Raw genomic sequence first — 72,089 nt, forward strand, 5'->3', positions numbered from 1 at the left:
TTTCCACACTACTGGTGCTCCCTCTAGTGGCTGGTGACCCTCACTGCTCGTACAAACACACATGCATGCACACACACACACACACACACACACACACACACACACACACACACACACACACAGAAAAACCCTGAAAGATGATAAAAATGAGAACAATGACGGATAATTGGTGCAGATTTTTAAATTTTTTTTTTATATTTAGAGCAGTGGTCGTACTTTTAGAAGCCGCAGATTCACCAGGGGACAAGAAAACGGGGCTTCCTACGGTGGAGATCGAGCTGCTGACTGGCAGTTTGGAGAAGACCTCAACATGGGCTTATTCGGGAGTCCAGACAGATCCTGTTGGGAATCAGGTACTCATCCTGAGGCGTTGTACCTGCAATAATTACCCTGCTCTGGAAATAAGTTCATAAGGGACTCACAGCCCAGCTACAAAAAGCACCCATAGAATGGGCAGGCTCGGAGGACAGAACCAACACCATTAGTAAGTTTCAACTTGCTTCTGAGGAGACAAAGTTTATCTCCACTGACTGCAAACTCACTCGCTGCAAGTGTGTAACAAGACAAATATGAGCAATAAAAAGCCAGTTAAAGAATAGTGAGATGTTTTAAAAGTATAATTGGGGTCTCTTGAGTTGTAAATGTCTGAGATGTGTTTGTGGCGCAGGAAATTAGCAACCTGAGTCGACCTCTGCTGATGGGATCAGACAAAAAACAGATTCCTGCACAACAGAAGCTGTTTAAAAAGGGTAATTGCTGCCTGAAATTTGCAAAAGATCAGATCTCTTATGCATGCGAGCTACATTTAGGTGATGCATTCCTTGTTTGCAGCCTCCCCGAATCAACAAAACTATTTTCTTTTGTGTGCTGTTATTGCTTTGCCAACATTAGGTTGCTCCTTTCATGGCAATGAACCTTGTTTAAATTTGAATGTGAATTTGAATTTTAGAGGATAAATGAGGGAGGGGATGAGGGGTGAGAGGAAAAAGAAAGTGGGGAGAGAGAGAGAGAGGTTGTCAGTTGCCTGTCTGTGTTTAATGGAGGTCCCTGGTGTCGCCCTCAGGCTCCTTCACTTCACAATTAATGGAGGATCTCTCTGGGGAAAGCCATGCTTCTCAATAACACCTACACACACACACTCCGCACACAAGCACACACCTAGCAATAAACCTTCTGGTTTAGCTGAACTCTGCACCGGAGCGCTGCCTTGACGTGAGCCCCATCTCAGAGTTTGTGCTGTGGGTTCTGAGCAACGCCGGCTGCCGGTTTGTCTATTCAGACCCTGCACTGGGTCTGTTTGTGCCAGCACCACCAGCCACTGCACTGAGCTCCAACACAGAGGGGCGATGGAGGAGGGAGCGGCGGTGGTGGTGGTGTAAGATAGTATTGAGATGAGAGGAGGTAAAGGAGGACTGGAGGGAAGGAGCGAAATGCTTTTTCCTCAGAACTCAGGGTTGATTATATCTCCGCTCTGATCTGTCCGCTTTGGTTTTTCTCCCAGATCTGCAGCAGTGCAGCTCCTGGTGTGGCTTCATGTGTGCTTGCGTGTGTTTGTGTATGTGCGATTATATGTTTGAACACCAATAACACTTTCATACGATAGTGTAATAACAAGACAGATGCTGTTGCAGGGTTAGTAGACTGCATTTACTCGTAAATATTCTTGAAACCAACCTCCAACAATTAAGGGCGGTTTGTTTAACTAGATGCTGAAACCGACTTTGTGTAAACTAGAAAATACATTACGCCCACAGATGTCATTCTTGTCACCTCAGTTCATTACAGTGAGTTTGATTTTTTTTTTTTTTTTTTTTTTGACTCTGCAAACAACCCCTTAGGACTTAAAAGCTCTGTTAGTTTTGGAGTTCGGCACAAAAACAAACAGCCTAACTGTTCAGATTCGAGATCAAGTTCATCACCCAAATTGACTCCATTGTGCCTTGGGTGTCAAAACTGATCAAAATCCTTTTTTTCAGATATCCTGTTTACACACAGTCAATCTATCCTAACTTTCTTGTCAAAGGTCACAGTTGCAGGTGCTTCAGAGAGGAGATCAAATAGGTGAGGGTCCTTTTGGCTTCACATGTTCGACAGGGCCAGACCAAACCTGATTTTGATATTTGAAACTTTAAAGAATATCACAAATTAAAGAAAATATTTCCTTTTTCGATGTCTGAGTGTTGTTATTCTTATTACGAATTCCTTTGACATTTCTAAACTGCAGTGTATCGTTACAGAATATATATGGCAACACTAATATATCGGTGATAAGATAATATTGGCTGATAAATGTGTCCCACAAATTTATCAGTCAGGCTTTAATCTCTAAATCTTCCTATACAGTTCAACATCTAGGACCATGTTTATCTACTTATGTCTTCATGAGCTAGGTATGACTTTTATAAGTTATTTTGTCTAATTAAAATCAACATTTTATACCGTCTGTAGCAAGGTAAAGGCCAGGTCGGTGGCTTAGTGGATAAAGCAGGCGCCCCATATACAAGGCTGTTGCTGCAGCGGCCCAGGGTCGACTCCAGCCTGTGGCCCCCTGCTACATGTCACTCCCTCTCTCTCTCCCCCCTTTCACACTTAGCTGTCCTGTTGATTAAAGGCATAAATGCCCAAAAAATATCTTAAAAAAAAAAAAAAGAATTAAATCGTTAACATTAGAATCAAATGCAGCAGGTTTATAGTCCATTGAAATTAAGATAATGCCTTTATAATCTATGAGAAAGGTTAGCATTAAGGTTAAAAAATAGATTTACAATTCAAGAGTTTGAGATTAGAGGTCGTGGTATGATACATGTTATTCAGTAGAATTAGATGATGTTTTAAAGATAAGATTAGGTTTATAATGTATAAAACAGTTAGGGTTAGAGTTACAGCTTGTTTTTTTATGAGGATAAGAGATTAGGATTAAATCTAAATTGAAGAACCATGATCCATTTAGTAAATACTAGACTTAAATTGAGTATTAAAGGTGCAAGGACAGAGTTTAATATTAGGATTAGCAGATTAAAGCAGACGTTTTGGTTTGAATTCAGTAAGTAAAGCCTTGTATTTGGTGTAATCTGTGATATTAAGGTGAGTCTTAATTTAGATCTCAATGTTTATGATCAAGATTTCATGCATTAATTAGAATCGTAATCATGATGAGTTGCCTTTGATGCCCCGAGATGCCATTTCCTGTCACGTCTCCCACCCCTGGAAGTCGAGTGCACGCGGCGGCCTCTGATTGGTGAGCTGCGGTTATTCACCTGGACACCGCCGCGCTGCTCCATTTGCATATTCATCAGATGGCTCATGAATATTGATGAGCTGGCTGCGGGCGCAGTGGGTGCCCAGTGGCTGCAGGGCATTGTGGGAAATTAGCACCATCACTAATTGTGATCCGCCGCCCCTCGAGTGTGTCAATCAAAAATCAGGAAGGATGATACTTTTGGGGGCACCTGTAGCTCCGAATATGTATGCATGAAGAGATGGAGCGAGATCGAGGGAGAGGAGGAAGAGCGAATGTGTATGTGTGCCTACATCCAGGGCCACAAGAGCACTCCGTTGCCATGGTAACCCCTACCATCAGAGCACATGAGGCTAAGGCCTCAGGATCTCACAGAGAGTGATGGAGTGAGACAGAGAGAGAAATGAGCTATGAAGACGACACTATCTATCTATCTATCTATCTATCTTTCTATCTTTCTATCTATCTACCATGCAGAAACAGGATTTCCCATTTCGGGCCAGTTGATGCCGTCCTCATCCTTTAATGAAGGTTTCTGTTTGACCTGAGCTAAAGAAAACATTTCAGTGTGGTGGTGTGAAAAGAGAGGCTGCCAACAGATTAATTACTGACATAATCCTGATTCAGAAGCTTAATTCTACGGGAACTAAAACATCATCTGGCATTAATGTCTTTAGATTTTCTGGCGGCATACCAAAGGCAAAATGTTGGGTTAAAAGTGAATATTGAATGTCTGATGATATTCTGTGGTCAGATTTTTATATTGTCAACAAAATACATGAAACAAACCTAAACCAATAATGAATGGATCATCAAGTAATGTCTGCGTACCAAAAGGCTGATGTTGTCTATTCCTTTGTGCTGTACACCTCCACTCTTGTCTCAAAACTATATACTAGATAATCCACAACAAAGGCCCCATTTACACCTGTTTGAGTGACGTTTCCTGAAAAAAAAACTACAATGCCCAGCTGTTTTATGACCCAGTCATGCCAGAAAGTGGCAGAGCCAAATTCAGAAGCCTGTTGACCTGGTGACTACTCGCAGGACTAGATCATGGAATAATAAAGATGGACGACATGACAACTCCCCAGAAGTGAGGCCAAAACATCTGGTGGCTGGCTGTATTGAAAGTCATAAACCCCACCCCCTTGGCATATTTGGTATTGAGAAACGCCTGAACTGTCACAGAATGGTGACCCAGCCAAGGTCAGGTAAATAAGGCCTCCACACAGTTCAGATCTGTCCTTTTGCACATCAGATAGAAACCGTGTAACTTTTAGAGATGAAATGTGGATGGTTCACACCAAGTTATTAAGTGTTAATCCAGATTGGATTCAAACAGACATTAATTGATGATTTCTGGTGTAAATGGATGTTTTCATGGACAGAATGTGTTAAATCTACCGGGACAGGTGTGGAGTGTATTAACAATGAATGTACACCTACCTACAGAAGACACTGCCTGACTGTCCTTGAGTCCCAGAGTTGGCCCGAGGACAGCGAGTCCGATGACGAAGACCGACGGCGCTGATGGGAAACCTTTGTGTCTGGCAGGACTGATAAAGCCCCAGGCAGCCTTCGCGTCTTGCGAGGCTAACACAGCCCTCGGTAGCGTCTTGCACCAGGGCTTTTTATTTACATTTTACTTTTTCATTATAATTGATTTATTTACCAGTGATTTGAAAACCTCTGCATCTGGCGAGGCTAACACAGCCCTTGGTAGCGTCTTGCACTAGGGCTTTTAATTTACAGTTTACATTTTCATATCTACACACCAGCGGTAAGGTAACAGTTAATGCACGTTATACTGTAATGTATTTTTCTTTATAAAGCATAGGTGGCAATACCAGGCAAAGGTAAGTCAGTACTTAACAACAAGATTAAGACAAGTCTCCTACAAGTATTTATCTTTCTGAGTAGTATAGTAATATCAGATCGTTTATTTTGAATGTGTCTCTACACTCAAAAAAAAATCCAGTTATGTCAACTATTACCACCCAATTAACTTGTGTTAGATATAATCAATAATGCTATGAAGATGGCAGTGAATGATTCATGTGCAACCAATGTGACTGTAATAGCAATTTCAACATTATATGGTCAGCTGATATTTACTCAATGTCAGTCTCCAGCCAGCTAAATTAAAAAGAATTTGATTCAATTCATAATTCATCCTCTCAAAACCTACTATAACCCTCTACCATCAGCTGTTTCCATAATAGTTGAGTAAGGTGGTTGACTTATAATGCAGAGGTTGAGAGTTCTAATCCTGCTCTTGCCATGATGGTAGCAGCCGTATATGGGATATTTTGGCTTAATATTTGTACAGTGAGATAAAGTGGGGTGGATCTTTATATACAGTTATTGGGCTGGTGAGGAAAAAGCTGTAGCTGGTTAGCTAACCATCAACATGTTTGCTAGCTGGGAGCACGCAAGCACTAGTCAGCCACAAACACTCTCTAAACTTGCTTCTATTTTCTCTGCACTGGGCTGTCCACTCCTTCGGGCATTTTGTCCTCAGGATTACATAATTTAATTCAATAAAGAGTTAGGCTACTGAAAGGTTAGCAACCTTGTTAGCTTGGTCGCTAACAGTACAATGTGCATTAAGGATAGACTGATACATTGGCCAGCCGATATATCGGGCCGATATTTGAGTTTTTTACTTGTATCGGCATCGGCTGATACGCGCGTGGGTTCGCGGATTTATTTTTTCCTGGCATGATTTACAGACAGGCATCCACGGGCAGCTCTGTGTTGTCGGAAGACCCTGCAGCGCACATGCAGCGAATCCTACTGTGTACAGTAATTGTTGTTTTATTTATGCTTCAGCTTAAATATTTGTTTATTTTATAAAGACATTACTGGAAGATTTAAGAGCACTGAACTTTTTTTTATTTGAATGTATAATAATAATAATAATAATATTCTACCTGTTCTACCTCAACTTTCCATCTTATTTTAGTATTTTTTACTGTTCAATAAATGTTTCTTATTTTAAACTTGAGACCTGTAATATTTGTTATCATTGTGTCATTTTTTTGATGTAAATTGAGGGAGCAAAAGCAGTATCGGCCCCAAATATTGGCTCAAGAAAATCGGCAGTCCATAATCGGTCATCGGCTAAGGGTGATGGAAAAAAATCGGTATCGGCACCGGCCCTAAAAAATCCATATCGGTCTATCCCTAGAAGACAATGTACGTAATGGGCAGAACCTGACACGGTCTCCAATAACGTCAACAATGCACCCAGGGTACCTTGCACGTCATATGTGGACATGGAGAGTCCATGACCAAATGTCGATATGTTATGAGGTCGGAGTGAGAATGTGTTGCTTTGAGCAATAAAATGTACCATGTCTTTTTTTTGTCCATGTTTTTTCCACATTACAACTTAAAAGTTCCTGAACACACATTAATTCCCTAACTTGAGAAATGGGATCATCTGAGGAGCACCTGAATGCAGCAAAAGTTCATGAAAGTTGAACTCCACTAAAAGAATTTGCATGGATTCATTTTATCCAGGTAAGCAGATTTTTTATTTTTTATTTTTTTTAGTTTTAAATGCTCTGTGAAAAGTATGTATTACATTTTCAAGATTTACATCTTCATTAATAACGAATGGGCTTCTGGCAGAGCCCATAGACTAACCTAATCCATTAGGCTCAGTATCATCATTCAAACACCTATTATTCTGCCTTGTTTGATAATTAAATATATTGACTGATGGTCATGATGTGAGAATACAAAGAAGTTCATATGTGGGGCAACACTAGACGTAGGTTAAGCATCAACATGCTAAAAAAAACAATACACTTGAATAAGCATGTGATAATTCAACAAGCATTCAAAGGCTATGACTAAGAGGATGCTGACATGATATATTTATACCATATGTGCATCCATATCCATCTTCGCTGCCTCAGTATTTCCCTTCCTGTGAAGACATCACTGTAATACATACATATCATGCTTTGTGATTGCACCATCCGAAATACTAATAAAGAGATATCCATGCGCCAAAGTGTTAAAAAACAACATGACATGTGTTAAAGAAGCTAAGACTACACGCCATCTTGCATTCTCACCACTTGATGTGACGCTTTCCGACACGTCTGCGTGTGTGTGTGTTCAGGGACAAAGCATTCAGTGTTATTTCACGAACTTCTCTCCTTTTTTTTTTTTTTTTTTTGAGTGGAAGTTTCCAGAACTGTGTCTTGATGAATTGCATGGCCCGATGTTGGAAGTGCAAGATACAACGGTGTATTGCAGGTGAGTGAAGTCATTAATATTTCCTCTGTATCAATATCACTGGTGGAATGGTGTGTGCAAAAAAAATGTGTGTGTGTGTGTGTGTGTGTGCTTCAGATTGACAGGTGGATGATCTCAGTGAGTAGCGCACCCTGGGATCGACTGCATAATCAGGGAGACAAAGGAGCAGAGGAAGAGATGTAGAGAGAGAGGAAAAGAGGGAGAGAGAGTGTGTGTGTGCGTGTGCGTGTGCGTGTGTGTGTGTGTGTGTGTGTGTGTGTGTGTGTGTGTGTGTGTGTGTGTGTGTGTGTGTGTGTGAGAGAGAGAGAGAGAGAGAGAGAGAGAGAGAGAGAGAGAGAGAGAGAGAGAGGGATGAGAGAAGCAGAGAAGTGCAGAATAGTAAAATTCCCAGAGGGGTGAAGGGGTTGTGTGCTCTCGTCTCTGTTTATTTCCCTGCATTCGTTTGAAATGGTTTGTGTGTGTGTGTGTGTATATGCGTTTCTCTAGGCCTGTAGTGTGTATGTGTGTGTGCATGCTGGTATATGTAAACCATCAGCCTCTGTGTGTGTGTGTGTGTGTTTGTCAGGTGTTTGATGGTTTGCAGCGGTAAATGGGTTCATTGTGAGAACAGCAAAGGTTCCACATCAGGAGACTTCCCTGGTAATTATACAGGAGCAGTCAAGTAACCACACACACACACACACACACACACACACACACACACACACACACACACGTTCATCTACCCCTTATATGCTTATATCAGTGTTGTTGTGGTGTGTGTCCTGTGTGTTGCGGTGTGTGTGAGTGTGTAATGTGGGTGTTTGTCTTGCCATAAAGCAGCAGGTCTGTGATCTCAGGTGCATGCGTGTACGCTGCGGTTGACATCCATGCTGGTTGTTACACAGTAAACAGGATTTCTCTGGCAGCGGATGACTTAAGAAAACAGCGTATGAGCTTATGGTCGACCAAAGGCTCAAAGCCGGAGGAGTCTGTTATAATTGACCAACTCTGCTTTCAACTTTTACAGCATCTCTCTCAGTCCTCTCTGCTCGATTTGGGTATTGTTTCATCCGCACTTTTCCCCATTTAGATCTGCCTCTGTTGCCGTTTGAGGATAAACAAAAGCATTAAAGGCTAAAAAGACAACACTGTGAGACAGTCGAGTTTGACAGCGGGGGTGGGAATCAGTATGGCTAATGGTGGCCTGTAAGGGGCAAAATGGAAATCCATGGTCATGTTGAAAAAGAGAGGGGTTCTTTGAAAGGTGGAGATGGTTATGTCACAAGATTGAGGGCAAAACTGTGTTAGTGTTGCTGATATTCAGCCTGTTCTCATTCCAAACATGTGAAATGCCACCACTCTGTCAGTAATCTGGGCATTAAACACCTACTCACAAAGTCATCTTTCATGGTGGTGTAATCCACACCAGGTGGCAGCAGTTGTTGACGCAGCAGCCACCAACCGAAGTGGCCAAATACCGGCGCTATGTCAGTCAGCGTCCGCGTAAGATACCAACACACAAAGGCCACCAGTAACGATGTGATATAAGTTTATGGAAAGTCCCTGTAGGGCAGGAGGGAGGGGATGGATGGGTCCAACAAACCCCGGACTTTCACCTGGGAGTCTGCTGTTAGCTTCCCGTATGAATGTAGAGCCAAACTGTCATGTTTTTGTCGAAACCTAACCATGTACTTTTGCTGCACATGGGAATGAACATAAATACAAGGTGTTTGACTGACATTATAAGTTTATTTTGACAAAGACTTCATGCATCTAACGAGCAAAGACTGCACATATCCTGTGAAAAGGGAAGTGCATTTTGAAAAGACACATACATGTAACAAGTATAAATTGACACAGCGTCCCAGAACATCATCAACAGACGCAGAAGAATACCTAGCGTGCCAAATGTAGACGTCAAAGTCCAGAGATATTTAATGGGTTGGGATGGGTTGGGTTCAGCAGATGGTAAGAGCGAAAGCTTTATTAAACACTACTACGTTCTCTGTTTGAGCTATATTGATCACTTATTTTTGTGGTGGTCCACTGTGACATCTTCAAGGAAACCTGTGAGTGCCCAGACCACAAGCACCATCTGAGGAATGGTTCAGCATTTTGAAAAAGAAAAACAAGATATAAAGCATATTTTCTGCCCTTGCAGAGAGTTAAGGAAGTATTTCACTACTGGAAAGATAATCTTTTCCTAAAACTTGGCTGTCTATGCAGTAGAAAGATGCAAATACTTTTGAAATTGGTGCTACATGCCACACTGTGGCATTCACTTTTGCTCAAAAGGTAGAAAACCTACAACTACCAAAATGCACTGCGCAGCACCGGATGGATAAACTCTCACTGGTGCATTATGCAATGAGAGTTGGTTTCGGCCGTCTCCTTCGAAAACAATGTGACGGCCGGCTGGTAATGAAGAATCTTTTACTATTACAGTTACACGGCAAGCTAAAATATGTTTCTGAAAACATTATAGGCAAGAAACAGAAAATACAGTAACAGAATCTTGGTTCATATTTGATCAGCAGTGCTCAGTTTTACCATTTGGTCTGACTTTGGTCTGAAAAAAACAGATGCAGTCCTATAGCCTACTCTGTGTATCTGCAGTGGCAGTGGGCATACAAAAATGAGGAAGTACAATTTGTAGTTTGAGCAACAGCCCGAGAGGCAGCGAAAATCTGTCAGATGATGCAAAATGTGTCATCTAGGAAAGGCTACGATAGAGACAAATGACTCTGCAGTAGTCAGGGGTATTTATCGACCGCTGTTCCTATTGGCAATGATAGAAACGTGACACTCAGTGGACAAGCTAATTTTTTCCCCTCTTCCGGTGTGACCATCTGCAATTTGGCAGAACATGGCAGAAAAATGGCTACATCCCCGCAAGATCAAACACCGCAAAAGATAGTAAAGGACGTGTTGAAAACTGCAACCGGAGGTGGTAGAGCGGGACTTCAGCGGGTGGCTCGTTCCGCCCAATGAGAGGCTGATCTATGCAGTGAACTTCCGTCCACTCAGACTAGCTCCATATAGACAAAACTACTAACTTTTTACAGCCACTGTTGAAGTCTGCAGGGGGTGTTTGATATTCAAAATGATACTCTGAAAGATGTATCTTTGTGAGTCAAACTGTTGTCCAAACACATTAATTGAATGCACTGTGTCATCTGAAGGCCACACTGGAAGTAACAGCTGAATAGAAACTGAATATGTTGGCTGGATGCCAAGGTTTTGGTCTGCTGGCCTCACTTGAACTCTCATATGATTAATATCAACAACCATTGTTTAATAGGCTTTAAAAGACAATGGCTTGTGTTTCCAAGCACGGGGTAACGATAAAATGCTGACGCTTGATTTAATCAAAGCCTGACAGTTACAACTGCAGTCAGTCCCAAGGATTTTTACTCTTTGTATATGGATAAATGAGGAGTTGATGGTTTTGTATGTGGATGCAGTTCCCCAAAATAGAAAGATGACACACAAAGCTCAAAGTTTTAGTTCCCATGATCGTGCTTTATTTCTTATTTATTCCATTTAAAGATACATAACATGCTTACTTTGTCATGCAACAAACAGAAGGAACATCAGTGGCTTACATCCCATGGAACTTTATGATAATAAAAGAGGTCAAAAGGTCAATGTGTGCTGCCTGGAGGCCTTCAAGACACCTGTAAATGCTGTCCTCCAGTTGACTGTGAAGTCTGCGGTATCTCATGAGGAAAATATCTGTCTAACACACATCCACACGATGGAAAAAGATGCCTTGACTGAACACTTTAAAAGAGCTAAAACTGGGAGCTCCAACTCCGTCTATGTGGCATAAACATGGTCCACGCTTTCTGTTATCGTTCACAGGTTCACAGTAAAAACCTCCAGCCTGTATCTACTGGTCTAACTGTACTGGAATAAAAATTGTGTTAGACCGACCGGCCAGACCGTTTGGTTCTTAAAGATTTCTTTTAAGCGGTAGCCTCGGCCTCCATTTCATCTTGCTAATCCAATATACATTACCTACACTGTTACTCACACATTCACACACACACAACATACATTCAAACAGCTCCGCTTTAAAAGATTACAGAGATTACACAGGAATTACACGATCAAAGTCATTGAACCTGCGTTGCCCCACCACCCCTTGCATGTGTATACTTACTAGCTTTCAAAGTGAGACAGGGTGTGAATCTGTGTATGTGTGTATGTAAGTGTGTGTGTGTGTGTATGCCCTCCCTTTTCTCAAAGACCTGCAGGTTAATCTCCCCTCAGGCTGCACTGCCAGAGCGGCGCACTCTGCTGGCTGGGAGAAGAACAGCATAACAGGGGAAAAGACTCTTGCATGCATGAAAATAACACAAGTAAAAGTATGTGTTTTAACATTTCAGGAACACAAGATCATTACAGATCATTGATAAAATGCTTTAAATATATGTCCAGAGGAGGAGCCTGGTTCTGGGCCACTGAAACAAAGACAGGCTGTGATAAAACTGAAAAGCTGTTTGAGTCTTTGCTGATCTTTTCTTGCCTGGTTGCACAGAAACAACTGATCTGGTGTTGTTTTCAGCACAGTGTATAGGTAAGTGGGACTGCAACCAACGATTATTTTCATAGTCGATTAATCTGTTGATTATTTCCTCAATTAATCGATTAGTTGTCTGGTCTATAAAATGTCAGAAAAAGTTTGAATAGTGTGTCCGAAAGCCCAAGATGTCATCCTCAAATGTTTTGTTTTGTCCACAACTCAACGATATTCAGTTTACTGACAGAGAGGGGTAAAGAAACCAGAAAATATCCACATTTAAGATGCCTAAATCATAGAATAGCATTCTTAAAATATTACTCAAACTGATTAATCATCATCAAATTAGTTGGCGATTTCATTAAACAGTTGACAACTAATCGATTGATCATTGCAGCTCTAACCAACAGTCAAGACATGTGTTGTTAACACATGCTGAAACCTGAAATAGAGTGAGAAAAGAAGATGGAAAGCACTAAAGACTGGACAGGAAGGAGCCTGTAGAGCTGAGATGAGACAACATAGTAAAGGAAAAGGATTCCGTACAGTTAAATGTCCAAGCTAATGAATGCTTTGCCTGAGAACACCTCGCATCGATAAAACTTGGGAGATTAAAAAGTGTGCAGACAGCCTCTCATTTTCTCTTGATGCTCTTTCTTGTCCTATACCTGAACCCATTTTTTTTTCGCTTCAATGAGATCGATAAGATTTAAGTAAATAAATAACCATTTTATCTTTTTTTTTAATATGCACAAGCAAATTTAATTTGACTTATTTGATTTTAGACCATTTTAATATCTACACAGCAACCTAATTAAAGATGCCTTAAAGCCGTGGTCCAAGGGTTCACAAGATAAACATGAGCGGTCAGATGATGATAAGAAAGAAAAGGGAGAGGAAAGAATTATGCCTCGTCTAATATTTGTTTTAATCTTGTTAATGACTTCATCATTTCACCTCTTTAGGCCTCTAAAAATCATTAACATAAAACAAAGACAAAAAACACTCTTTGGTTGACAACCAGTAGACGCTCAATAAGTAGTGAACATCCGACTGTTTTAAAGGTCCAGTGTGTAGGATTTAATGTGGACGTGGGAGAAAGTCACACATGCGCAAGTCCCAGGTTACTGTGTTGAGAATCAGGCAAGTAAAATCAAGTCTGTCTATCATTATCAACAACATAATCCTTGAATCCAAATGTATTATTTTTGAACTAACTCCCTTAATGATAGCTGCCTTGTATATTGGCTTTTGCTGGTCTGCTGTGTCCTAGTACGTTGCAAGGTTTACGCACTTTGCTTTAGAAAACATCCAATCATGTTTCAAAAACAAAATGTAACTTCCCATTAAATAGAAAAATGCAAATATTTAAAGTCAAGTATGTTCAAGTCATCTGTCTCAAGTCATGACTACCAAGTCGAAATCAAATAGAGCCTTTTATCAGTGTTAGTCGAGCAAGTCTCAAGTCCTCAAATTTGTGACTTAAGCCTGACTCAGGTCTAGTCATGTGACTTGAGTCCTCCACCTCTGATTTGGTGGCATTTAGCGGTGACGTTGCAGAACTAAAACTTCTCCCATGTGCAAAGAGTATAGGAGAACTATGGTGACCTGACAAGAAAATGTGAATGGTGCTACTTAAAGCCAGTGTTTGTTCTGTCCATTCTGGGCTACTGTAGAACAACATGGTGGACTGCGTGGAAGAGAACCCGCTCGGTATGTAGATATAAATGGCTCATTCTAAGGTAACGAAACACAACAATTTATATTTTAGGTGACTGAAAAATAACGAAAACATAGGTAGAAATATTAGTTACCATTTGTGCCAACAGCTGCCTCTAAGAAGCCCTTACAGACATAGTTCAAGGGTTCACATCAAAACCTGAGCAGTCAGATGATGATAAAGAGGAAAAGGGAGCAGTGAAAATATAATTATGCTTCATCTAATCTTTGTTTTTATCTTTGGAATTAGGAAGGCCACTGAAAATAATTCAAATTAAACAAATAAAAAACACCTTTGGTTAACACCATGAGACATGCACTACGTGATAGCAAGTAAACACCCCATTGTTTTAAAGGGTTGCAGGCCAAAAAGGTATAGCCAACAGACGAAAGTTCCTGATGGATACAAATTCAGCAGGTAGTGAGGAAGTGATTGGTGGTAAGTCAGCGGTTCCACTAAGGGAACAGCTGCAGACAAGTCCACATCGTCAAAAGGGCTGAATTATGACATCCAAATGCAAGTTGTCGCAATAAAGACCGACTTGTGGGCAGGACTTGACTGTGTCATAGTGGGATTTGGTATCCCACCAATATGACTCCATTTATAATAACAGCCAGACATTGCCGGAGTCCTTGTATTCAGAGATTCTCCACTGAAAACCACATTAGAAACAATACTGGATCCACAACAGGAAAAAAACTACGCTCACTGCCAAATGCAACCAGCTGCAGTAGTTTGGTAACTTTGTCTTACATTTATAAGACAGCTGTCCAAAGTTTGACATCTATTGAAAGTGTCTGCACTGAGGATAATGCCAAAAGGTCAAATACCCACTTGACTCTTGGCACTGAACTCACCATGCAGAAGAAGCCTGGAGCCATATCTAAAGTAATCACACAAGCAATTTACTTTTTTAACACTGACATGTATTTTCATAATATTCTAAACCCCACAGACACAATACAGACACATTGCGTATCTACACACAGCCAACCAGAACCCAGTGAGATAATTGATGAATTTATAAGTCATAAAGTTATTTTTCTGCTGCCTGTTGCATCTCATAGCTGCTGAATTTAAAAAAAACAGTGAGGAAGAGGATGAGGAAAAAGGAAATGATGAAAATATTAAAGTACATTTTGCTCTTTCCTCCCATCTGTGCATTACAAATACACTGGATGAGAAATAGTCAAAAGACTTTTAGCTTTCGTGTGATCTTCAGGAGCACTTCAGAAACTCTTGAAAAGAGAAGTTAATGAACATCGATCGACGCGCACAGACACACAAACACACACTTATACACACACATACACACACTAGGCTTACTGATCCAACAGCTGCTGAAGTTAAGTTTTTGAGATCAATTTTATAGCATCAGTTATGGCCGCGTGATGGCTTTAATCGGCCAATTCAAATATTGTTAACCATAGGGGAGCTTTAATTGATTGTTTGAATGATTACGAAACCCCGCAACAGACCGCGTGGTAACCGCCATTTAATTTGCTTTTATTTTATTTTTTATAGTTTTTTTTAATAGAAAAAAAAGCAAAGACTTTTTTTGTTGTTGTTTTATAACTAAACTTTAGAAATGTTGAATTAATAAATTTTAAAAAAAAATCACAATAAAAGAGCAGAAAGGTCATGACGTATAAACGCATGGCTTGTTGTTTATAATAATTATTATCTAAGGATTACATATATCCAATATGCTGCTGAGTGACTGTCCGTTGGCAGCAGATTGGCCTTTTCTTTAGTGCTCTCGCAGCAGCTGACACGTGTCTGCCCTGAACTGAACTCCTGCACTGACTTCAGGAGTAATTACAGCAACAAAAGAACAACAATTAAACACACTAATTGACAACACAAACCGGCAGTGATACCCGGTGGCTGCCTCTTGTGACAGGTAACCTGAGCACCCTGTATTCTTTCTCTCTTTAAAAGTAGTGTTTCCTGGAGAGATGCAGGGTCCTTGAAGTAGCCTAACTGTCCTGCGGCTCTGTGTGTGTGTGTGTGTGTGTGTGGGGGGGGGGGGGGGGTGGGTGTGTGGGGGTGAGGGTGAGGTTGGGGGGGTGTCACCCTGGGGCGATAATAATTAATTTGATTTGTGCACTTGACAGATGTATTTTATACATTTGTTTAAATGCATGAAAATGAAAATAAATGTCAGGAAATTTGAGAAAAAAAAGCAGAAAAGTAGGAGATTATAATCCAGATTTTTTTTCCTCTCTTCTTTGTCAGTCTGCTCTGTTTCTCCCTGACTGTCCATTTAAACAGCGACCACCTGTTTCCTGCCTCCTCTGCTCTCCTCACCTCACGCACTGCATGGGGAGAAATTAATTTGCTGCAAATCTTGAAGGCTTAAAAACCGAGGCAGTGACGCCCCGAGCCCCTCCCCTCACGCGAACCGACGAGTAAATCCCCACAATTAGCAGATCCATATTAGCATATTAACCTGTGCTTCCTTCCGAGGGCGCATCCTTTATGTAGGTCACACACCATTTTCTTAATTGCTTTTTCTGCTGATGATGGAGGACAAACATCTTCTGGGCCGTTTGTTATATGGTTTGCCCCCTTCATTAATGCCAGTCGTTAGTTTGGCTGGAAAGGTGCAGGCCCACACACACACACACATATGAGACCGAGTTAACGGACGCTCATGGCCATATGAGGCCGGTGTCTGACCGGAGATGATTAAAAACCCAAACCAGACTCATAAACAAGCACAACACATGTGCACACATTGGAAGCAGACAGTAAATATGCTTCTCTTCTCTAACTTCAGACTGCAGGTGATTAATGACAAATTAAATTGCACATACTGTATATACACAGTTTATTAGAGGCGTGCAACCCGTGGAAAGGAAATGCACATTATAGCCTATAGGCTCATTATATCTCAGCATGGAGTCCTACACTCATTAAACGCATCATCACCAGCTATAAGTGCTGCAATGTGACACAATATACTTGCAGAAGCCTTAAAGCCTATAAGGGGATTACTGTTTACTCTGGTAGCAATAGGCTAAATGACTGCAGGCTATGTGTGATAAGTAAGTTGTGGTCTGCTAATAAACCAGTTAAACCAGTCAGGACCGATAGAGAGAGGTGATATGTGGCTTGTTAACACGTGGGAAATATTTATTTTTCCATTATGAACTTTGTTGAAGTGAAACTGGTAGATTTAAAGCCCGTAGTTGCGTTTAAGGCATTTTATTTAATATTACGCGCCATTTAAGTGCCAAATTTGATGATTAGTTTATTTTGGTTTTTGGAAAAGTCATCGAAACGGAACGAACATAAATGGCGATATTTTTATTTCAGAGGGAACTGTGATCTTTAATTCTCCCTGACATTATTCTATCTGAGTACAAATATCTCCTCAGCTACAATAATAAAGGTCACAAGTGCGCACATGAGCTCCACTCCTAATCTTCCGAGTCTTCATTTTCTGACATTCGCTCCAGAAATATGACATCAGGGCCCCCTCATGCTCTCTGCAGGAGCAGTGGCCCATCCAGAAAACCTCGGGGCTGATCTAAATTCTCGCCTCTGGGCTGTGCTGCGCGGGGTTTCGGGCCTTTCCCTGCCTCGTCAGGCGGCAGATGGACTGGCTCCTGTCCGGAGATCAGTGCGCATCTGGTGCGGCGCTCCCAGCCCCCGGTAAAAGCGGGGCCACTCGCCGGCGTTAAGCCTTATTAGGGACCGTCTACCGTGCAACTGGTGCCTCGGGTTGGCGGCGACGGTGGCTGCACTGCCTTGCATATATTTATATCTATCTCAGGCAACACAGCTCATCACCGAAACCAACTGATATAAATAACTAAATGTGACTGGTGCGCGCGGTGATCCGTTTGGACGCCGGTCAATGGAGTGTGCGCATTTTGGGGCTGCAGGAAACTTAATCTGATGGCTTTAAAGTCGCTTTAAAAATAAATCTGACTGAATTCTTGTGTCTCAAACCTGCACAACTACAGTTACATTTCAGTCTTTTGATCCAAGCTTGATGATGATGTGAGAGGAAGCAGGTTAAGCTGATAGTATCTCCACTGAAGGCCTATATGTCAGCATGATTTACTGCCCAGAGCTGCAATCAAACCATCTCAGCTCGCGTTTCTGCGCCCCAAACATAATTTTGGTGAGCTTCTTTTGATATGTTTGTCCAAAAATAAGACGAGTATCACAAAATCCTGAACATATGATCACATTAAGAATCACTTAAGGTATCTTAATTGACACCAAAGCTCTCTCTTGCTCCCTCCATCTCTCTTTTGCCCGGTGGCCTTCCCATTCATCCCTCCTCCTCCTCATCCTCCTCCTTTTCTCCCCCTCCACCCCTCTCTCTCTCTTTCGTTTTTTAATACCTGGCGTGCGACAACCGGCCTTCACCGGTCTCGTCGTGCAGAGGTTTCACGTCGAGCCCCGAGGCAAAACAATCGGTAACGGTTAATTAAAATATAAAAGGCCTTGAGAACTTTTTAAAGGAAGCTATTTAAGGCACTGCCTGTGTCTCCGCCTGGGCCTGGGACTTTTTTTTCTCCTGATGTGACTGCAACACTATAGGCTAAATAATCCTGATCAAGTGGCAAATGAAGATCTTGGAGAATATTTAAGCTTGTTTGGGGGCCTTTTTTTCCTTTGCTGTGTGGTGGGAAATATATTTGCATTTGGAGAAACGGTGCCATGAGGACAAATCAATATAATACTATTAAAGGAGCAAAATATCTACATTTTCTAATTTAAATATATATAAAACAATATTTAAAATATATATAAATGGTTATTATTAGTAGTATCATAGTAAGCGATTAGGACAGAGAGAGACGCATGCAGTAACAGATGGGAGGAGAAATAGTTCCTTAATTAAAGTGCAGAGTCAATCTCGGCGTCCCGGCGTCAGCACGGTCACAGTCTGCACTTTAATAATATCAGGGAGTCGCTTTGGTTACAGTTACAGCTGAGTAGGGGAGAAAAAACACATCCAAAACAAGACTGATTAGGGCTTATCTGTGCTCTCTCCATCCCTCCCTCCCTCTCTCTGTCTCTCCTTCTCTTGCTGGTTTGTTTTGAATGGCAGGAAATCTGACAGACTCTCCTCTCTCCTCCTTCAGCTTCCTCTCCTCCCCTTCTCCTTTATTTCCCTTTGCTCCTCTTCAGGGCTGTGACCACAAGCTTTTTGGGGGCTTCTGCTTTCACGTTTTGTATCTTCTGTTGCTTCCCGGGTGGCCTAAGGGCAAGGCAGCAAATAGGCTGTGTGTGCTGTGTATTCAGTCTGATGATATAGGCAGGGTGCGCACTGTGTGGCTTTGTACACCTGTTACTATTTGATCCTGCAATACGACAAGCAAAATAATTAACTTGTGTTAAAGAGGGTATTTCACCAGATTATAGCCTGGTGTTTATTTTTTTCCTAGAGCCCCTTTTGCTTTCAAATAAATATTAACAAACAAACAAACAAACAAACAAAAACCTGCATCATCTTCCTCTACAACACCACAACGGCTCCGTTCAGCAGAGCAGGACCACCCCGCGGGCGCGTGCTCAGGTGAGTTACAGCAGCACGAGGAGAAAGACAGGAGAGAGAGTGCGTGTATGTGTGTGTGAGAGAGGGAGAGAGAGAGAGAGAGAGAGAGAGAGAGAGAGAGAGAGAGAGAGAGAGGGAGACGGGTCACGAGGCTGACCGACTGACCGAAAAAATAGTCCCACTTCTGATTTGTCAGCCCAAATAATAACAATAAAAATACAGTAATATAATAATAAAAATATTATTATATTACTGTATAATAATAAAAATATTATTATTAATGATAATAAAGCAGCACTCTCCATCGTCCATTCTTCCATTCAACCACACACGCGCCTCTGGTCACACACACACACACACACACACACAACACTGATTTGAAAAGAGAAAAGGTCTCGTGCTTCTGTCGGTTCCTCACAAAGGCAACACTCATAGTAACCCCCCCTCCCCCTATGAAAAGAAAAAAATAAATAATGATCATCAAAAGATGGTTTCATGCATGCGTAAAAATAACTAAAAAATAAAATAAAATAAAAAAGAGCAGCTTATTCAAATTATTTTAGCACATTTGCACATAAAAATTCAACAATCCGAGTCATACTATATAGCTATAGCTGAATTATTTCTAAATTAAGCTATTTTAATTCATAACCTCGCCTAATTGTTGTATCTGATCGATCCCATTGTGGCTACATCGAATGAATCTCTGCTGAAAAAAAATGCGTGCACGTGTGTGCTTGTTTCATTATAATCCGCAGTATTGAAAATGCCTAAAAAACAGTAATAATGAAAATCCATGAGGCATGCAAGAAAGCATCGAAAACATCCCGTTTCCAAATGAAATTCCTCACCGAAGCTGCCTAAATTCATCCCAAAGCGTGCTCTAGAAACACACGGAAATCCTCTTTTTATTCCGTTGATATCTGTCGAAATTAGCGTTATAATATTTCAAAGCAAAAACTTACGTTTCCGTTGAAAATCCGTTACATATTTTTGTGTGTGTGAGAATAAAAAAATAATAGTAATAATAAGACGAAAGCGAGGAGAAGAGCTTGTGAAAATACAAACGGGTCATAAAAAAGGGAAAATGTCCACAAAAAGCGTAGAAAATGTTGAAAGAAGCACTTGGTTCCTTATTAAGGCGAAGATACAATATTTATTCCTTGTCTCCTGGGATGCTCCGCTCCGTCTATTGTCCTCCCATTCCTCAGTGCTGATGCTTAATTTTCAAAACTTCTATATTACCAAGGGACCTACGACATCAGCCGAGAAATACCCTGCAAGTACAAAATCCGTGAGCCAGCCCCGTCCGTGCAGAGGGGAGACGCTCGCGTTCCGCCAGCTTTCTGCCGTTACCGAGAGCGCGCGAGGGGGGACTTTTCCATTTCTCTCGCTTTTTGAGGATTTTAACGCATTTTTATTATTATTATTATTATTATTCGATCGGGCCAAAGAGCGGAGAGGAGAAAAAAAAAAACACGGGTTACTTTGGAGAAAGCACAATGTCAGCGACCTTCCCCGGACTTGTCCACGACGCAGAGGTAATTTAGTTACTTCACATGCTTTTAATTTATGAAATTATAGCAGCTTTGTAGAGGAATAAAGACAGTTTGCTTGGAGTTACGGAGGCATTTGGAGGCAGCATCTGCTCCCAAGAAGTCTCCAAGTGGAATATAGGCTACTGTAGCGCATGGATGATAAAAATAATATGTATGGAGGGAGATATGAGTCGTGCATCTCACTGCAGCTGCCGGTAAAAACGGGGCTTTTTATTAGTGTGTGGAAGCAAATGAGGCTCGTGTGTGTGAGCCGGTAACAGTGTGATTAGAACATTTTAGGGCGGAACACTCCGCTGTGTCTCACTCTGCTTACCTCCCATCCAGAATGAGCGAGAGGGCTGGGACAGTAAATTTGCCAGCAGCTCAGTAATAATAATAATATATAACAGCACGCCTTTTAAAAAACGCTGCAAGGAGAGTGACAGGCATGCCAAAGGGAGGAGGAAAAAAATACCGATGGCTCCTGTTGCCGTGCGTTCGTTCCCCTCCCGGGCGTGTGGAAATGACATCTCCTTCAGGTGGTTTAAAGTGGGAAGAGAGAGAGAAAAAAAGCGCTTTGTGAGTGTGTGAGTTGTGTTTTTGAGTGTGTTTGGGAGGCAGAGAGAGGAGACACCGGCTGATGCTAAATGACACGGCTCATATATTTCCCCGTCTCTTTATTATCTTGTAGATACGTCACGACGGATCAAACAGCTACCGGCTCATGCAGCTCGGCTGCCTGGAGTCCGTGGCCAACTCCTCGGTCGCCTACTCCTCCTCCTCCCCGCTCACCTACCCGGCGCCGGCGGGGACGGAGTTCGCCTCGCCCTATTTCTCCGCCAACCACCAGTACACGCCCCTCCACCACCAGTCCTTCCACTACGAGTTCCAGCACTCCCACCCGGCCGTGGCCCCGGAGGCCTACGGGCTCAACTCGCTGCACTCGGGCCAGTACTACCAGCAGATCCACCACGGGGAGCCCGCAGACTTCATCAACCTGCACAATGCGCGCTCGGCCCTCAAGTCCTCCTGCCTGGACGAGCAGCAGCGGCGCGAGCTGGGCTGCCTCGACGCTTACCGGCGCCATGACCTGTCGCTGATGACGTCACACGGCTCCCAGGCCTACGGCGTCGGCATGCACCACCCGGACCAGAGGCTGCTGCCCGCCGCCGGCCTGGGTCTCCCTTCGTCCGCGTCAGACGACCTGCAGGTACCGGCGGCTTCTTCCACTCTCTCCCCACAGCCCCCCCATCACCTCCAGGCCTCCTCCACCCTCCTCCTTATTCTCCTCCGGCTCCTGCTTTATTAACACTGCTCCATCACATAGGATATAACACTAACACAGACCCCTGTAGCTGCCACAAGGCCCAGCATCCCTGCCCCACTGGCCTACTATTGAACCCCCCTCCTCTCCCTCTATTGTACCAGCAACACAGCAATACCAAAAATATTGAACAGAAAGACAGCGCCAGATGTCTGTCTGTCTGCCTGTCTGCTTCATCTGTCTGTTGTCTCTGACACTGACAAGGCTGTGTTACATTTGGCCTGTAGGTTATGCCCAGCCACTGACTCTGTCCTACTTTTGGACTAAATGATATTGGGAATATCATCTCCAGATAATTTTGTTGCCAGAGCAAACGTGACTGTACAACAGGCTAAGTAAATGTCAAGTGCACCAGCCCCCCTCTCTGAAAGGCAGGCCTGTTTCTAAAGGTTAATTGACTGGCAGTCTATACAATCCTATTGTGCAATCCGCCCTTTTATTTCCCCAGAAACACACGTGACCCATATTTTACATAATTCTTTTCGATGTAAAGAAATGGTCGAGATGAAAACGGATTCGCACGGTGCTTCTGTGTGTGTGTGAGTGTGTGTGTCCGGCTGTCTGTTGAGGCAAAGAAAAGCCGCTGGTTGCTCTATTCTCCGGTAAAGGGCGGATTAACGGATCGGGGTTCAGGGCACAATGCCCGGCTCGGGCGCCATAAAGCACCGTAGTTTATCCAATTACAGACTTAACGTCAATCAACTTTGTTACTTATGCAGCGACATCTGAGCTGCTTAAAAAAAAAAAGAAACACACACACCTCTCTAGTTAAACACAATTTAACACAGCCACACATAATTTCAGTCACGTTAACTATTTACCAACTCGATAAGGAGTCGCTTTTATCGACAGTTTTTTAATGTCATTACGGTAATTTTTTATCTTTAAATTGCATCAATAATAATAATAATAATAATAATAATAATAACAGAAATATTATTTTAATGGAGATAAATAATTTTCTTTTAATTAATTTGACTTTATTTGCAGGGTGTGGCAATATTGCCCAAGGATGATGTTGTGTATTTAATTTAAAATTGCATTAAAAAATTGCAGCAACTTTAGGGGAATTTTAATGGCGCGTTTTATTTATCTATTTTTATTGCTATTTATTGTATATTTTTAGACGAGTTTTGCGTGAAATTTATTAACTTTAATTAATTTATTATCAAAATATACAATTTATTGCAGCCTGCGTAATATTTGTTGCTAAATTACTAAAATTAAAAAGCGTGCTGAGCGTCGCCTTTATTTTATTTCTGCAATATGGCTCGCATTGATCATTGTTATAGCCAACACTATATTTTCCTAAGCTGCTGGCACTTGAAAAGAGCCCAGGTTTGACCCTTTTTATTGAGGAGGGGAAAAAGAAAGAAACGGCTCGTGAACCTGAGCTCGCGCGAGGCGGATGTATGAACGGGAACAGATGCGCCCATGGTCTCGTGCAGCCCCGGTCGCATCTTTGAGCGCGTTAAAGAGATTTTCATGGCGAACAAAAGCAGCTGCCACACCTTTCTCCCGCCACTAAGCTAATTCATGCAAGACCTCGTGCGTTTTGTATATTGATTTTATAATCACTTTAGCTCCGCAGTGGAAGAAAAGAAACAGAAGCAGGAGCCTGGTTAAGAAAGAAACTACAACAAGCTCCCTTTTCTCCCACTTTATTTTAATCAGGGGAGGGGGGTGTCTGCGTGGGCCAGGGCCTCGAGGCGCGCACGGGGGGATTAAGTGTTTTTCTGAATAAAAAAGCGCGTGTTCTCCTTTCTTGATGACATTGTTGATAGCACGCGAGTCTGATCTGGACCAAAATGGCGGCGGCGGTAACAGGTTTCCATTGCCTGTACATACAGCCCCCCATATAGGATGCTTGTTATGTGTGTGTGTGTGTGTGTGCGCCACAGAGTGATGATCCCCAACAGGTTGGTGGCTGCAACAAACTCTGGACACTTGTGCTCATTGCTCAGTCTGCACGGGTTGTGCTGTCCTCGCTTATCGCCTGGAGCCTTTCAAATTAAGCTCGTTTCTGGGCGAGCCGTGAGCTGCATCCTTGATTTCTAACTGTGCCCTCGATTTTACTCAAAGCCTGCTAAGTGACGTACACTTTCTAACAAAAAGGCTTTCACCACTAGAATATTTGCTCAAAGGGCGTGCAACAGGGCCAGTGTTTGGGAGAAGGTGAACTGTTTGAGGTCTGATTGGGGAAGTTTGCAGGAAACAAAATGATATAAAGGCAGTGCTTCCCAAAATGTGGGTTTGGACACCCTTAAAGAGAACGCAAGATACATGTGAGGGGTCATACACTTTATTTACCTCTAACTTTTCATGTTTTCTTGAGAAATATTAAGTTTAATACACGAATTCTGATGAAATTACTGCAAATAAACAACATGACAGGGGGTCAAAATGGTGCGTTTTAGCCAAAAGGTATGAAGCCAGTGGACCAATATAATGGGTTGCCTGAAGAAACATTTAGGAGCACTATGTATGAGGCGCTCTAGATCAGAAACAACTGTAGTCAATGCATGTTTACATACACAATTTTCTTTAGTGCATGGTGTTGATGATGCGCCATTACGCACAGCTCCCAAGAAGAAGAGACGTCATTAATTTCAGGTGTTCCTACAGCCTGACAGCTGAGTAAACTGTGCCTCAGCAGTGTGTGTATGTGTGTGTGAGCAAAAAAAAAAAAAAAAAACCTAGGTGAAGTGATTTCACCTGTCTGCTCGTCCTAATGAGTTGCGTGTCTCCGCAGGGCTCCGTGGAAGCGCAGTGTGGGCTCGTGCTGAACGGCCAAGGGGGCGTCATCCGGAGAGGTAAGGGGGCCCATCCGTTTATTCTCTCCCTCTCTTATATTGTTGTATATGTACCGGAGGCCGTGAACACACCACTCGCAGCTAGACACGACAAGACAGCGAGGCAGACAGACAAACAGGCGGAACACTGCTCTCTTGTCTGCTGTCAACATGTTACAGCAGGAGCGGGGCCCCCATTTTCTCGCCTATTTAAACACTCACACACAGTAACACGCGCACAGACGCTGCTTCCCATTTCCAGTATGAAATGGACTGTCACTCAAACACCTACGGATTTTTTCCTTTTTTTACCAGTCACTCTAAACATTGATTTTTTTTTATCCAGGAAATTAAAATGTCAACAAGTCATGAATTAATATGGCAGTCATTTTATAGTATAGCATGTGACGCACAATATAGACACTTCCTGTTTGAAGTCGGGCTGCATTTTAAGACAAGAGTGCCTTTGTTTTCATTCAGTAAACACAGTATTTTAATCTAATATTTATGCTTGTTTTAATAAATTCATCATACTTATGTCACCTGCAGTTAAACAGGAAATACGCATGCTATTTATGCAACAAAACATATATATTAAAAGCATAATTTTGCACTATTTTTATATTTAAAAAGCTGTGAGACTTAAATGAATGAATTGCATCCAATTTACAGGTTCAGTCTATTGTAAATTAATAAATTCAATTCATTTCGATTATACAAACTGAAAATATGTTTGACATAGGCGATTAGAAAAATATTTGAAACTATAAGGGGCAATCTGGGATATAATTTTCCACCAGCGGTTCATTTGCTTCTGGGCAAATACTATTGCATTTTCTTATTATTATTATTTTTCTCTTATGTAATTATCTGTGCGCTGCACTGTAAAGCACATCACACATCACAGGGGTATTTATATTGCTCGAGTGCCTAATTGCTGTTTCTTGTATGTTTAATCAGTAGAATTAATCCAAGCCTTTAAAGGCTGGGGCCGTGAAGGCGGCACAGGTTGAGGGTTTGAAGGTGTGGATGTGGTTCCGGCCTGCATCAACACATATGAGGCCAATTTCCTCATGAGTCTGGGTTTTAACGCGCTCTGGATCTGCTTCAGGTCCATCAAAGATTCTTTTTTCTAGTCGGGACTATGTGTAGTTTTCCATACAGAGAGGAAAGGCTGTGTCTCGGGTTTAATTTTTCATCAGCTCTGCCTAGGTGTTGGGGCTTTTCTCTCGGATTGACGCGGGAATCCCTCCGCTATCACTTTCGGTTAATGGTGCGCCGTATTTGGCCCTGAGCTCAGCCGCTGCAACCATCACAACCAATAATCTTTGCTTTACCTCCCGCTCCCGTATCGATAGCTTCTCTCGCCTCGGGCGGACGCTTTGATATGCTAATGCAGAGCGGGGCCCCGGATTCAGCCGAGATCATATTAATGTTGTTCTTTCTGACTGCGGCTTTGGCGGCATGAATATTCACATAACCTTTTTCAAAAGAAAATCACTCAAGAAACGCGGATCCTACTTAGGAGTCGTCGTCTGTGTTTTTAATCACCCCTGCTATCCCCCCTTTTCCACTTCAGCTCTATAACAGCAGCCGCGCAGATCAAGCTGATCTGTCAGGCGCGCCCCCGCCACTACATCCAGTACGCGCGCCTCTCTCTTTTCCCTGTCAAGACATTGGCGGGCTTTTTTTTTTTGGGAAGCTATAAACATTGTTGTTAAAAAATGAGGAGAATGACATTTGGCCCGTGTCTCTTTTTCTTTAATTTTCGTGGCAAACTCGTAAAAGGCGCTTGATTCCGCGTGTGATCCCGCCCGCCGCTCGCGCCGCAGCCCGAGGCTACTCTCCGTTGCTTAAATACCGTTATCGCCTCTGGGCCCGCGCGCTCCACTGACTGCACTACCGGCAATAGCTCTTTTCGATTGCCCTTGGCAACATAAAATACAAACTACTTTGAATCAAAACATTTTTAGGGGAATTAATATGATGTGAACCCGCGGCTTTCAGAGACGCGCGCCCCCTGTCAGAGCGCGTGAGTCTGACAGACAGGTCTGCAGGGTTGGTGTCACATATAGACACACATAACACAAGCCGGACTTCACACACACACACACACACACACACACACACACACACACACACACACACACACACACACACACACACGCGGGTTCAACCTTAACCAATAGTATCAATCGATTCCCCTCGACCTGCAAGCGTCCATTTTTGACAGCCTGAGTGAAACACAAGTCCTACAAAGTGCTGCCCGCTGGAGTACAACAGGCTTTTGTGAGCACACCATTATGATGTCACACTTGTGCTGTGGGCACGAGCCGCTGTCCAGGTGCTGGAATGAAAGGTGGGAGCCGCTGTCCAGGGTGCTGAACCTGGGTGACATGCGTTTGAAGCTGCAGGTCTAAGTGCCTTCCTGCAGGGCCACAGCAATGAGGCCAAACTGGCACATTTCTGCTGATGGTGAATAATAGATTCTCAGAGAAGAAAAAAAAATATAGGTTACAGTTGCTCATATATAAAGTCTGTGGCCAAACTGTCCACACTGGCCTGAGAAGATTGGCGTGTGCAGCCAATCTGCGCCTGCAGTGTTGTTCTCCTCGGCCCTAAATGGCATCCCCTTTTTCTTCATTCCATCATATCCAGCACGGCCGAGTAACAAAGCGACACACCCTGCTGTTAGATTTGATAATGAGGCAGATGAATAATAGAATATAGCCTACAGTACATCAGACAGAAACCTTGCGTTTCAGCTGCTTGGGACGTTAGTTCAAGTGAAAGTTTAATAATAATAGGCCTACTCAGAGCAGTCGATTTATTCCAGGAGGATCCGGCAACACTGATTCAGATGCAATTAATAATGTGAAAGAGCCTTCACCATCACAACCACAATCATTTATTCACACTTCCAGGAGCCTCAAGTACACAATGAACATCAACGTGCTGATTGGTGGAAGGTGATTAGAGGAAGGTTTTGTTGTAGATTGCAGCAGACTCTTTCTCTTACACGCGGACAAATATTGAGCTGAAAGAGAAATATAAATATATGTGCATAGTAAAACATGTAATATTTAACTAGTGGAAAGGAGGCTGATGAAGTGCTGAGCAAAACACATTGATCTCAGCAGTGGTGATTGGAGATACTTGATCCTATGTATTTTTATGTGGTGAGTGTGCATATGCTATCATAATCTTTTCTGGTTTGAGTTTTGATTAAAATGATATTTTAACGTATATAATGTTTATAGTTGTACTGTGAAGCATGTGGAGCACACCAGACTTCCATGTATCTTCACATTTTTGGTCATTTTTTCCAATAAACAGAAGAATTAAGAGTTATTTTATGGGTGGAAAGAATTCCCCTACTTCTTAAAATGCACATGCAACTTAAAAATGCATTGGATTATTTGAAAATACGTATTGTGATAAAGCTGAACACAGGATTTTTTTTTTCCCTAGCTCATGAATAGGTGACATTTTGGAGATGCATTTTCATGTGAAAAGATCAAAATAGGCTGCATCCTTAAAATTTAGAGGCATTTAAGGCAGTGAGAAATGTGGATTAAGATGCTGCATGTGACAAAAGAAAGGTGGTTAATATAAAAAAATATTAAGTTTGATAGATTTTTCTGATATAGTGTAGTGGTGAGCATTTTTCCTGTGCAGACGTTGCACTTTCCATTCACTGTGAATACTACTGCACACTGGCTGCACTGACACATTACTGCACCGACTTCCTGTTTGCTCTGATATATTTCTCATAACATATCATGTCCTAATACACGTCACTCTTACAAATAAAAACCAGAAAGACCTCATGTAAAGTTCGCACACAGCTAAATCCACCCTTCCTCCAGGTTGAGGATACATTTATTCTTTTATGCATTAGCTCCTTGTCTGACTAAAATGTACATGCATCTTCTGTGAGTCGAGGCTTTTCAAGGTCTGAATTGATTTTCATTGGATACATTCACTACAGACCTGAAAACACCTACACAAAAATAAAGAATAAAGGAAAAGGATGTTACAGCTCTTGTAAAAATACAGCATCCTCTCATTACCTGCAGAATTCATTACAAAGTGAGACTCAGACTGAAGTAGCACTTTTTAGGTGCTTCTGGCTCTGCAATGTTTCTCGAACAGTGTTAAATCTATTATTATTTTTATTACTATTATTTCAACAAATCTTCAGAATACCCTCCTCTGATAAAAAAAAAAAATATCTGGCTAGATCGATTTAAAAAAAAAAAAAAGGGAATATTTTGCATCAGATTATTATGTGGATCAAACAAAACAAGTCATTGTAGATTTTTTTTTTTTTTTTTAGAATTTTGTGTGTTTAAAATAAATTTGCAAACAAAGTCAACTTAATTTTGTCATGTAGATCAAGCAAGACTGTTTTTTTGCTGTTCCTGTAAGTGTACTTACTTGAAAGATAACCAGGGTGAGCCTGATGTGATTCCATATCACTCATGATCTCAAGTCAATGTTTTGGGGTGGAGATTTGGTGATTTTGGAACATTTAGAAACAACTGCCATATCCAGGAAGCTCCCGTCATTGTGTGTTCAGTAATGCGTGAACTGTCATTTAAAGTAAAAATCCAAGTGGGGAAAATAATCTGGAATTTGCAGTTATTTTGGAATACAGCAAATAAAACAAGCTCATTGTTTGTTGTATAATCTTCTTATATACCTAAGAAGATTGGCTGGGATTACATTAGTAGATCTTGTTAAGTAAAAAATAAACCAATGCAGATTAATTAAAACTAGACATTTTCATATAAAGATACAAACATATTTTTTATGGTTAATATCACAGATTTAACACTTACATCTGCTCAGATTTATTTCTGTCAGTGTTGGTTTGTTGACGCTTCACTCATCAGTCTCTAATCAAATATAAAAATACATGTTCAACTATAACTCTTCAGATTATAACTCCAGTTTATGACTGTGTATTGTGTGTAAATGTTGGTTAGTGCAGTGACAGACGTTTGGTGTTTAAATGCAAACACAGTGGAAGTGAACATCTAGTATAACTGGATATTGGTTGGTGGCACTTTTTTATTCTGATATACTTAGGACAGAGGTGTTATTGGCAAAATGCTACTATGTAGTTATAAAACCCAATAGTAAAGCTAACTGCACTACTTCCCTGAAAGAGTCAAGCTTCTGTCTACGTAGGGGATCTTCCAAAATAACACAAACCTTTGTTACATTATGATCTGAACAGTGTTAAAAATTACGACTACACAATAAAATGTACCAAAAGGTGGGTCAGCATTCCTGTTAAATGATATTCTGACCTGTCATTAGACCCTGCAGCAGCAAAGCATGTACAACGGGTCCGAAGTGCATTACGCTATTAATGTATAAAAAGCTTTCAACAATCTAAAGTGGCAAACGGTTGCTCCACAGTTCTTTGCTTAATGGTTCCACTGTTGTGCTGCATTATTTCAGCTTCATGTTGGTCCGTCTGTTGACACACAGCATCATTAGAGGAACAGTTGGCCAATTATATGTATTCACTTCTACATCAGCTGAAACAGCACTGTTTACAGTGTGTGTTTAGATAACACACAGCCAGTTATACAGCACAGCTCCATGTCAGCCTTCACCTGAACAAACCGAAGAGACCCGGAATTTAGTCTTCTATGAAACTTAAAATGAATAATCCCTTTTAATTATACATTTGATTGTCTGGGGGAAAAAGCAGAAAACAGCTGCTTTTCTTAGCTGAAGAAAAGGTGACGAGACATGATTTTTGTAGGATAGTGACAAAGATCAAGATACACTGCAACTTTAATTTGTGTCAGCAGAGGTGTGGACTGTGCAAGTAATTTCATGTGGTTACTATAAAAATATCAAGTCTGATAAATGTTTCGGTCAACTATTCATTTAACACCTCTAGTAGTATTGTTGTTCGTCCACGTTGAACCTTGTCATTAACTCGTGTGTTGTGTTTGTGTGCAGGGGGGACATGTGTGGTGAACCCTACAGATCTGTTCTGCTCGGTACCGGGCCGCCTGTCGCTGCTCAGCTCCACCTCCAAGTACAAAGTCACTATCGCCGAGGTGAAAAGAAGACTGTCCCCACCAGAGTGCCTCAACGCCTCCCTACTGGGCGGCATACTGCGCAGGTCAGTACAAACACACACACTGACCGCACACTGCTGCAAAACAAGGGTTCATCACAGCTTCTTTACTGCATCTTAATGTAACTACAGTGACTCAAAAGAGTGTACTGAATTGTTGGCTTGGACCGGTAGTTCTTTTAGCAGTAAATATTTTGTGAAGGCACCAATGGTCAACCCTACAATATCGTTGCAATATCGATTTCGGGGTATCGTGATTTTCTCCGTATCGCCCAGCCCTAGTTTACATGCAAGAATCATGGCGGCGGTTTATTTTGCGTTCAAACCCCCTGACCACTAGATCCTTAAGTGTTGTAGTTTATCTTCAATTATTTGACTCTTCCAGTCCAACGTAAGAACATTTTGCTGGCGGGTTACAGGGAGTGTGATAAATACAAATGCAGACTCTACAGGTCTAATGGCACAAAAAAAGTTAACTTTTTTTACTCAAATTTTATGCACATGATGGTGTATTCTTTATACTATGACAATGTTCCTAAAATTAAAGAGAAATAAATCACAACATCGCACTTAGCTTACAGTATAACAATATATCGTGATATATTGAAATGTAACTCTGTATTGTGATACGTATCGTATCGCCAAGTTCCTGCCGATACACCATGCTAGTTGGACCTAGAGTGGTTAAGTTCTTGATGATTTGGCAAAAAAATGTTTAAGCCAAGTAGGCAAGGGTGTAGGTTTTGTGTCAATATTGGCGGTGGTATTGACACATATGAAACGGGGAGGGGGGGGGGGGGAGGGGGTTTAGGGGTCCTTTACCGGAAAATTTTGAGCATCATACGCTTCATTTCCTCCAGTCTGGGGATTTTCTTGCACCAATTTGTGCCTTTTCTGCGTCACTTTATGGTCTAAATGTCTTAAATAAAAGTCCTCTGCTACTTTCATGTATCTATAGGCAAATGCGCATGCTCCAAATATTGAGAGGTGTGTGTCCCCTGCACCCCGCAGAAATCTACACCTATTCATGTAGGACACAAAACTTGCAAAACATCGAGGCCGTGCAGCAGCAGGGTTATATAAGAATAAAAGTGTCGAAGTGTAGCAGTGAAAGTGTGAAAAACAACAAATTTTTGCTTCATAAATCAACAACTTGGAGACAAACTCACGGTGAATGTGGCTTTACTGCAGGGCTGTTCTTTTGGATTGTATTAGAATACCAAAATGTTCCTGTTATTTTGTCCACTCCCTGTAAATCTAACAAAATAACACTGACGTGAAGAGTGTGACAGAGAGGGATTTTAGAGTGAAAACACAGATTTTTAAAAGCCTGAATCTGGCTGGTGAACATTGGAGAGCGCTGCCTGAGTCTTTGTAGCCCTCAGATGAAACAGAGGATATACAGGAGCGCCCACAAAGACTATTTTAGGCGAACGAGGGGCCGGGGCTGCACGCGCCGCCATGCCCAGGGAGCCAGAGGGAGGCGAGACCAGGCCAAAGCATGCCAGGATCAGAGGAACCAGAGGAAAGCAAGAGTTGCCAGCACTGTATTATTGATGAGGCACAGAGAAAGGGAAGGGGGGAAGAGGAGAGAGAATATGGCTGGTCCTACAAGATGAGGCATCATATAGTCAAAAACAAACAAACAAAAATGTGCAAACAGAGGTGTTGATCCTTATCTGGAGTGGAATAAATCACAGCAACAACACTAAAATTATTCTAACAGATGAGAACGTGAAGCTGTCAGAGCCAAAAATCACAATCAGTGTTTAGAAGTTTATCTGAAGTGTAAGTCTGTTTGTTTGGACACTGGTTTGTAATAGAATGATAGAAATCCCTCAGTAATTTCAATCAAAATATCCCTAAAGGGTCCACAGGCGTACATATATGGCTTAAAAAAATTTCACATAAAAAGATAAAGAAATGACAGGGACCACTGGTCCTCCGGTTTCCAAAATAGCACTTCTCACTTTAGGTATAGACGGAGACAAACACTCAGACAGTGACAGAGGAAACTCAGGGGGACATGCTAAGATATCTCAGCGTATACATAGCATATTTAATTTTTAACAAGTTGACATGTTTTAATTCCACACTCTTTGATTTTATGCTTAATTTCACGCCTTTGTCAAATCAAAGCAAATCTATATTCTTCCATCACTGCTTTCAAGACGTAATTAAAGACATGCTGATGATTTTACTATGGTTCAATTCCTTTAAAACATAATTAAGGATGATGTTGATCCATATTTATGTGTGTAAAAAAGTTATTTGACTCTTCAACAGAGCGAAGTCTAAGAACGGAGGCCGGTGTCTTCGTGAGAAACTAGACCGTCTAGGCCTCAACCTGCCGGCAGGGCGGAGGAAAGCTGCCAACGTCACGCTGCTCACCTCCCTGGTGGAAGGTATAAGCCCAAAATATTGTCCAAAAGTTTTAGTTATACCTTCATATGTATTCCAGTGTTCTTATTTAATCCTTTCAGCACTTGCTTCATCAGTCTGTTCCCCCTTTTTTCCGTGCTCAGGTGAGGCACTCCACCTGGCGAGGGACTTTGGCTACACCTGCGAGACAGAGTTCCCCAGCAAGGCAGTGGGGGAACATTTGGCGAGGCAGCACAGTGAGCCGAAAGAGACCAGCGCACGCAAGAAAATGGTCCTGGCTACAAAGTGAGAATGCAAACACACACTCACACACACATTCACACTCAAATAAAACAGAGCAAACGCACTACAGTGTCTTTTATTCTGAAATTTGCCTGATGTTAAAGGTTTTATACCTCCAAAAGGTCAAAAGGTGCAGATTTAAGTTTGCGTACAAGTCTATATGTTGAGGTGGAAATCACAGTCAATTCCAGAGATGCATCAGGGTCGAGATCATTGATAATTTAACACCATTTCACACCTTGTTTTCCCATTTACAGCCGCCTTATACTCTTCATCACCCTACTAGTAACCATCCATCTTTGGGGAACTCTTTTGGGATAAAACGGCTCTGTGAGAGTCAGACAACTGAGGAAAATTTAGGTTTAAGGGAGGTTTGGTTACCAAGAAGAACATTATATAAGAATATAAACTTCATGCACAGCAGGGAAAAAGTGCTGTGAGTTTGGACAACCTCCCACTCCTAACCACACACACTTTTCACACAAAGAGCATCGACTGGATTTGAATTTTAAAATACTATACTCACAAAATGTGTGTTTATGTAACAGCATGAGCTGCATTTACAGTAAATACTTACACACTGAGAGCTGGATGTGCTGAGGGGAAACAGCTCCCACTCTTGTCCAGCTAAGTTAGATTTTTTCCGATAAAGTAATCCCAACAATGTTCTCAACGCTGAGTAAAATCCAGAAAGACAACCCTGACCAAATGCTGAAAACCAGCTTTGACTCTGCGTTTGCAGAATTTTTTGGGGTATCATGTTGTGAAAGTGTTTTGCTTGTTTTTGGATTGACATTGAGCTTGTCTCGCTCCTGCACGTCCTTCAATTGTTTCCTGGGAGGAATTTATGTGTGGGTTGATCCAAAAAATGATGAGGATGGGTGCAAGGGAAAGAAGAAAAAAAAAACACCACAAATTGCGACGGTTGTGTTGGAGACAGATGGTAAACCCTCATTCCCTCCCTCCTTCTGTCCATCAGGCAAATCTGTAAGGAGTTCCAGGACTTATTGAGCCAAGATCGCTCTCCTCTGGGCTCCTCCAGACCGACCCCCATCCTGGACCTGGACATCCAGAGACACCTCACACACTTCAGGTAACACACACCTGCTCTTTACACAGAAGTAATGGACATTTTTTTAACAATGTCTCCAATCTGGAGTCACTGTAGACAACTGAAACTACTCGGTGTCGACAGTTTTTCCTGCAGAGCCCGGCTGCTCTCCGTCTTGGCTCTGACCGCTTTGCCATTTTCCAAAGATGCAGCTGTGCAGTTTGTTAGTGCAGTTTGTTATTTGGCACAAATGACAGAGGAGGAGGGAACGGCGGCTTGTTAGCAGAAATGTCACATCTATGGCGTCATCCGTCGCAGAATATACACAAGTTTTGTCAAACCTCCAAAGGGAGATGTAGTGTAGAGCACCGGGCAGAGAAATAAGATGTGAGCTCGGCTGACAGATTGAACAGCAGCATCCTTCTGGCAGCTTAAAGGTCTGAGCTGAGAGGTGACCTGACATTTAGCTCTGCAACAACCTGCCTGAGGATTTTACAGGCCGGACAAACCACTATCACATTGAGAAAGTGATTTAACATTTCTAAAAACCCTGTTTTATGATCATTTATTCTTTATTTTACCCCATAACAAACAACAACCAATGAGAAATCAACACAGATAAACAACTTAGCTAACAAAAAATAATTAAAACAAGCGATCAAAGAAAACAGTAAGCCTATGTGCAAATTTGCTAATTTAATCTTCTTTTGCTTTTGCTTCTAATGCTCTCCATGTACACTCCACTCCTCCGTATCCCTTATGTTTGATTTAATGCAATGTCCAAAAATACAATAAAATAAAATTTAAAAGAATTTCATTTTAAATAACGTAATGTTTCTGATGTGTGCCATCACTGGATAGGGGGTAAACTTTGCTTTATAGAACTTTAAGAAACTGAAAACATACAAATTAAAAAAGCTTTCTGTTAAAGTTGATATGGTAAATTTTGTTTTAGCAAATTAGAATTAAAATATGATTGAGTGTGACTGTTGATTGCTTTACATACTTACACACAGTGGTGTAGTGATAGTTATTGAGGTGGATGTACTACTAGATAGATGGGTAGGTTACCAGGGATGACGTAGGTATACTCTTCAATGTATTCCAATGTCTTTTTTTGGCCGAGAGGAGGGTATACTATTAACCACTGGTTCCCAATCTGGGGGTCCAGACCCCAGTAAGGGTCACAAAAGTTTCACTGGGGGTCACTAGGCTCCCTTGATTTTAAGGGGTGTAAGAAAACTTTAAAAATTCACAGTAGGCTCAGGATTTCAATTATTTCAGTGAAGAAAATCGTTATTTTTAGAGTTTAGATTAAAAGAACAATGGCCAAGTGTCACACTGAATTTTTCAAAAAAGAAGCCTATTAAATATGTATGATTATTAAAAACAAACAGAGAATCGTATAGAAATGGTGGAAAAAATACCAGAGAAAAGTCATCTGTGATGCAAAATTCACAGGGAATATCTGCTTCAAATGACATAAACTTCCTGCAGTTATTGTGTTCTGTATTTGGGATAGTTGTTCAGTTTATCAGTTGCTCTGTACTGTTATTGCGATGCATTGAATATAATATGAAATATCCATAGTCAGGGGTTTACTCAGTGATAGCAAAGGGTTCCTTTAAGGAAAAAGGTTGGGAATCACTGCTGTAATGAGCCAGAAAAAGAAATGGTTATACCCCAATTACCTGCATATACCCTCCACTACACCACTGTCTACATGGGATTTTGAAAACCTATACAGCTATTGTATGTTTTGACGCCATCGTGTGTGATAATATCTGCACAGTGTTAGAACTGCTACTAAGGATTGTTTCTGGTTCATTATCTAGTGTATGAAATAGCAGAAAAATGCCCTTCACAATTTCTGAAAGCCCACAGGGGAATCTTCAAATGTCTTGTTTTGTCTGATCAACACTCCTAAACCTAGAAATATAGAGTAGCTATCATTTTAAACAAATTGAAAAAAAATTGCTTAAACAATTTATTGATTGTCAAAATAATTGCCAGTTAGTTTTCTTTCAATTGACTAATCAGATAATCGACGTTTAAAGCTGACAATATTCCGGCCTAGAATTTGCTAAAACAGTTAAGGTATTCAGTGTTTCCTCCTAAATTACTGTAGGAACAGGGTGTACCCAGCATTTAGAACATCACAGGACATTAAAACTCTGCTCTGACAGGAGTTAGCCCGACTAAAGACACTCTTTTAGGAGGATTAGAAGCTCCATAATGCAGGGAGAGGAAAGTTACTCTGCAGGTGAACAAGCTGAGGAGAGAAAAAAGAGCACTAGTTCAGTAAGCCAGTCTGCCTTACAAACCCAAACTCTACCCCTCATTTCTTTCTTCTCCTTACACTTGAATGAAACAAAGCTTTGTCACGGTTCTGACGGTTGCTTCCGCCTCCCTCCCTAACAGTCTGATCACTCATGGGTTCGGCACGCCGGCGGTCTGCGCGGCTCTCAGCACCTTCCAGACGGTCCTGAGTGAGATGCTCAACTACCTGGACAAAAACTCGAGCGGGAAGACAAGCGGACCCACCGACCAACAGATCAACAACAACTCAGAAAAGACGCAGCTCCGGAAAACAGCCGAGCCCCAGAGCAAAGACGGGAAAACAGAAAAGACTGAGTAGCCCACACCCACCTGGTCCCCGTGCCTTGGAGCGCTGCATTTAGGAGTGTGTGTGTGTGTAACCGTGTGTGTGTGTGTGCACTCTCAGAAAGGATTTAACTCCTGTGCATTACTGTGTCTTATTTGGGACAATTCATATTTATTGTTATTTATTTATCTTATGTTGAAATGTAACACTAACCAGAAGTGTCCCAAACAAGACGTCCTGATGTGAGAGTGGAACATCCTGTTTAGGTGTGTGTGTGTGTGTGTGTGTGTCATGACAAGGAGGAGCCACGCCATGGAGACGGCTGTGACTCATCCAAGACTTTTATTTCTTTATTTATTAATTCTGAAAACAGGAAGTAAACATGGACATGCTGACATCACAGGTTTCCAGGACAACATACACACTTTACACACACATTTTAAGGGTTTTGGGGCAATTTGATCTCAACCCAGCAAATTTAGGTGTGAATTTTCTGCCACAACACAAAAACTAAAACACTTTTTTGACCTTTAAGGGTCCCTTTAAACTTTTTTGTATTAAATAATTACAGAAATCTTTGTCATTACCGACTAAAATTCTAATTTTGCTTCAATAATGTGTTGACTAAACTGAAATAATTTTATCTTCCAAACATTGTTCATAGTTTAATTGAAAAAAAAAAATCACCCTGACCCATGCACACACACACACACCCACACACACCCACACACACACACACATACCTGTACCTGTGACAGCACTTGAACCCCCACCAAGCAGACTTACTTTAATTTCTACGCCGTACAATCAGTGCCATAGCAACCAGTGTGTTTACCATGTGGGCTGGATGTGAGACTGACGCCACTGCCTGGTGTCGGCTACACTGTGGTGTGTTTGTCTAAGTGTGTGTGAGTGTGTGAGTGAGAGATAAAGAGAAAGAGAGAGAGAGAAAGAGTGCGAGAGAGAGAGAGAGAGAGAGAGAGAGAGAGAGAGAGAGAGAGAGAGAGAGAGAGAGAGAGAGAGAGAGAAGGGTCCAACTCAGCCATTTTGTAAAAGGTGACTCTTGCAGTTGCCGTCGTTACTCTTCCCTGTGCATGTCTATCTTTGTACACTCCCCAGAACGCAAGTTTAGCCGACACAAGCTCTCTGACTCGCTCATGAACATTTGTAAAGATATATATAAATATTTAAATTACTTTTCTTGTAGGCTTTCAACTATATATATGTTAAATCCCTACCTTCTAAAATGCTGGTGTTCAATAAAGACAGTTGCTACGTGTTCTACTATTTACTCTGGGTTTTCAGATGTGCCTGCACGCACACACACACACACACACACACACACACACACACACACACACACACAGAGGCATACACACAGCATGTATAAGCATACAGAAGGTGGCAAATGAGCAAGCCGAGACTAAAAAGAGGCAGCACAGATCAAAGTCATCCAGAGTGAATTATCCATATGAGTTCACTGTGTTAAAATTATAAAAAGTCAGAGTTCCTCTGTACTGTTGTGAAAAAAGGCTTTACCTACAGAAAAGTTCAAAAGCCTCCTTTGTGTGCGCAAGCATGTGCGCTTCCTTTCAGTCTGAGCGACTTCTGTCAGGTTTTTCTGCTTATTTATATTTCAATGCAATGATAAAACGCAGAGAGGAGCAGCTGCCTGCTGGCGTCTCCATCCGGGCTCTGTAGTTTCTGTTTACTCTTTAATATTCCAGTCATTTAAAAGGAGGTCACGTTCGCCGCATAACACAAAAATACATAATCAGACAGGATGCATTTACAGTGATGCCTGCGCCGGTTTGTCACCCTGAATCAATGCAAGTGGAGCCTCAGGTGGGGGAAGCAATAGCGGTATAAAGACGAGGATATGAAGGGAGGAAGTGACATGGGTGCACAGTTCCAGTGCATTCCCAGCCTGGCTGTTATTGTTTGGTTCTGGTTTTTGACAGATGGTGTTATCCCCTAAATATATACACATGCAGTCAATGTTTCATGATTCTGGAACAATGCTGAGCCATTGATAATGCATTGCAGAGTGTCAGAAAGAATGCATGATGACAAATGGTAAATAACAGGTTCTTTAGCTTTGTCAGCGATGCATTATTGCACGAGAGCAACATGATGCTTTGTGCAGACACTTATTATGGAGTCATTTGAGTTTCTGAAAACTGACACCTGCGTATATCTTTTCATACACTTGTAGCCATAGGTGCAGATTTCAGGGGGACCACAGGAGCACGTTCCCCTCAATATTTAGAGCATGTGCATTTGTCTGCCCCAAGAAAAACATTTAAGTAGCAAAAAGTGACAAAATTAAATAGATTTACACCATAAATTGATGAAAAAAATGGCACAAATTTGTGCATAAAAATTCACCAGAATGCAAGGAATTAAGTATTTGATGCCCAAAATGTTCTGGTGGAGGACCCCACACCCCAATTTCATAAGTGTCCCCCTACTCCAATGCTGAATCCACACCTGCGCCCTTGCTTACAGTTTCTAATCGGTAACAATTAATACCAAAAATAATAAAAACCCATCTTGTGCACTGCGACCACACCTTAACATAACTCCTAGCATTTTGCTTTAGTGATGAAACTATTATTCAGCTGTTTGAGTGATCAACGAAATCAACAATTTCCATAATCGTTCATCACTTACCAAGCAAAATATGAAATATTCTCTGTTTGCAGCCTCTCAGATGTGAGGATGTGCTGCTTTTCTCGCCTTTACATCACTGAAAATTGAATATTTTTGGCTTTTGGACTCAAAAAGCGACTTTTAGAAACTGTGATTTTTCACTCTTTTCTGACATTTCATAGATTAACTGATGAATTTAAAACCTAAGCCAATGATTAACCCTGTTTTGCTTACAGTCATCATTTGACTTACATCATAATGCACTCTTGTTTACTTTTCTATGCAGTGTTTCTGTACCACATTCAGGTTCTTTAACAAGACGCAGAAGATGTGTGTTTTATCGCTTCTGGGTTTTGCTCATTAGAACATCTCCATCCAAAATCACCTCCCAAAATCTAACGCAAACAAACTTCTGGGTTTCAAAGCAAATAAACATAAGTTATTGTTAACACCTTTTGCTCCTAACTTTGGAGGATCTTGGGACGTATTTGTCTTGAAAAACTTCTACTTCTTGGATTAAAATGTTTGCACTCAGCAGTGTGTAGCAACAGAAAGTCCAACATGACATGAACTCAACATTTTGGGTGTATAAAAAGTATCCACTGACACATTTGTCTGGCAGTTGCTAGGCTACAGAAGCATATACATGTTGGCAGTTGCTATTATTTTTGCTTTTGTTTATAATACGACATGTTTTACTCTCCGCTGATGAGAGGAACTTCAATCATATGGGTGGCTGATGTGGAGGAATCAGTCCTGATATATAATCAAACTCATGTATCTGAACCAGTGTGAGTGAAGATGTAACACAGCGATGTGTATGAAGCGCAGCAGCTTTCTAAATTGGCTCTTTGATGCTTGCTGCATCTCACTGGAGGGGATGAGAACATACATACTGTATACACCCACCCACACACACACACACACACATATATGCAAACATTCACTCAGAGAAAGTAACTTAATCACACTTTTGTTTGTTATTACTTGCGTGATAAACATGTAATCCCTGCGAAAGGCGTCCCAGCTGACCCCGCATCAGAATAATAAGCCGCTTGATCAAAATGAGCTGGAAAATGAAATCGATGCATCGCCTGTGCCGGAGTTTCTGTAAACTGACAAACGGACAAGAATGAATCATAAGTTTGACATCAGCAATGCATAATGTGATGGGGCGGCCGATGCATTATTCACACAGGCTATTGATTGTATTACAATGCAGCGCTCTGTTATCACCGCACTGAGCATTCAATTTTCCTCCTGTTCAGCCTTCAGTGTGGAATACTTGTGTGATAAATCTAATTAAATGTGTGCATCGCTTCAATGCAGTGCAGATATTTATACAAGCTTTAATATCCAGAACACACACACTAAAAAAAATGCACATCTCCAACCCAGAAATGCATGCGATGAATTCTGCCATTTATATAGGAGTGAATTAAACAGTCGGAGGTCTCAGAGGGACTATAACTCCTGCTGACTGAGCCCCACAGTCACGAATACCAAACTCTGCCAACTTCTAAGCCCCGTGTCTCCAGTCTCTCTCCTCTGAAGCTGTAACCCTCCTCCTCCCCTGCCTCTCTGCTAAAACCTCTTCCTCCTCTGTCCTGATCCCGTTCAGTCCCAGGAACATTCCAGGCCTTTTTCTCCTCAGCTGCCGTCCTGACTGTCCCCATCACTCTCTGTCAACCCACACACACACATGCATGAGCTACTGCAATTCACTCAAACCTGCTATACTCCCACATCCAGGAAGATGGGAACGCTCTATTCTACGTTTAGTGATCAACCTCTGCTGCTTCCATGTGTTAGATCCTGAGAGACTGGATATGGAAGCTACGGTTTATTTAATGTCGATGTGTTAGTGTGACTACAAGCATTATTTCAGGCTTTACTAATGCCACACTACTGTTTTGTTTTTGGCTAGTGGTGGTATGCCAACATGTAAACACTGATTAACTGGCAGATCCTACCTATTCTTAGGTGTTAACTTCTCTGGTACTAGAGGAAGAGTTCACCCTGTAACTGTTATCAGTCTGCCGTTTGCAGAGCAGATACACCCACTTGTTAAGATAGAAAACATGGTGGCTCTGTTTAATTCAAGTGTCCCGTAAGGTACGACAGTGTGACATTATCAGGACCCTAAAACAGAGGCAGCCAAATGGAATTCAGCCATCATTAATGCTATTAAACACACCTCTATTCACAGTATTTTTCCTGCTGTGACATGTCAAAATGTCTTCTGTGAAAAATCCGTAGTTGTTTCAACTTAAAAATATATATAAATCTGATAAAAATTTGGATGTCTCAAATATTTTTTGCTGACATCTTCCTTGAGTCATGCTAAGGACCCATTACTCACATTCACAAGTTTCAGACGCAGTTCCATGCTGATAGTTTGTCAAATCACTGCTGAACTCAGGTCTCCATGTTGTTGCCTGCCTTACTGGCCCTCAGCTATGTTTTGTGGTGTTCTAGTGCGACCTAGTGGCCAACAGCTGAACTGCAGCTGGAGTCTGCAGAACCTCAGCATGTAATGTGACACGTTTTAGACAGGGTAGGGTTAGAAAAGGAAGTCCTGATGAACATATGAAAGAACATTGTATCTTTGAATGTTGTTATAGGGGTTGAATGAATGAATGAATGAATGAATGAAGTCTTACAAAAAACCCATACGCAATCACCCAATCGACAGTTTTACCTATCTGTTTTCTGACAGTTGGACCAGGGATACTGTTACCTACTGATGAAGTTCTCTTTATTTTAAAGGGACAGTTCACCCTAAAATCAAAAACATATTTTGAATGAATGAAGTCTCACAAATAAACCCATACCCAACCTACATGAGCTTGAAAGACACATTTGAATGAATACTAATAAAATAATCCATGCATTGCCGCCTTTTCCAGGCTTTTGAGAAAGTCTGCAAACTTCAACACTTATAAACTTTCACTTCAAATTTCTGTACACTAAAATGTTGCAGGGTTTCATTAGTGATGTGATAAAAAGTGCACATAATACTACATCACATCTTAATGGTACATCGAAGACACCACAGTTTTCTTTGCTAGGACAGGAAGTGAGTGACAGGAATGAGGTTGAAGATATGAACATGAAATCAATTCTATCAACTCTTTCCTCATGGCCCATCACATGTAAGAAGTGACTGAATGTAAGGCTGAAAAACAGTGGCGTGATCCTTGAATCATTCACTTGTCTACCACACTTACTGGGCTACTTATTCCTGAAAACAGTAGTCTGAATTGTGAAGCACTGGTGAAATCATAGGTGTGACTGCATGGACATGGCTGAAGACATGAGGGAACAAGGTACCCAGGTTGTCTGATCACAATTGACCCTGAGCAAATGTAAAGACAAGTCTTCACAGACGTGCAACAAGCAGCTCTATCAAAAAGGCCACAACAGGTGAGACCAGAAATGTGACCCACTTCCTCCTGACCGCAATTCCAGTAAAAGTGAAGACGAATGTGTCTCTAGCAAACAAAAGACAGGGAGCAGATAGAGCAATATTAGTGTGACATGTGTGTGTAATGTATGCTGATACATCGTGTGTCAAAGCCCTGCAGGACAACAACCACAACCATGCCTCCAGACTTCCAGACTGTCAGGACATCTGTCATTGCTGACAGTCATATGCCCTGCCATGTGTGTGTGTGTTTGTGTGAGTGTGTGAGGGAGAGCGAGAGAGTGTAGATGGGTGAATCTTTGGCAGCGGGTCATTCCAGAGAACATGGGAACAGCCGTGCTCCTTAAACATTCATGTCTGGTATCCTCAGTGGCAGTTTTTTTTGTTTTTTCGCATCGAACATCAAAAGGAGCTCAAGCGTGTCAGAGAAAACACACAGGAGGGTAGATCAGGGTTGCAATGATATACTAGTTTTTAAGTTATCATGATATAAAAGTTGATGGTTATCATACCGTGTACATTTGCTTATCTACGATAACTTGACAGAGAATCTTAGTTATTTCTAAAGGGGAGACTTTTTACACATATTTTCATTAACAAAAGGGTTCCAAGTTTCAGTTCTAGTGATAAAATGTTTGTTCAACCAACAATAACCCTTCAGTTTTCATCCCTTTAAGAGTCACTCTGATTGATAATGATATAAATTCTGTAATACCGTAATACCGCAGTATTTTCTGAGACGGTTATCGTACTTCTTAAAATCTCGTACCATTGCAACCCTATACATATACAGACAATATGAGAGGATAGGTAAGTGTATGAAACTTGATCCAGACCTCCAAAACTTACAGCAGCTAGGGAATGCAGCTTTTATTGATTGTAAAGAAAGCCCCAAAACCAAAAAAGAATTCCTGACCTTAATTTTCTGGCCTAAATGTCGAGACCTGTCTTCAGAAACGAGCATTTCTTCCTAAAGAGATTTTTTTACTTTAAATATCATACATAACATTGATTTGAAAGTGTCCTTTCTGTAATTCAAAACTACTTAAAATAAATCATTAAACTAATAGGATTTTACCCTTTTTAACCATCTTTACTGAGGCCTTTTAAAATGACAAACACTGGGACAACAAGACACTTCTTTCACAGAGAACACACAGTTTTGGTGGATGGGTGCATGTACACTCTTATGACACTAGGGGGAGCAGTTTACACACACTTGGACAAAGTCTCACAGGGCTGGTTGTAGGGAGTACCACAGTTATTAAAAACTTGAAGTAAGCATAGATTTGAATATGTTGGAGGTTTTTAAGTAAATTTGATTAGTACACTGAATTTGTTTATTTCTAGTTTATATGTGAGAGTGAGGAGAACGTGCAAGTACAGCAGGTCAAAGGCATCTTGTTTTTCTACTAGATACAATATGGAGCCAACAGCTCTAGTAAATGTGTTGGGACATTACATTAAGAAATACTACAGATTACTGGGGAGCTTTAAGAAAAAGGCTTACACTGAACAGTGCAAAAATGGTGATATTAAATAATAAGAATAAAAACTAGTATCTCATGTAGTACACAGTCTGTGGATATAACTGGATGATTATCTTTTAATGCCAAAAGATAAAGATGGACCATATCATATTATTTTACGCATTATTTTTTTTTCTGGAACAAACATAATTTATTTCAGTAAAACGTTTCAAAATTTGACTTATTGGCATAAACAGGTGTTTGAATAATTTGGATTTCAAATATGTTCATTGATGTTATCACGTATAAATATTGAGACAACCACTGATGTGTTCTGTGGCTAAACCCTAACATTCAAGTTCAGTATCACCACCAAGCACTGCAGATTGTACATGCATCTTACACTGGCCGATATAACATAAACAATGTCGGATATCAGAGTACACTTCCTGTATTTACTTACATGAAATTAATATTGCTACTGCTACTTTTCGTGTGTTGACAGAGCAGTGTTGGTTGGATATACTGTGTGACACTATTTCCAGATAAATCAGTTGATAGGTGGGTCAACTGTAACCACACCATCCTGTATTCCACTGCTAATTATGACATTAGATCAATAAATTATTACTCCATTGATCCAGCTATCAGTTACAAGACTGTTTTGAATTTAATTCCTGCTCTTGCCATCCCTAAACAAAGTGAGTCCTTTAGTGTAATCGCATAGTAGCGTTAGTGTCATGCAGATGTAAGTGTCCAGTCTGTGTGCACTTAGTATAAACCATATCATTAAAATTCAAGCGAACATACAGACTGGTGACAAATTAAAGGAAAAACCAGATTAACTAAGTACAGGAGCTCACTGAATGGTTCCATGAGTCACCACATCTTTACCCAACTACACAACCACAGGAGATTTTGGACCAACGAGTTAAACTGCGCTCTCCACCACCATCACCATCACCATCTAAACAACAAATAAGGAAACATCTTTAAAAGAAGGCTGCTCATCCCTCCAGTACAGATATCAACAGATTTGAATCTATGCCAAGGAGGACTGAAGCTGATCTGGAGTCTGCTGGCGGACCAGTATCTTACTTTATCGATATCTAACATTCTATACAACATATCAGACTTGGTCGTCCCTGGTGTTAACACGGTGCAGCAACCTTTGTCAAGACAGAGGTATTAAATGTCCGGCGTTTGGAAATATTAGAAGATAGTGACTAAAAAATTACAAATAACTAAACTATAAATTAGAGCTAAAATTAGTGTTACTTGTTTGTTTTTTGTTTTTGTAGAAATCTATTTGATGTCCCATCCATAGGTGGATCATGAGACAATGGGCCCCTGGGCAAAGATACACAAAAGGCCCCACCACCTTGGAGTGGAGCAAGACACAGACTTTGTGGTGGTTTACCTTTTTCGTTGTTGTTGTTTTTAGATCAGATTTCTTTGTCAGTGTACAAACATACAATGAAATTTAGGTGCACTCAAGGACCGGGCTCATATATAAAAATAAATAATAATAAATTGGTAATAAAAATAAATAAATAAATGCCTCCATTCCACTCACATCCTACACAACTGTAGCTACACTTCATACACTCGCTAAAATGGGATATGCGTATCTTTGTAGATGATACGCATCATTTTGTGGTTTTGTGTGCCTCTGAAGTCGCTTTGCGTCTCTTCCTGGTCAGTGCATGTTAAATTGAGTGTCGCTATGCAGATGAAGGCCAGGGGGAGCCCCTGACACTTTGGGCCCCTGGGCTTGTGCCCAGCAGGCCTGTTCAGTCATCCCTCCATAATCCCTTCGTTACAGCAGCAACTGAAATATTTAAATGACTACACTCTGTTTTGTTTTTTTTAACTTCAGTTAGATGTCATAAGTTATCAGTCTGTGCTTCACTTTGCTCCAAATAATAATAATAATAATTCAGACACTGTAAGAAAGATTGCAACACCTTTACTCGCTTCTAAGTCAGAGGTGTCACACATACAACCAGGGGGCCAGAACTGGCCCACCAAAGGGTCCGACCCGGCCCTCTACATGATTTTGCACACTTAATGTTGATGCTGAGAGGTTTCAGGTTCCTTAGAGGCTTCTCCACTCTGACCAGAATACAGCTGTCTGAAATAACAATGAATACTTTCAATGGTCATATTTAAAGATATTAAACATTGTGTAAAATATTCTCAACCAGCAGCTTCAGTGCAAAAGAATCTGCATCAGACTTCTATCTGAAAACTATATAAGTGGAACCCTGCTGGGGATGACTTAACCTGCTTCATCAATAGCTTCTACTTTATGAAAAAATGCACATGTAATGACAGTGAGTAGCAGACTGACTGAATGTAAAAGACATACTGTTGAATTTGCACATATTTTTCTTTCTTCTTCATTTGGTAAATGGGTGAATGTGTTCAGAATGAAAGAAAATTTTGCAGAGGTTGATATTTATAGGTTATTATGCAGTGGTTTTACTGGTCTGGCCCACTTGAGATCAAATTGAGCTGCATGTGACACCCTTGTTCTTAGTCACCCTTCACAAAAGATGTTCAAATATGTGTGGCACTCATGAAAGGCGGTTGCCAACTGGTTGTGCTTTTATTTTTGGAAATTACAGAGATACGTGATAAATAAAACATGCACTCTTTGTATTTATTTCCTCAGATGGAGCAGCCTGCTACTGCTGCTGTCAGCCCGCCCTATAGCTCTTCTTAACAGTAGTGGAGTCTTTACAGGGGTTCCCCATTCACAAAGCCTGCCTGACTTTACAGAGGGCGGAGAGAGAGAGGGAGAGAGAGGAAGAGCGAGGAAGAGGAAGAGAGAGAGGGAGAGAGAGAGAGTTGAGACATCCCAGCCTCACTTGGCTGCATTCGGTTTACCGACACCGGAGAAGCGACCATGCTGTGGAAACTAGTTGAGAATGTCAAGTATGAAGATATTTATGAGGTAACGTTACCGTCCGTCTGTTTGTGGTCGTGAGGAGTTAGAAGAGGAGCTGTGTGGGGATAATGAAGTGTTGAGATAAGTGCGGTGTTTGCAGGAAGCTGTAGGCCTGATATTTTACTGATGTGGAGACTGTGGAGGATGTTTCACTACATTTGGCACATTTGCGCTCAAATGTTTTGAAGTGTTTATAATATTTTATGTGTGTGGCTATGTTGCTTTTTGGAATATGGGGTAAAACGGAAAAAATATGTGACACTGGATAAATATAATTTGTATTTTACTTGTTCTTTAATTATCAGATGTGGGATTTATTTCAAATACAGCGCTTTTTGCGCAAATTCACGTTTAAAAATCAAGCTAAAACATATTAAAAAAAATAATAATTCCACCTCTGATATATCTCTAAATAGATTTTAGAAATAGACAAGTGATGCAGCAAAAATTACAAATTAATGCCTTATATTTTAAACTATAGCAAAAGAGAAATAACGGAGAGACGCAGGGTCAGCGGGGCGGTGATGTGTCAGAAGTATGTAAATCATTTGGCTTTGGTCCCAGAACAACAATTTTTTAAAAACGAGCGAGGGGAAGGGGAGAAATACCGCCGCGCATGGGGGCGAAACCGCTGCTCCGGCTCGCGCTGAATGGGCTCGAGCACAAAGCACCACGAAGGGGAGAAAAGGGCAGCTCGCGAGGCCCCTCGGCTCAGCCCGGTGGGAAACCCTTGTCTCGTGCCGCACATGGCTTTTCTCCCACGGCGCGAGGGAGGGGAGAGGCTATAATGTTGTTAAACAAGTCATCCAGGAGGGCGAAGAAGGGGCCGGCGGAGTCTACAATATAAAGTTTAATCGCTTCTTTTGACTCGTGACACCGTTCACACGAGCCCCTCGTGCGCCCCTGTAGTGTCTCGGGTGGTTTTTTTTTCAGTGGGTTAATAAAAGGCAGCTGCAGCACTACATGAGACGTGCTTTATTTTGCAGGAGTGTTGTGTTGGCAGGCTGGAGTTTGGGTTAAACGGAATAAGACGGTTTCACCTTTGCGCAGGTGTTTATTGTCTGTGCGTAAAAGTGGTTTTTCTTTGGTGTGACCATTTTCTACATGGTCTTGTGCTGGCACGAGGCTGAGTTTTATCCGGTATGAGCAGAGGCATTGATCCTGGTGATATTAGTGTCATGGTTGACTAGGTGAGCTTTACAACAACCCCTGTTTATACTGTTATCCACCAATTTGGCTTGGAGTGTTTGCGCAGAAACGGTGTGTGCAAAAGTGTCTCCAATGGCAACAAAGTGTTTTCCCTGCGTCAGATTTTGCCTATAAAAGCACCCCCCAAAGTGCGTATTTTTGGTGATGGGGGAATTCCTCACGGGTCTGTCTGGTCACCCTGTTTCGCTTTCTCCTGCGAGAGAGACTCCTCTTTCTATCTCCTGCTGTTCGCGCGTTTCGGCTCTCCACGGAATTTAAACGTCACTCACGGTTGCGCGAGAGGCTTCACGCTCCATGTGTCGCCAGTCCCCTGCCTCGCGCACATTAATATTCCTGTAAGTCTCAGTCATGAATAACAATTACACCGTATACCGGGGGTAGAGGCGGGCGCTCGGTGCTCACACTCAGAGCGGCGGCAGCTCCGGGCGGAGGAAGGTTCTGCGTGGAGCTGTAGACCAGGCCGTGCCTGCAGATATACACACACGCGCTGCTTCTACCTGGAATGAGTTTGGCCATCTTGGCCCGACACTATCTCTGCTATCCTGCTGTTTTACCGTAAGCCCGCTCGTGACACCAGCAGAGGCTTTACAAATGTTAGTTCACTCCTACTCCACTGCGGTGAGTTTCCTTCACTCAGAATCTATTTCAGAATTGCGCAAACGGTGCATGTGTAGACACTGCTGGGAGGTTTTCGCTGTGAGAGGTTTTAAATTAGGCCATAACATTTTTCCTTCAGGCTCTTTTCTTTTTCAGGAGATTCAATGGCAGTGTGGGCTACTTTGGCTACATCACCAGGGGCAATATAGTCTCATAAATGCATCACAGTCCGAGGCCTCCATGTGGTTTTATTTCAGTATAATGTGCTTCCATTTCTGCATGGACTTGATTTCTCTGTTCTTCTCTGCACCCTCTTGAAGGACCGGCATGACGGTGTCTCGAGCCACAGCTCGCGCCTGTCCCAGCTGGGCTCGGTATCGCACGCGGGACCCTACTCCAGCGCGCCGCCGCTGTCTCACGCGCCATCGTCGGACTTCCAGCCGCCGTACTTTCCGCCGCCGTACCAGCCGCTCGCTCACTACCAGAGCCAGGACCCGTACTCCCACGTCAGCGACCCGTACTCTCTGAACTCCCTGCACCAGAGCCAGCAGAGCGCATGGGGGGCGCGGCAGCGGCAGGACGCCACCGGGGAGCGGATGGATAGCTCGGCTCTGTTGGCGCAGCCTCGGGCCTCGCTGCCTCAGCTGCCCGGGCTGGACCCGCGGAGGGACTACGGTGTGCGGCGGCCTGATGTGCTGCTGCACTCCGCTCACCCGGGACTGGAGCCCGGGATGGGAGACGGACTGCTGCACGGGCTGCACGGTATGGAGGATGTTCAGGTGAGTCAGAGATCACAGCTGAGACTTACAGGGGTGAAAGTAAATATATTTTTCCAGTTCCAATTATGATTATATTTTTAGTTTAATTTTTGAAAAGATATTTTTGAAGATATTACTATAAGCAAGGAAAGGTACACTGCAAGTCAGGGGCCACATATGCCACTGCAAATATAATATAATTTATTGTATATCATTGTAAAAGCATATACAAAATGTGTGCACTGTAATTATGAATTTAACTTTTCTAATTTACAGTAATGGCAGTTTATATTTAACTAAAACAAACCTACTGCAGGTATACAAACTCTGCATGAAAAATCCCCTAGTTTGGATGTCATTAAACATCACATCTAAATTAAATTAAAGAATATAAAAGATATTGTAATGGAAGAAACGGATCTGTAATCGTTGACAGTTGTCTTCTTCATTGTCTCCGCGCCTTTAGAGTTAAGGTCAGTGAACTCAGAGCAGCTCCCTCAGGGCTGGACTCTCACAGCAGCTGTAGCCTAAACGCAAATGGCCCACAGCTAAACAAAGCATCTTCAGAGAGCTGAGACATCTCCTTTGATGAGAAGATGCTGATATGTGGAATAATTCACAAACTGCTGCATGGAGCTCAGATGCTGCTTCTTCACTGACATAACGATGAATATATATTTAAAGCAGAAAAGTCTAAAGATACTGCAATATTTTTTATTAACTTTAATATGTAGAAAATAGATTTTTGTTTTTTACCTTTATAATTTTGTGTGAAAATTTTATTTATTTGAATTATATATTATTATTAGTATTATTATTATTACGCATATTATTGTTGTCATTGAATTCACAGAATTTGAAGGCTGTCATTTTGTTTTATGGGATAATATAGATTTTTCTTTCTTGCTGTTCCTCCCAAGCTGCAGAATATACAAAGCCAGCTGTAGACTTTATAGTGAGCTGTGTATGATTCCATCTTCCCCTCGTTTCCCCTCTGGGCACAACCATCACGAATTGTTTGCCATTTAACCTCCACATTACATTCTCATTTCTGGCTTTGCGTATTTGTGTCATGCATTTATTAACCCCCATTTAAATTTGTTTTAACAAGTTTTTTTTTCCTTCTTTTGTATACGAGCGTGCAGAAATGACGACAGCAGCAGGTCTATTCAAAGAGGAATTTATCTCGCAGGGTGATGAATGAGACTGATGAATGAGGCTTTAAATTTGGGAGAGCAGCTTCGTCTATATGAGTCATGTCATGATGATTTTTTTTTAAATGAGAGAGAGAATGGATTATTAATCGGATTCGTTTGTTTTATTCTTTTGGACACCTGAAATGAATCCAGGAGGATTTTGTGGGAACTAAAAATAACTTTCACATGCTCGTTAAGTGGGTTAGGGCAGCATGGATCTCCTTTTATAAAGCAGACTATAATGATTTGTATTTATCTTGGCTCTAACAGACTATTGAGGACACCAACGGCACCAACATCCTGGATCAATCAGTAATTAAGAAAGGTATCACACACAAACACACACACACACACACACACACACACACACACACACACACTACAAATGCAACAATATGACAAAATTGACCAGATGTAGTACAAATATCAAATAATTTGGCTTTTATTTGTGCGTTATATGCTGATATTGCGCACAGCTGCCAGCTCATCTTGGGCTCTCTTTCCTCCCTGTTTCGTTATATAATTTTATATAATTCTATATCCTATATGTGCTATGCATTGTGATGATTTATGGTGTGTACAACTACAGTTTCTCCCATGAAAACAGCAAATCTGGGCACCACTTGGATTTAATCAGGACCAGACGCGCCACAACTCCATCTTTTATAAAGGTTCCTAGTACCTGAACGCACCACCTCTTGTGTTTTTTGGGTGCCCAGGCTAAGGAGTTGGAAGCCAGGTTAAAGGATCCCGGTATATTGACTCGCTGGCAGTGTGTCGCTGACAGGCTGCCATGCTGCCGCCCTGATGATGTGCGGTGATTTAGTTACGGGATGTTGAGTGACTGAGCTCCCCGCGGGGCATTTAAGCCGCTGATGTAATAAATGGCACCGCTCACGGAGATCTCGTGAGCTCGTTTAGAGCTAATCTGCGGTATTATCCCCCGTGGAGCCATCAAAACCCCCTCGCACTGGCCCCTACGCATGCATGCACGAGCTGGCTGCTTCTTTCTTTTTCCTTTTTTTTTTTTACGCCATTAGCGCGCGCATTAACGCGCGGGATGAAGGAGCATCCAGTGCTGCTGGTGCTGGTGGGAGTTAAACCGGCCGTGGAGGAAAGACAGGGAGGTGGTTAATGCGATTTGAGAGCGCGAGCCAATCAACAATCGATAATATTGTAATGAGAATGTCGCGCGACATTAAATAACAGCAAATGCCCAGCGCGTGGGCGCTTCATTAGACCAGGGCCGCCCTCTGAGCGCGCAAAGTTTGACAGGAGAGAAAGATTTCTAACTTGACTCAGTCCCCTTGTTGTTATGTAAGAGCAGCACTCACACCGCCTCTAACCTTCCCTCTTCCAGTCCCCATGCCACCCAAGAACATGGGCTCCCTGATGCTCGGCAAGGACGGCCTCATCGGTGGAGTCACCGTCAATATCAACGAGGTGTTCTGCTCGGTACCGGGCCGCCTGTCGCTGCTCAGCTCCACCTCCAAGTACAAAGTGACCGTAGGGGAGGTGCAGAGGAGACTGTCCCCGCCCGAGTGCCTCAACGCCTCCTTGTTGGGGGGCGTGTTGAGAAGGTACGACTGCAGCCTGAGAGCATGTTGACGCAGGGACAACTGTGTGGATGGAGAAAAGCTTGTGGCTCGTTAAATATGCAGGGGATCTATTAATTAAAGCCTGCGCTGTAGAAAAAGGCCTCTGCATGTCTGTGCCATTTAGCTCATAGATATTACTTAACATTAACTAAACCTCCGGAGACGCACTGGAGCACAAGCTGATGACTATAAAGTTTCCAAACTTTAAAGCGAATATTGGTCATTCGTTAATAAAATGCTATGTGGGAGGATTTTTTTACTACTATAAAACATTTCTCAATAAATGTGCCCTGCTTTAAATATGCAATTTACACGAACTCGTTTCTTTTCTGCAGAGCAAAGTCCAAAAACGGTGGGAAGTGTCTGAGAGAAAAGCTGGAGAAGATTGGACTCAATTTACCTGCTGGAAGACGCAAAGCTGCCAACGTCACATTACTAACATCTCTTGTAGAAGGTGATTCAGTTACCGTTTTAAACTCCTTAAATACAGGAACTACAGGGGGAATTGTGCACTCCAAAAACGCATAAAAACCAAACATTTTATTTAGACTTTAAACTCCTCATTGCAACGATCTGACAAAGCATTCATGGTCAAAATATGGGTCTGCAAAGGTCATGACCTTACACACTCCACACATGAAAATGACCCTGTTTTCATAAAATGGTGTAGTGCAATACCACAAAAATAAATATTCAATACTGAACAACTGAGGAGGACTGGTGTTACCAAATCAGATTAATTAATTATTTATTTAATTAAAGGCTGCAGTTTGGGCCTAACCGGTTTTACACCTGCATTTGGCCAGGTTATATGGGCCTATATTTTGCATATAGCTCATGTTTCTCATAATATTCCCTATACATCTGGTCATTCCAATTAAGGAAACAATGTCCTGCAACTAGATAATACATAAAGACAATATTTTTTCTACTTATTCTTTTGAATATTTTTGTTAAACTCAATATTTGCCATTTTAGACAACCTTATATATTTTTTACTGCCTGACTGACAGTTACTTACACTATATTTACACGTCTAAATTGAAATTTTGTTATCATTCTTGCCTACAAAAAGCATAATAAAATAATTATGAATAAATTTTCACGATAAAACTTCTACGTTGTTTATGTTTTTGCGTCATCCGAGAGGACGATAGTGGAGAGAAATCGGTGCGTAAAAGCATCACGTGTGCCCAGGAATAATGTGGTCGCAGCATATTAATTAACATTAACGTATACAATCTTAAATAAAAAAGTAAGTGGGGAGGCTCTTACACGTCTTAAAAAATCTGCACTGGAAGCTGTAGAACTGAAATTCTCCACCACTGAGTCAAACCTGCATTCATCCTCTACAGCTTGTTTTTTCTCCACATTATATTTCCATCCACTCCAACCGCACCTTTACCTCTTTCCAGGTGAAGCGGTCCACCTGGCCCGGGATTTCGGTTACATCTGCGAGACGGAGTTCCCCACCAAAGCCGTGAGCGAGTACCTCAACCGGCAGCACGCGGACCCCAACGAGCTGCACACGCGGAAAAACATGCTGCTGGCGACAAAGTGAGTTTGATGGAGCGTTTGATTAGATTCTGCTGCCTTATAGCCTTTATAGGGTGTTGTCTGTCATAGGATATGTAATGCATGTCTGCAGTGTGGCATGTAGAGAGATGCCGGCTGGTGATGGCATTATACTCTAGTGTTAGTTTCATTATTTAAATGAGCAATTTAGCTATTTAAACACATCCAACGAGGTCAGGGCCCTGATACATACATAATACTTTATGTCTTTATGTATAAGCAAAGTGGTTGGAAATACTCAAGCAGCCATACAGTTATGCATAGGTGTACATTTAAAGGGAGAGACATACCTTTGCATTTGTCCCCCTGCAACAAAAACATAAGGTAACAGAGGACTTATATTTTGACAATATATAAGACATTCAAGCTATCAGTTGATGCAGATCATGCGCAAAATGAAGAATACAAATTCACCAGGATACAGAAAATTAAGTGTTTGATGCTCAAAATTTTCTAGCAAATGACCCCCAAATTTCATCCATTTCATATGTGTCCTCCTCAACGTTGAAACAAAACCTATACGGCCTTGCATTTAAGGCTCAGAATCTCCTCATTTTACAAGCTCTGCTGTTCCAGGGTGCCATTTGGAAACATTTTCTTTGCTGTTGATTTTAATTATGTAATTGTCCCACATACAGGCTGAAAAACAGGTTCTTCTTCTGCAAGTAGTTCCATTTCTGATGAATGAAATTAATGTGAAAATAAGCTCTCTCTCTCTCTCATTTTCCTGGGGCCTCTGTGGCCCCTCTTTAAGGCCCCCCGAGGGTGTAAACCTCTTCTGTATCCTCTGTGTTTTACGTCACACTAAGTCCATCTTGCCACAGTGAGCATGGCACTGACATTTTAAAAACTGGAGTGAGATCTTCTTAGTGAAACACATTAAATTCAATATGGATCTAACCTGGAATAAAAAAGCTAATTGACACTGAACAATTAGAGCAGCTACATTAAATTTAGCTGTTTAAGAAATGAGCTGAAATCTATATAAAGTCAAGAACCTTACAAACAAAAGTAGCACCACCTGAATAACTTTATATTTAATGCTGGACACTTTCAGTTGGCCTGCACAGCTCACACACATTATTAAATACGAACTCTGAGGTTGCCAGTGTGTGTTTGACCTCTGCTTCTGGTCTTAGAGGCGATCCGTTTTACTGGTTCTCCTCATAAAGTTATTTATATGAATCGATTTTTATGGCCGTTAAAGTGTGGAATTGAACCCAGGATCTTGTGATTACCTTCAGCAAGCGAGCGACAAAGATTTTCTTTAAGGGAAGCAGGGTAGGAGAGTAATGTGGATTTTTAAATGTGGATTCAATCACAGAATTACTTTGCATTTTTTTCCTATTTTTACAATGACTAAGAAAGAAAAACGCCCGCTGCCAATTAATGAGCAGTCCCTCTCTGTGTCCATTTATTCCCCTGAATGAGTTTTGTAGATGAAAAGGTTCCAAGCAAAGCTGTAAAGCATCTCACAAAGATCCCTTCAGGAGGCTTGTATTTTTAGCTTGCATAAATAGTCTGCTGGTCTGCACTGCATAAACCATTTGCCTGTGTGTGTGTGTGTGTGTGTGTGTGTGTGTGTGTGTGTGTGCATCCCAATGTACTCGGTATGTACGGTGTGTTCGGTGGTGGATGTTTGATGCTCAGATTCAAACCTGTTCCAATACTGTGTGTCGGTGCTGCCTGTTAGAAATTCATTATTTAGCAGTGAAGTGTTTCAAGTCGTCAGAAAACAACAGCGAAAGCCTTGAGTGTAGCCCGGGGTGGCGGCTTCTCCTCTCTACTCCCCTAACCCCAGCTGGGCTCGGCCTGCACAGCCTGTCACTCATTTGCTGGAGCTCTGCCCTTAGGCCGCTTACAGGATGTGTGTGTGTGTGTGTGTGTGTGTGTGTGCGTGTGTGTGTGTGCATGGGGCATGCAAGTACAAATTTGAGAGAAAGAGAGAGAGAGGTCCTGAATATAAAATGTGGGCCTAAAACCAGAGGATGATTTGCTGAAATTTAACAAGCAGAACGAGGTGAAGACGTGATTTTCTTTTACTGCTGCGTTTTTTGCTTGAAATCTAAAGTGAAGAACGAAGGTCCATTTCATGACCTCTTGTCTTAAATTACATATATTAACAGTGAAAGATTGGCTCTTAATGTGGAGGCGTCAAACACACAACTTTCTTGCTCTGTGCATTTATTACACTCCATTTTGGAGACATCAGGTGTTAGTGTTTTGCACAGTGTTCAAATATGTGCTGTTGACATTAGCCTTGTATTTATGGGTGCATTTTTGCTGTGAAAGTATTGTGGTAACTTATTTTTCCATTCTTAAGGATAATTTAACAAACACATATGGTATGACACAGAGATGGGACAAAATAATTCTTTTGCAAGTCACAAAAAAGTCTAAGGTCTTTGTGCTCAAGCCCCAAGGCCGAAACTTTGAGTTTCAAGTCCTGCACGAGTCACAATGTGCTCTTAACCAATATAACTCCATTTATGTGCATAGTAATAATAAATTACATTTACAAAAATAATGAATGCTTTTAAAATCTGTACTTAGTTGTTAAAAAGAAGTTTATTGAAAGTTCTCTGTAAATTTGGACCTGCATGTTTTGCACACCGCTATTCATTTTTTGTTGAGCACTGCATAGTTTTTGTACACAGACAAAATCATCTTTGGTATTATTTATTCCAGTTGGCGTTCAATTAAGTAACATTGGTCCTTCATGGTTCTGTCCTGCAACTCAACTGGATTCTGTTGGATTCAAACAAAGTGGATCATCTGGGGAATTTAGTGTAATTGATTATGCCAACTTCCTGGGAACAAATAGCTTTCAGTGTTAGTAAATTTGGGATATAAAGGGAAATGAATTGATTCTGAGGTGAATTTTTTAGAGATTTTACTTTAATTTTGGGGCATAGGTGAAAGTGTTAAGTATTTTCAAGTCAAAAGGCTCAAGTCCAAATGAAGTCACAAGTCAGTGCTGTTAAATTCCAAGTGGAATTGCAAATCTTTTTTGATTTTGTCATGTCCAAGTCATGTGACTCGAGTCCACACCTCTGGTATGACGTCATAATGATTATGTGTTTATAGTTGAGGTGTTCAGTGGAGTCAGTAAAAGAAATGGATTTGTTGTAGCATTAAAGCAAAGGAAAAACAAAAAAAGAGTTGTAAACTTCTTCACAGATTCAGTATGTCAGAATGCAACTGAGCCAGAAGAAATTTTTTAGTGAATTAAATACTCTCATTACACTGAAAACTCTCTCAGCACTGCCACTCTGTTCAGGTTAAGATGTACTGTAGCAGTTGACTGCATCCAGTTAATGTTTTTAATTTCTCTGACTGATTTCCAAAAGCATTTTAAAAATCATAAAATTAAACAGGTAAATGAAGAAAAGCTGAAAGAAAGCATTGTTGCACAATTAGGCTTTGGATACACTGAACATTCCTTAAAGAGGTTAAAAATGGAAGTATCAGGGGGACAATTTTTCTTTGGAACTGACTGTCATACAAGCTGATAAAGGGAAGATAGGGTTAAAAAAACATCACAGTTCTCTTGTAAATATCTTGATTTGGCACACAACATTCAGAGAGTTTTAGGGCTTGTCCTAGCAGAGGGTGGGCAGTACGCACCATGTGGTGAATTGTGCCAATGAAACCTAAAACCTCATTTAGCTATGATTAAACAGCACTGATGCACCAAGCTTTTGCTAGTTTCCTCTCCCAGTGAATAGGTGGGTGGAGTCATGCTGTCTTCAGGAGCTGCTGAACTATCTGAGAGAATCTTTATCAGTCTGGGTTTCAGTGATGATCCAAGTGGTGTTTTACAGTCATTCCCACCCAAACAAGAATACTGCTGAGGGTGAATCACTGCTTTCGCTTTTTTTAAAATCCATTAAATAACATTATTTTACAGGTGCCTTGCTGTCAAAAAGCACAGCACAGTTGGTAGCTCAAACAACATAATTTATTATCCTAACATACTGCTCTGTTACATTATTGACACCACAGTTGTTTTTTTAATCTGTCCTGTTGCGCTGCTTTTCCACAGGACATGGAAATTAAAAAAAAATACAGCCCAGTTGCCAGAACAAAAAATTGGCATTGTACGTTTCTGCAAACCATGGATTGTACATTTCATACATATCAACATTTAAATCTACATCTAAAGTGATGTAATTCACATTACACATATATGAGCTGAGTTTCTCATCATTAAGAGGAGGTGGGGATGGCAGATGGCATGACACCTAGGTAAGATGGTTGCCACATAGCACACAGCAGCAGACTAATGATCAAGACCAACAAGAGTGGGTATTTTCACAATATCTCAGGACATTTCCAGCCGTGATCGTGAGGACAAAACTGGGTATTTTTTAACAACATGTCAGGACATTTTCAGCTGCGTTTGTGGCAACAAAGTTGTTTTTATAACGACACGTCGGGACATTACGAGCCTTGCTTGTGGTCACAAGACCGGGTATTTTTAAACATGTCAGGACATTTACAGCTACATTTGTGGTGATAAAACCGGGTATTTTTTTTATCAACATATCAGGACATTTCAAGCCATGTTTGTGACGATAAAACCAGGTAGTTTTTATCAACGTTGTTGTTAGGACATGACCAACCATTTCTGTGGTGACAAAAGCGGGTATTTTTTAACAGCATGCCAGGACCTTTTCAGCGCATCATGGTGACAAAACCGGGTATTCCCCAGCCATGTTGGGGTAACAAACTTGGTATTTTTGTAACAACTTGTTAAGAAATTTCCAGCCATGTTTGTGATGACAAAACCAGTTATTTTAAGCCAAAACATGATCTTACCCTCATCCTTGCCAAGTGTTTTTTTTGTCCTTTAACCTAACATGTTAACCACTGACGACATAAAATTGAATTAGTTTCAACATATCGGTTACATATGAAATAAACAAAATGTAACATATGATCCATACACCAGTAACATATGCATGGTTTGCAGAAACAGTGCCAACATTTATTCTGGCACCTGGGTTGAAAAATAACAGATGCACTGAAATGCAGCTAAAACAGAATGTGCTCCTTTTTCCTCAGTGCAGTTAGAGTTGTGAAATTATAACATGTTTTCCTGCTTTGTCAGCCTTTTTTCTTTTTTTTAATTAATAGGTTATATTCAGTTCCAGGTAGTATTGCAGGAATATCTGCAGCTAATGCTGAAAAATACCCTCACTATCATCCCTTGAGACTGTTTCACCACAGAGGCATCTCAATAAGATGGTGGTGGTTGATTTGGTTGCATCCCCTGAGTTTTAAAGATAGGCAGCAGTTGCACATACAGTACTTTATACTGTTTTGCTGACAGGGTCAGTATCGTGCTAATTGAATACCAAGCACTTACTGTGCTTCAAAATTCTGCAGTTTGATTATTTACATATTGACTGCGGGCACCTTAATGAGATGTTTTGATCAGGTTACACACAGGTTTGCATGATTTTGTTGGATTGGCAGGTGCAGCAGAGGTGGCAGAAACAAAATCTGGTTTTCAGAAAGTTCAAACTTGTACACAAAATTCTGTCAGCCCTTCCACTACTAACATTTAAATGGAAACAATGACATTTGTCCTGCTTGGAAAACACTAAAATTACAAACACTGGAACTGTATAAACATTAAGAAAAGCGGAAGAAGAGGAGTACCTTTTATCAGCCTGTATGACATAATCTATCTCAAATAAATTAACTATTTTAGGGAAACCCTACGATGAGTCAGAGTTCCCTCCTGACGTTGTGTCTTCTCCCCTGCAGACAGCTGTGTAAGGAGTTCACAGACCTGCTGGCCCAGGATAGGACTCCCCTGGGCAACTCAAGGCCCAGCCCCATCCTGGAACCCGGCATCCAGAGCTGCCTCTCCCACTTCTCCTTCATCACGCACGGCTTCGGTTCGCCCGCCATCTGCGCCGCGCTCACCACCCTCCAGAACTACCTCACCGAGGCTCTCAAAGGACTCGACAAGATGTTTCTCAACAACCCTCCCAACAACCGGCACGGGGACGGCGGCAACAAGGCCGACAAAGAGGAGAAGCAGCGGAAATGAAGCAGGAGGGGAGGCAATGAAGGAGAGCCAAAAGGGAGGCAGACACACAGACAGAGGCGTTACACCGTTACTTCTAGCTTTACACCACTGCCACTGACCTGCCACACACAGGGCCGAGGTGGAGGAGGAGGAGGAAGAGGAGGAAGGCTTGATAGAGAGAAAAAAAGGCAGAGTAAGACACCTGTGGGCCAGTGTCAGAGAGCACAGAGGGATGTTTCATCTGTGTTACGTTCTTTTCATTCCCCTGAGGACATGATGGTTACTGTGTTACATCCATTTCGCTCCCCCTGCCTGCATCCCGTAAGACTGAGATGCTGTGAGCAGCCAACAAACAACATTGTGTGTGTGTGTGTGTGTGTGTGTGTCTGAGCGAGTGTGTGTGCGCGCTTGTGTTTGTCCTCACACAGAAAAAGCATTGTGGGTATGAAGATTGGGTGATGAGCATTCTATCTGTGAAACAGGTTTGTCTGGTGACTTAACACAAGTACGAGGAGGGAGGGAGGGAGTTAATTTATGTGTGTAAATATTTATTTATATTAATTTAAATGGATGGTTGTGTAAATAGGTGCACCAGCTACTTTGGAGTAGGCCTATTTATCTGTGATTCGACCTTTGTGAGCCGGCGGGGGGAGGCAGGACTCATCCAGTGTTTTTCTGTTCTTATAGAGCTGTTGTCATGGTGCTGATGATGGGTAGACATGCTTCTAATTGTCCAGTGATTTCATTTCTATCACATTGATAATAAACCATGTGTTTTATTATGCGAGGTGTGCAGCCTGCGCCTTTTCTCCACGAGACTGGGGGTCTGTCTCTTTTAGTTTAATCCATTCAGGATGTGAAACATGGTAATATTCATTAATTTATTTACCTTATTTCATTTAATATTAATGAACACCTTTAAGCAAAAGTGTGTACATCTGGGGGATTAAAAAGAAAATGCAACTTTCTGAATGACTGAAATTGCAGTTGGATGCCAACACTAATAGTTTTAATTACTGTTATATACAGCCTAATGGTTCACATTCACAGGCCGGGCATCTTTGCCAGTCTTTCTGATTTAAATGAAATGTGAGTTTATGTTTTAACAACTGTTGTCTGTTCACCACATAATAAATGTCATACTGGTTTAGGCAAAAAAATAAAATAAAAATAAAAAACTCATTAAAATTTAATTAATGAGCCAACAATCGCACTGAAGAAAACCATTAAATTTAATTTTTCTTTTCATTTTAACCAATTGTTTATTGCAGAGGACAGTAAATTTTCAATCATTAGGAGGAACAATTAAAAAAAAAACAGAATTAATATTTCAGATATTTATTTTAAAATAAATTCAACCCTGCCATCATTTACGCTTATATAATCTTTGATTACAGTGTAAATAAAAAAGTAACCCCACCACTGAAACGGCTAAAAAAAAAAAAAAAAAAAAAATTAGAGTCACACTCTCACTGTTTCAGGGGACAACATATGAACATAAAATTATTAATATTAATTAATTAATATTAATGTTTTCTTTCTATTAAGGCTTGTGTACTTTCAAATATGTGAAAACAAGAGTGCATTCATGTAGGGATGACCAATAGGTTTGTTCAATGTTTTAAGCTTTTAGTTATACTGTATACTCTAACATGTTATGGGGTCAAAAATGTGCTAAATGGTCCTTTAAATTATGGATTTATATTTTGTTATTGCGGATATGGACATTAAGGGTAAAATTAAATTGCTACTTATGGCATGTGTGGTCCAAGATTAAAATTTATAAATGATAGTAACAAAAGCAACAACAATAATAATGTTTTAATAGCTTTGTGAGGTTTAAAATATCAGTGGTCTGGAGTCTGGCTATATATTGCAAAGCCTCTGAAATGAATACACACACACACACACACACACACACACACACACACACACACACCATGATGGATACTGCCTTATTCCAGGGAGATAATTGGCTGTATTTTCCGGCCAGTGAGGCCCTCGTTTCAGAGAGGCTTCTCTCTCCCTCGCACGCGCGCAGGGGGAATAGAATCGTGCCTCGCGGGCCCGCTTCTGCGGTGGGGATCTACCGCCGGTGTGCTAATGACGGCAGAGCGCGAGAGACACACACACACACACACAGAGGAGGAGAAAGTAGAGAGAGACAGAGAAAGAAAGCTAATGAGAAAGAGAGACGGAGAGACGGAAAATAGGGAGCCTGAGAAACAGAGAGAGGGAGAGAGAGGGAAGTGTCCCGCGGGCTCAGTGTGACCCGTGGAGTGGAACGCCGCGTGACGCAGGTGCAGAGTTCAGCACCCGCATGTCCGCGAGCGATTCTCGCTCAACAAAGACAGGAAGCTGCTGAGCATCAGTGGCTACAACAACGACAGGTTGGCTGGAACAATAAACAAACAAGCCAAAGAAAACAAAACAATAAACACGGAAGAAAAAAAAACAACAACACACCAGCTTTTCACTAGGCTAATTAACTCAGGCAGCTTCCGGTCAAGAAAATATTTAGCAAGGCTACCAATACAACTAAATGTAGGCTATAGGTCTGTCAGACAATATGTAGGTCTCCCTTAATAAGCTGCAGTGAAAACCTATTTTTGCTTACTTGTTTTAATAATCTTATATGGAAGAAATCCCACTTGTAGGTGAAAAAAACTAATGAATAAATGTTATTTTAAATTAATGCACTGATTCAGTTGGAAATTATAGATACTAGGGTGTAAAATAATTTCATTTTCCAACTCAAAATGGCCAAAACACAGTTAATCCTAAAATGTCATTAAAGCTCAGGAAAATGATAATCAACAACATTTTAATATTCAATTTAAAATAAAAAATACACTTAATAAACAGCAAAAATTATCTCCCGCACTTGGCCCCCAGTGGCAAAAGCAAGTGTGGTGTGACTGGATGTTAAACTGAACTGAAGAGCAGAAAGGTGACTTTTTGGACTGTTCACTTATTTGAGAACATGTTTTTCCTCTCTCCTGAAACTTCCAACCCAAACAAGTGGTTGCTCTGGGTTTTGTTTCCATTTCCAGCAAAGTTAGTTTTGTGTATTGAGCTCCAGGCCTCTTGAAAATGCTTCATTGTGAAGTCAAGGCTCCATCTGTACAGGCACTACCTGGTGTTCACAAATGAGTCTTTCAAGATCCTCATCAATTTTATTTATTTATTTATTTTTTCTGTTTTAAATGCCAAAACACTGCAGGTTTAAATGGCTTGGAATATGCAGAGAAATATTTTAGAAATTATTTTGACTCTTAATTACAAAGGAAATAATAGGAAATATCAGTTCTGTAAAATTATATATTTAGACCTATATAATTTGGTAGCACTAATTTGTGCAGTGTAGGTGACAGTAAACGTGAAGGGCGTTTGACATTTTATCTGGCTATGAATGCAATTTGCTTGAGGTATTTATTCAATACAAACATGATGTGTCTTATAACAAGGCTTTAACATTTACCACAACAACAAAGTATTTAGTTAGAGAGAATATGATATCCTACATAGTCATGTCAACCTGGTGGCACATTTTAACCAGCTCATAATGACAGATAACAATGTTTGGAGTTAATTTGTGCTTTACAGATTCCGCCTTTTTAAAGACCTGGCTGCACTTGTTGTCAAAACAGGACCATAAATGTTTACAAAACTTTAGCACTGAGCATTCTGATCATTTTGTGAGGTATTTTTTTCCCCTGAAGGCTATATAACAATATGAAAACTTACAAACTTGGAGCTTGTCAATGGCTACTGATTCAAGAAATCAATGCAAGCTATAGGAAGTTGCAAATCTCCGAGAACAAAAAACATATGTGCCAGTAACACTGGTCACCGCTTCATCTGCTCTCCTCACAAAATCCTTTTTAACAAATACAAGTTAATATGAACACAGTGTCAAACTGAGGACATTCATTAGAGAAGTTTAGGATGTGTTAGCCCCTGCAGGTCCCCTGACTTTAGCTCAGGAGCCATGATGGATTATTACAAGTGTGCCTTTTAAAGTAGTTCAAACTTTTAAATGTAATTTCCCACTTTTTTGTTCATAAGATTTGAGCAAAGTATTAATTCTGCACTTCAGTTTTTATAGGGCCAACGTGGCTATAGTGGATCACGCTTAATTACATCACTTCCTGTTCCTGTTCCAGGGAAACATCCACCAGCTGCAGAGTGTTCATTCAGGAGCTGGATATGATATGAATGAGTCGTGTTTGATGAATTGGTGATAATGGGAAGCAAATTGTATTTTTATGAAAATGTCACAGGTTGTTACTTTAATGAGAGGGCCAGTGGAGGGTAATGCAGTTATGAACATGGACTGAGCTTATGAAGACATTGGTAATATTTGATACATAAAGTATGAGAGCGGCGCTGACAGTCTTTTCTACACGTAGTTCTGTCTGCATCTCTGTCAGTCTGTCTGCCGTTTTGCCAGGAAGTGAGAGAGCAGGCCCCCATCAGCAAAGCCCCTAAGCGTTCTGTCACGCAATGGGCTGTAAAAATGCTTATCCAACACACACACACACTCATACACACACACACTCTCTCACACACACACAGGTTATCCAGCATGCAGACAGCCGAGTGCCGGTCGGGAGTAATTCCTGCTCGGGGCACTGTGCTCCAGGCAAGGCAGGCGCGTGCTGGATATTTCATTATTCATTAATTTACTGTTTAACAAATCCTGTCATTACTGAGCCTGAGCTGAGTTCACACACACACATGCACACACATACGCACACACAAAACACACACTCGCAGCAGTGGGTGTCAGGCGTGGCAAATCGGCCTGTTTGATCCCGGCCTTCTCAACAAACGGGGAGAGAGCCATGAATAATAAGAAACGCGAAGCCTCGCCGGAACGAGGGAGCGTGACACTGTCTCACAAAAAGCCCTTTAGCATGGAGCAAAGCTCCGCCGGGGCCTCACCGAGGGCCCAGGGTTCATTATATGAAAAGACAAAACAAACAGTTGGCACAACCGTGATCAATATGAAAGGCAAAGCTCCCACACACACAAAAGGCGAAAGTGAATCAGTCATGTTTGACAAAAGACGGCATACTGTTTCCTTTCTGCTCATGGAGGAGTCTAGCATGATTGCTGTTTACTATTTTCACTCCTGAGTCCACTAATGGGATAAGGATTAAAGCTGTGAATATGGTTTTGGCTCATCCATCCCTGTTTTTGGCTCAAATCCCTACAAAAACAAAGGGGTAACTACTCCCTGTTTCTCGTGAAACAGTTGAATATATACAGAACGATGAACTCAGACACTATAATGACTTCTACTTTCCCTTTTCAGTCTAGTTCACTTAATTGATTAACAGAGGAAGCCTCCAGGCTACAAATATTCATTATTTCACAGGAAGAAAAACATGTATCATAAATATTATAATGATATATTTGTGTTGTACAAATACATTTTATTCTAAATCTCTCTGTGACCAAACCCCACCACGTCAGACCACATGGTTTGTGGCTGGAGAAGGTGGAGGAAGGTGACCAGAGACTTGACGACAGACCTGCAGTGATGCAAAGGGTTAAAGCCTTCAAGTCCTGGCACTGAATGCCACAGCGAAAGGATAAGGCCGGCGTTCCAAGGAGAAACGACTTTATTTCTCGATCTGCTGCCCTCAAGTATGTCGCGGTCTGTGGGTGGCCACAGACTTGATGTCATTAACATGTGACATATGTAGAGCTGACTGGGAGTGGCTGGAGGCCAGTGTTTGTCTCCGCCGCTGTTCTTGTGTCTACAGGGCCAGGCAGGCTGAGTCTGGGCTTTGTCAGCAGTCAAGCAGCCAAGCAGTCAGGCCACTGTCTGCTGCTGTTGATAGCGAACACGTTTATCAGTATGCATGACGGACAGTGTGCATGAATGTGTGTTTGCTGGTAGCTTAGGGCGGGAGGAGGCGGTGGCGAGGGGGGTCTGGCTGGTTGTTCTATCAGGGGGGTCCTTGAATGTGGATGTGTGGGCAGGGACACGGGCAGTCCGGGTCCCTTAAGGTTGGGCTGAAGACGCTGAGTTGAAGTGACACAGCTGCTGCTGCTGCTGCTGCTGAGGCAAGGCTGCCTCTCCAGACGGGTCAAGGTTATGCAGAGGAGAATACACTTACGCCACATAGCTTCTCGCACTCACTTACAAACACAGACACCCATGTACAAACTCAGGAATACAAAGCAATGCTCCCTTAACTGCCAAGGTCAAAAACATCTAGTTACTTGTACCTACTATAAGATATTTATGTGTTTATACACTGTGTTTTAACAGGTTATAGTCTGACATTTTAAGATTTTAAAAGTGCGCCAATAATTTAAATTTTACCATGTAATCAAGTCAATGTTGACTGATGCTTCCATGGCATTGGCTGACCCATGCCTAGACTGTTATCATATGTAATACCTCTTACAGGGATTTTGCATTTGCTCAGATTTGTTTGACATTTTGGGAAAAACTGCTTTCTTGCAAAGCGTTGGGTGAAGAGATCGATACCACTGTCATATCTGTCCATTAAATACGAAACTACCCTTGGCATGTGATAGACGCCAAAAGCACCCTTTAGCATCTTTATGAGACGCACTAAGCTTTCAAGTAACTCCAATGTAAACCCATCCAAGGCAAAACTTGAGACCGAGAGCAGACTTTCATCTAGGAGAATTTGTGTTCACTGTAAAACCAAAAGTTGATGTTGTTTTAACCTAATGTTACGCAGTTTACATACAGTCATCATGCACTGACATCATTCGTAACATAATTACATCGCGTCAGGTTACATAATGTAGCAAACATACTTATTTCAACCCAAAACGAATCAAGTTGTTTTGTTGCCTAAATCTGACCGCAACCATTTCAAAACATTAACTACGTGTTACAGTGAGTTTTAGCTGTGCGTCACATAGATTGGCTAAAGGGTGCCCTGTGTGTCACTTTGAGACACCGAGGGGTGTGACAATTTGTCAGTATTTGATGACCTATGAATGAGAATGGGTTGGCACGGAGATGGTTAGCTTAGCTTAGCATACAGACTGGAAATAGGCCAAAACAGCTAGCTTAGCTCTTCCTACAAGTAATAAAGTACACCTGCCAGCACCTCTAAAGCTCACAAATAAACATGTCATATCTTTTTTGTTAAATCTGCTCAAAAACCAAAGTGTAAAAACAGGGTTTATGGTGGTAAGTCCAGGATTATTTCTTGGCTGGGAGCAGTGACTTCCTGGAGTGTCTGCTGCAACCTCATTGCAACAAGGTTCATGCTCCATCTCATACTGTCAAAGAATGACACTTTGGTTTCACCATGAAGATTTTTCTCTGACCTTAACCAAGCAATGGTAGTTGCTTTGAGGTAACCACACCTTTATCATAACTAATTTGCCACCACCACAAGCTTTCTCTCAGCATAGCCAATCAGTTTTAGCTCCCAAAACTTGACAAAAAGAACTGCTGCTGGGTCTTCATCATACCAATAGGGGTATGATCAGATCAACTAAATGCTGGCATTCAAAGGATTCTGTGTCTTCATTGCAAGGAACACAACAACAGTGGATTTAAAGGGATACTTTGCAGATTTTCAACCTGGTCTGTGTCACCATGGAGTGGAGTGTGTGTGCAGATGATGTTTGGCTGAGCAAGAATCTGCCAGATGAAGTGAAATGTGTCATTTCAATTCATCAATGACGCGTTTCACTTCACTTCATCAATGGCAGGCAGGGAGCTCTCGGAACTGGCGGCACGGGGTTTACCATAACACCGTTTATCTACACACAATCCTAATAACGCGGTGACACAGAGCAGGTTGAAAATCAGCAAAGTATCCCTTTAAAAGAATTCACACTAAACTGAAAACTGAGACAACACCTACAAATAAGTTCTCATCATTTTGTGATTCCATGTCTCTTAAACAAACTCAACATAGTTTCAAATCATTTCTTCCCACTGTCATACAGAATCATGTTGTAATGCTGTGCTCGTTAGAGTTGACCTTGCAATCCACCACATCTTACAGTACACTCCACCATGGGTATGTGATAATCACTGAAATCAGCTGCTTCTGTGATTAGCTGGACAGAAATCAGGAATATAAGGGAACACTGGTGGAAGGTCAATTTCAATGCAAAGAGCCAAACCAGTGCAGGTATCAGCTGTGGAGAAAGAGGGAGCTGAAAATCATTAGTGGGATGTGTGGGGGTTCCAGGATTACTATATGTACACCACCACTATTGAACTCCACTTGTGTGTGTCTGTTTGCATTATTAACTCCCTGTTTACTCATCCCCCACACTCAAATATATATACACACACGGTCCTCTGAGAGCCAGTTGTTATTAGCTGTGTTTATTGTTGGAGGCATGCTTGGGTCATACCATTTACAGATACTAACAGACGTGTGAATGGAAGGAGGCATGTCACAGTGGGAGGTCAGACATGAGACAAGAGCATCGATTGCAGACAGAGAGATTTCAACTGAGAGGAGAGACGAACACTTGGTCAATCTAAAGAACACAAAACTCTTAAAAGCACTTAACTGACTGAGGGAGAGGATGACCACAGGTGGAGGAATAAGGCAACTAATGACATTATTTGCATTAATCACAAAGTACTGTTCCACTTTTTAGTCTGTGTGAACTTTTTCAGAGATGCACTTGATTGATAGACCCTGTTGAACATCAGTAAGTCCTACTGGTATCATGAACTGATTCACATTCAAAATCTACATTTCTTTTTAGATAACAAAAACTGAGGGAGTGATTTTGGTGCTTGGACCAAATGTAAGCTGGGTCTTACACATGTATGGTAAGATACAGGTGATAACGGCTGCAGGATTTATACCTTCATGTGATGTGACATTGTGTCAGACATTCACTGCTAAAGAGAAAAAAAAAACATGAGTGCATGGGCTTCTTATAAGTGTTCATATGTTCAAAGTCATTTTGTTTTAACATCATCCAAAAGAAGTAACAATGCAACATCATCAAATTTCATTGAGAAAAGGATATTCTGTGTTGCACAGTGGCCAGAATGCAGGGTATGTAAATAATAAATATACTCATAAATTATGCTGTGGTTGGACAAGATGAGGCCCAAGCAGGAAAATAAGGCACAAAATACAATTTTCATTTGTGCCTTTTAGATTTAAGGGGCAATATCTAATATAATACCACATTTATTGACAAAGGTTTGGCAAAGACAGGAGTCCGCTGCCCTTATGGTCAAAGACTGCAGCAGATCTTTGCAGAGTGCTCTGCCAGCCTGTTGTCATTCCCAGGATCTCAACTTTGGCAGATGGTCTGTGCCCCCAAGTGTCTGATTATGATGCACAAACCACCCTTTAGTGTCTGTATGACACATACTGCGCTTTTAACTAAGGCCTATGTGAACCTGTCTGCAGCAGTGACATAATATAAAGAGTTAGAAAGTCTGAGTAGGGTGAAGGGAGGCAAGGGTTTTTCCTAGGATGGCAATTGTGAATTTGTTGAGGAGGAGTGTTGGCTGCGACAAACAATTACAAGACTTTCACACATGCCCTGTTTCGTTCGGTTCAATCGAACTCAAGTTTGTTTGCCCCCTTAGTGTGATTGGTTTGGGCAGATGTGAACACAGCAATTGCACTCGGGTGCGCACCCAAACAACTGGAAGCGGTGGTCTCTGTCTGGTTACAAATGAACTCTGGCGTGGTTTCGTTTGTGGTGAGAATGTTTTCCGGCCTCAATCTGAACCAACTGCAGTCACATTACGCCTTGTTTGGGTTAAACATGAGCATGTTACAGTCCCAGAGTATTATTAATGTGCACCTCCTCCTGGACTGCCTTAATGCATCAAAACTTGGAGCATAGCCTAGTTTTCAAACTGTATGGGTGTATGGGTATAGCGCTACAATCAACCCACGTAGTTGTCCCTCCATTGTGGCATTAGAAAGTGTCGCATTTATCTTGCAAGCCCTTCTTCAATGTTTTATTTACTTGCTGGATTTTTCTCATGCAGGCATTTTATCTGGTCCGCTTGTAAATGCTGCCATGAGAACATGAACCAACTCTAGGCAATTATGCAACTTTGTAACGAAATGAGTCCCTCGGACCAAAGCAAGACAACTCTAGGTCTGAAAGCACCCTTAGAATATATCTTCAACCACGCTTAACAGTTGTTAACCTCATATGACATATATCACAAGATTGTCCTAGGTTGGCGAAGGCATGACGAAATTGTTAACACTTAGGTAAGTTAAGTTATGTAACAAACAAACCATGATCTTTTATCTAAACCTAACCAAGTAGTTATGTTGCCTAAACCTGAAGGTAGTTTTAGTGCTGAAACCACACTTAACACACTGAACCTGAGCATCCAAAACTGACGCAAGTGGGTACCTGGCTAGTTTGTGTGTAGAGTCACTGATCATGCTGCTGTATTTGATGAGTGGGGAGTGAGAATGAGTTGTCTCTGCAGGAGGTCATCCAAGCCTGCGCAAGCATGTTAAAAAAACACATTAAGCCTGATTAAGCACCATTCAGTGATAATGTCAGTCTCCTGGTTGCTTTCCGAACTGTGTTGGTTGCCTGGACCCCTGCATACCTGCTTGTAGATCTAGCTGTATAATAATTAATCTTGTATTTGATTCTTATTTTGATGTAGAAATCCCATCTGGTCAACAAACAAACATCATCCTGATGCATATCTACATAAACAAATCATTGCAAACACAAAGGGTGTAATCAAAGATAAAATGAGGGAGAATGGTCATGATGTGTTTTAGAGGAGGATGATGAGGGAGAAAACAGACAAACCATATTGTCTGTTTGTAACAGGTTTAATAGAAATTCAGCGTTTGGCTCGCAGACTGTGTGAGACAGAGAGAGAGAGACAGAGAGCGAGAGAGATGGCCTCGGGGCGATAGAGGTCTCTGTTCAGTGTCTGAACAAAATGCCTAGTCTGATCGAGTGAGCAAGGCCATGAACCAACCTCCACCCCTATAGCATCCAGCCCACCCTCATAACACTTCTAACACTGTTTCTGTCTACTGTATCAGTATACGTCTGCCTGCGTGTGTGTGTGTGTGTGTTAGGTCAGGACAGATACATGTAGCTATAATTTCTCTGGCAGTTAATTTTTAGATATATATCATATATAGTGCAGTTTATTTGAATACACATTTAATGTAGGCTACAAGTAGCTATGTCTGTTAAAGGAGAAGGTTAGATTATTATATGAGTGTAAATATGGATAGAAAACAGTAATTCAGTTTTAATTTTTCAAAAGAAAAACAG

The 72,089-nt window shown here is 41.4% G+C and overlaps 2 protein-coding genes across 3 annotated transcripts; both read left to right on the plus strand.

The window, feature by feature from the left end:
- Positions 1–20,565: 20,565 nt before the first annotated feature.
- On the plus strand, positions 20,566–38,628 carry tfap2d (transcription factor AP-2 delta (activating enhancer binding protein 2 delta)). Its single transcript, XM_033649045.2, has 8 exons — positions 20,566–20,802; positions 21,491–22,009; positions 24,876–24,936; positions 30,901–31,066; positions 33,308–33,426; positions 33,547–33,688; positions 34,665–34,778; positions 37,158–38,628. Exons 1-8 carry the CDS (start codon positions 20,764–20,766, stop codon positions 37,372–37,374), a joined length of 1,377 nt encoding a protein of 458 aa, XP_033504936.1. The 5' UTR covers positions 20,566–20,763; the 3' UTR covers positions 37,375–38,628.
- A 9,014-nt stretch (positions 38,629–47,642) lies between these two features.
- tfap2b (transcription factor AP-2 beta) lies at positions 47,643–61,602 on the plus strand. 2 transcript variants are annotated; one of them, XM_033649046.2, is made up of 7 exons: positions 47,643–47,848; positions 49,969–50,427; positions 51,873–51,927; positions 52,963–53,182; positions 53,536–53,654; positions 54,616–54,757; positions 60,551–61,602. In XM_033649046.2, exons 1-7 carry the CDS (start codon positions 47,801–47,803, stop codon positions 60,837–60,839), a joined length of 1,332 nt encoding a protein of 443 aa, XP_033504937.1. In that variant the 5' UTR covers positions 47,643–47,800; the 3' UTR covers positions 60,840–61,602. The 2 variants fall into 2 exon arrangements, with proteins under 2 accessions (XP_033504937.1, XP_033504938.1); XM_033649047.2 differs by lacking the exon at positions 47,643–47,848 and adding an exon at positions 48,729–49,669.
- Positions 61,603–72,089: the final 10,487 nt, after the last annotated feature.

Source organism: Epinephelus lanceolatus, chromosome 13, assembly GCF_041903045.1.
Source record: "Epinephelus lanceolatus isolate andai-2023 chromosome 13, ASM4190304v1, whole genome shotgun sequence".
NCBI lineage: Eukaryota > Metazoa > Chordata > Actinopteri > Perciformes > Serranidae > Epinephelus > Epinephelus lanceolatus.

Excerpts from the sequence above, each read along its gene's own strand:
- tfap2b (XM_033649046.2), top strand. The coding sequence starts at position 47,801 with ATGCTGTGGAAACTAGTTGAGAATGTCAAGTATGAAGATATTTATGAG. Across the intron at positions 51,928-52,962 it reads TCAATCAGTAATTAAGAAAG|TCCCCATGCCACCCAAGAAC; the intron begins GTATCACACACA and ends TCCCTCTTCCAG. Across the intron at positions 53,655-54,615 it reads ACTAACATCTCTTGTAGAAG|GTGAAGCGGTCCACCTGGCC; the intron begins GTGATTCAGTTA and ends ACCTCTTTCCAG.
- tfap2d (XM_033649045.2), top strand. The coding sequence starts at position 20,764 with ATGTCAGCGACCTTCCCCGGACTTGTCCACGACGCAGAG. Across the intron at positions 20,803-21,490 it reads GACTTGTCCACGACGCAGAG|ATACGTCACGACGGATCAAA; the intron begins GTAATTTAGTTA and ends ATTATCTTGTAG. Across the intron at positions 33,427-33,546 it reads GCTCACCTCCCTGGTGGAAG|GTGAGGCACTCCACCTGGCG; the intron begins GTATAAGCCCAA and ends TTCCGTGCTCAG.